This window comes from Argentina anserina, chromosome 6 (genome assembly GCF_933775445.1).
Source record: "Argentina anserina chromosome 6, drPotAnse1.1, whole genome shotgun sequence".
Classification (NCBI taxonomy): Eukaryota; Viridiplantae; Streptophyta; class Magnoliopsida; order Rosales; family Rosaceae; genus Argentina; species Argentina anserina.
In genome coordinates, this window is record NC_065877.1 from 31,316,493 (window position 1) to 31,372,858 (window position 56,366).

General features: G+C 36.3%; 5 protein-coding genes and 1 pseudogene across 5 annotated transcripts; 4 read left to right on the forward strand and 2 right to left on the reverse strand.

The window, feature by feature from the left end:
* Positions 1-1,591: 1,591 nt before the first annotated feature.
* On the reverse strand, positions 1,592-4,059 carry LOC126797289 (triacylglycerol lipase 2-like; annotated as a pseudogene).
* Positions 3,607-8,735, reverse strand: LOC126800154 (probable lipid-A-disaccharide synthase, mitochondrial). The gene is made up of 11 exons (XM_050527437.1): positions 8,719-8,735; positions 7,832-8,082; positions 7,373-7,472; positions 7,153-7,258; positions 6,846-7,069; positions 6,587-6,659; positions 5,881-6,119; positions 5,021-5,247; positions 4,548-4,888; positions 3,931-4,022; positions 3,607-3,746 (listed from the first exon to the last, which is right to left on the reverse strand). The coding sequence occupies exons 2-9, from the start codon at positions 8,062-8,064 to the stop codon at positions 4,699-4,701; spliced, it is 1,392 nt and encodes a 463-aa protein (XP_050383394.1). The 5' UTR covers positions 8,065-8,082; positions 8,719-8,735; the 3' UTR covers positions 3,607-3,746; positions 3,931-4,022; positions 4,548-4,698.
* Positions 8,736-15,218: 6,483 nt separating this feature from the next.
* On the forward strand, positions 15,219-17,200 carry LOC126800158 (GDSL esterase/lipase At2g42990-like). Its single transcript, XM_050527441.1, has 3 exons — positions 15,219-15,587; positions 15,801-16,293; positions 17,007-17,200. The coding sequence occupies exons 1-3, from the start codon at positions 15,219-15,221 to the stop codon at positions 17,198-17,200; spliced, it is 1,056 nt and encodes a 351-aa protein (XP_050383398.1).
* An 8,730-nt stretch (positions 17,201-25,930) lies between these two features.
* On the forward strand, positions 25,931-27,119 carry LOC126797290 (GDSL esterase/lipase At4g26790-like). Its single transcript, XM_050523940.1, has 2 exons — positions 25,931-26,296; positions 26,505-27,119. The coding sequence occupies exons 1-2, from the start codon at positions 25,931-25,933 to the stop codon at positions 27,117-27,119; spliced, it is 981 nt and encodes a 326-aa protein (XP_050379897.1).
* A 2,828-nt stretch (positions 27,120-29,947) lies between these two features.
* LOC126800159 (GDSL esterase/lipase At2g42990-like) lies at positions 29,948-33,490 on the forward strand. Its single transcript, XM_050527442.1, has 3 exons — positions 29,948-30,316; positions 32,091-32,583; positions 33,297-33,490. The coding sequence occupies exons 1-3, from the start codon at positions 29,948-29,950 to the stop codon at positions 33,488-33,490; spliced, it is 1,056 nt and encodes a 351-aa protein (XP_050383399.1).
* An 8,730-nt stretch (positions 33,491-42,220) lies between these two features.
* LOC126800160 (GDSL esterase/lipase At4g26790-like) lies at positions 42,221-46,530 on the forward strand. Its single transcript, XM_050527443.1, has 3 exons — positions 42,221-42,586; positions 42,795-43,287; positions 46,337-46,530. The coding sequence occupies exons 1-3, from the start codon at positions 42,221-42,223 to the stop codon at positions 46,528-46,530; spliced, it is 1,053 nt and encodes a 350-aa protein (XP_050383400.1).
* The last annotated feature ends 9,836 nt before the right edge of the window (positions 46,531-56,366 follow it).

The window sequence follows — 56,366 nt, forward strand, 5'->3', positions numbered from 1 at the left end:
CAGATAGTAAATTAACTCATCATTCTAGCTTGAGGAATAGAATAGTTCATATAATAGAAATATTGGAATTTCAGAATTATATGAAATGAAGTTAATTATGTGCTTTTTCGAACAAATCCTCTTACATAATCATTCACGAGAACTGTTTTACTTCATCATAATTTTTTTGGTTTTTTTACTTCATCATAAGTTATAAATGAAGGACATCTAATTAATCATCATAAACAATAGAGGGTACAATAGTTCATGATAACTAAACCCCGTGGAATAGATGATAATACGGCTAGAATTAAACAGACTATAGATATATGAAACAACTTAATTAAATGGCATGGGATCGGACAAAATATGAAATGTAAGAATGCATCAGCTTAGGTAGCTAGCACCGATTGACTCAGTGTCCCAGTACGACCACATGTGGATCATGCTCATCAACTATTCCTGCCTCAGCCGCGCCTTCTGCTTGCGGATCTTGATTAACTGCATCTCTTTGGGTGTAAGTCACTGAAACCTTGTTTACAACCTTGTATGTATCATCGACATCATGGTCAATTTCATCACTGGGATCTTCCCGGCATTGGTCATTCTTGTCTGCCTCCTTCCCTCCACAGCTTTCGGTGTCGGCCTCAGTGACTTTGAAACAGCACAGGCTGATGAAGAGAGTAACTAGGCAAAACAGAAGCACTCCTCTTGACACAGCCATTCTTAATGTGCAACGACGAGGCTTGTGAAGTTTTTGTCGAGCTGGAGGAGCGTTTGTGTGCGTCTGATATGTGTGTGAATCTTCGTATACGGATGAGTATTTGGTGAGCTTAATTGAGTTGATAGCGTAAAATGGGAGTGATGAAGGAGTTGGGGGTTTTAAAGAGAGTCTAGATTACTATAATAAGCTGTGGTTTGGTGTGAGAGCTTGAGGAGTTTGTTCTAGTTGAGCTAGTCTTGAGGCTTAGCTTGCATTTGAAGGGGAAGACTGCCCTAAATGTCAGCATTGTTAAGTGCATATCATAGATCTACAAAAAGCCGACATGTCGACATGCAACGCGTACGTGCATGACTTGTACGTCTCAGTCTCTCAGATTTGAGACCAATTATATTTATGCAAGAAATAGAATAATATTGCAAAAGATTTCGTTAAGTTACTGAGAATTAATATGATGACAGAAAATGTTCTTATATTTTCATCATGTTGCTCATCAGTATACAAATATATGAATAATATGATATGTTTTGTTTTGTAGTTTTTTCTTTGCCCTACACTTCTACATAGTTAACCTTCTAAGATACACCCAGTAGCATTTGTAGAGCATGCATGTTCAAACCGACCACTAATTTTCTCTACTTTGAATGCTTTCACTTCTTTGTTCTTAACTATGTAGTACGTAGTATATCAATTATATCATGACAAGGACTAATCAGCACTTTATTCCGAAGAAATCAAAGTTAACAAAGAGATTATCAAAAGCTATAGGTATTACGAAAAGATGCATACATAGCTACGAGACTACTACTAAAGCAATTTTTTCTGACTACTTCGAATTCGCTGCTCTACGTGAAATGATCTCTTGTTGCTTCATGTTGGCATTCCTTCATCCAGCTTTTCGTTTGATCAGTTGGGGGACGATGTACAAACGGTTCTTGATCGCAACTCTTCTTTTAAGTTGTGTAAAAAAACTACAAAAAAAGGGAGAAGAACCTCAAGAAATTGATAAATGAAAGACAAAAGAAAGATCTGAACTACAAACTAGGGAGTAAAGACTCTTACCGAAGAAAGTGATTAGAGGATCGTAGACTTTTTCATTGGCATTTCCCAGCCATAATGAAATCCATATGAGCATACTCCTCAATATATTGCTCCACAAGTTTGGCCCTGTCATGATCTTTCAGGTCATTAAGCAAAGCCTTCACATCGTTGACATCCGAAAGTGCATCTCTCTCTCTCTCCATAGCCGAAGAAAAGAGGAACATCTTTCGGAATGCTTGCCATGTTGTACATTGGAGGAGTAAGCTGATTGTAGTGTTGCATGTTAATAGCCGGGAAAACGTAATCAAACATTGTTATTGTTCCTCTCCTGATCACCGTCGATAATCCAAATACAGAGATTACGAATTGAAGATTTGTAGCAATATTGTAGAACAGACCCTAGGACATGAAAGACTTACTTTGAGACAGAAGCACCATATTTTTTGTGGAAGTGGATTGTGGTATATGCTGAAAGATAAGATTTGAACTTATAGGAGTCTGGCAGCAAGTAGGACCTGTAGAATGGAAAAGAAGATTTTTGAAAAATGTAGGTCAATCATCATCAACAAAAGAAGCAGTACTTGCAAGTCAGATTGGCTGTGAGAAAAGCTCAACAATAGGATTACCGGTTACGGTTGGTGCAATCCACCCCCGGTTGTGAGCCAAAAGTCTCCAAATTCTGTCCAGCTTGCCTATTAGAATTTAGAGCAAGGTTGATGACATTCTACAATGTCCAGCTTGCCTTTTTGTTTTACATTCTACAGGTCCTACTTGCTGCCAGACTCCCACTTCCACAAACAATATGGTGCATCTGTCTCAAAGTAAGTCTTTCATGTCCTAGGGTCTGTTCTACAATATTGCTACAAATCTTCAATTCTTCATGTATTTGCATCTGTAAAATATGGTGCATCTCTAGAATGTCATCAACCTTACTCTAATTAACTAATTCTGCTTCTCTAGAATGTCATTTGCATGATGAACTGTACTACATGACCGAACTGGATTACTGTATATATGTAGTACAGTTCATCATGCAAATGACATTCTAGAGAAGCAGAATTAGTTAATTAATTTTTACATATTTCATGAACGCTCACCCTGGAGGAGGATATTCCTGGATACCAGCGGCGCAGAGACCCTGTTGAATGAAACATATAACCAATTCTGGAGAATTCATCATTTGATTCTAAATTTGGTTAATTACAAATTAAGTTAAGTCAAGAGTAGTGTTACTTCAGCAGTATATGATTGAGCAGAAATTCTTCCCAACAGCGTGGTAATCTGACCCGGATAAACAATTGGGCAAAGCAAAGCAGCTGATCTTAGTGTGTTACTGAGCTTTTGTTGTGACAAGGCGGCTAGTACTGACAACGTTCCCTGTAATTCAGATACTTGATGCCTAAGTCATCCTTGTATATCATTTTGTTATTCATTGAAGTAAAAGGAACTTACCAATGAATGGCCAACATAGTGCACTTTCTGTCCTGTTTGATTGTTCACATAATTGAAGTAAGCAGGAAGATCATAAGCTGCCAATTGATCCCATGTCCATTCCCAGTAAGTCTACAGTTTCATTGGAGATCATGTTGACATCAGTAATGATGTGATCAATTACAATGCTTATCACTACCATTTGTTAAACCAAAATATTTACCGGACCACTAGTACTCATCAGTGAATTATGTCCCTGGCTAGACCGTGTTCCCCGAGCATTAGCAAGCCATACATCAAACCCTTTATCCGGCCAAGAAAAACACCAAAACTTGATCTGGATTATGGCGGATTGAGTATAACCCCGCTAATAAATTTTCTCAAGCAGTCAATGTGTGCATTTGTACTTGATATATTGTAATAAAAGGTCTCTCATGACAGTTAATAAGGTACAAACCCCGCTAAGCCCATGTTGTAGTACAACCGGCTGCTTCTGAGTAGTCGAATAATTGGTATTGGACTTTCCAGTTGGAATCCTCTGTAGTCCGAGGATGTAACCATCTTCTGTAGTTACCTGAAATATTCCATCAAAATTTCCACGATAGAGCTAGAAAGGTAAGGAAATGAGCTAACAACGTATATCAAATTAACTCCCTCTCTCATGCATGCAACTTATATGGAGAGATAAAGAGTAGAAAAGGGAAACTGACAAACATAGAGCTAAGCAAAGCATTTCTGACAGTTCATGAATTGCGTACTTGATGGTCTTGGCCAGTATAGCCTTGTGTCTCCACTAGTGATTTGCATATACCATTTTGATCAAGATTGTTGCAGCTGCAAAAGCACAAAGCTACAAAAAACAGAGGGCTTGTTGAATAACTGTCCATTTTAGAGCTAGATTGATTGTGATTCTCTGGTTTACGGAAACGAGTTTCCACAGCTTGTGTTATTTATAGCAAACAAACACCATGCACATAGAGATCGATCAGAACTTTAATTCACAAAAATCGTCACTTAGTTGGTATTGAATTTAAATTTAGATTTGGAATATGCAGGTCAAACTTCGACATATTATGCCAGATCTTCAGTATTGTGTATAATTCTTCCGAATGAAACTACGAATTACTATTACTTATACAATAGTAAGAGACTAAACAGTTTTAATGCATGTAACATCTCATTCATATATAATTATTCTTCAGTACAAAACTATTTGTTTATAAGTAGTGAGAAACTAAAGTGTTTTAATGTCTGTGCCATCTTATTCATAGACATAATATATACTTTCAGTTTTCAGTATACGTTATATATTCTGATTGAATTACTGTAACCTTATGGGATTAAGCAATGTAGAAAAGAGAGATAGAAAACGCACTTAATCATACGTAGGTTTGCCATGATCATTCAAGTGCAGAAGGATTCCAGTTGATATGATCAATTGACTTTCCTTAATATTTCGTGTATCAATTACCAATAGTGCGGTAGTTGCATGGTACAGTTAAAACAAAACAAAAAAAAGGGACTACTCATGATGGCTTCTCATGGTAAAGTATTGTCGATGCTGCTATCATACTCGGTGTGGAATGAGGTAACCTCAATCTTCGATGCGGCTCTTCTAAGTTCTGTATATTTCTAGGCAATGCACACAGAAGTCCGGTAACCTTTTCAGCAGCAACAATCTGTTTTTCTTGGAGGCCATCATCATTTAACATATTCCTGTGGTGAATGTGCATATTATTATGAAATTGAGAACCTTTAAAATTATAGATCCGTAGTATTTCAATACAAAACTGAAACCCTGAAAAGAGGTCATGCATAGGTTCTAAATGAAATGTCAATAAAACTCACAAAATTAATGAGGCTAGCTTTGCTGGAGTGCATGCTTGAAAGAGTGCTTCAGGTATTATATATGAATCCAACAAGATATTTGGGAGGGAGATGTAAGATATCTTAGCTTTATAGCGAATAATCCACTCAGTTAGAAAATGAGCTCGATAAGCAACTACACATGGTAACCGTGCAAGCTGCAACTCCAAAGCAACTGTTCCAGAAGCACATAATGCCACACTGCTTGCCTGCAAAAAGAGAATCTCAAATCAAAGGGTAACAATTAACAAAAGATACTGTAGAATAGATATATTTAAATAGGATGCAGATACCAAACTAAAGGAAAATTGGTTCCGGGCCTTGTTGGATGCTCATGTTATGCATATCACTAGCTACCAAATTGAAATACAAATTTCAATTTCTGCCAATAAACTGGGATAAGTACGTCAAAACATATACAGATAAGATTAACTAAATTCCTGGAGATCAATATATGTGAAATTATGATCCCCTAGACCATAATCACTTTATTGAACACATAAATTGACTGCTATATAATAGTTCTATACTATGATCAATATTCTCAATATTTAATATTATGCCTTGAAGAGGACTCGAACCTCCACGCTTTTTAGCACGAGATTTTGAGTCTCGCGTGTCTATTTATCAGCTGCAGTGAACTTTCCTTGCTACTTAATTACTCATGCACTCCAAGTGTTACGATTTTGCTTTGGCCAAGATTAGACCTGTTAACTACAATTTTGGTTAATAGTAGTTATGGGTAAAAACCCTTCTTTCATTTGCATCCAGAAGCCAATTGGTCAAAGTACTAATGGGGCATATAACAATAAATGAGTACTATACGAATTGTTTTTCCTTACACTGAATGCATTATATTTCTGGTGCAGAGATCCTCCTGGAATCATTATAGCAGACACAGGCCACTTGTTGATAAATTCAGTGATATAGTCCTTCACATGCTGATTTGCAGCGACATGGATCACTGGTACCAAATCAGGAACAGAGTCTTTTAATAGTTCAACCGTACTTGCGAAGAGTGAAAGCATTCTGGTGACCTCCTGTAATCTGCTTCCCGGAAGCAAGGAAATTATTGTGGCCCCTTTGCAAATCAAATTTCACAAATTTTAGGTTTTTAATATCGAAAGAGACTTAAAGAGTTAGAGATATAGAGTCCCCTGACACACTCTGTACCATAGATGGTGTGAATAAATAGAGTTGATGAAGAAAGAATTATCAGATAAAATATGATCTAGATACTATATTTCATAAAAATGACAAGGAACTTCTCATTCAACACTTGAATTCAAGAAAACCTATAAACAGCTGTCAAACTTGAAGGCCGCCGAGTGTATCCTCAGATGATAAAGGAGCAGGAGGTGAAATGATGTTTTTATGTTCGAGTTTGCCGATGATGTAAGATGATAGACGAAGAAGAAAAGAAGGAAAAGCCATTCACAGTGATAATGTGCATTCAAAAAGATTTACAAGGGTGCATCAGCAAATTTGACTACACTCAGGTACTACATACAATAAAACTTTACAATAATGAACTTTATTGAATCTTACCTGTAGGTATTGCATGATCCCTTCTGAAAATTTCAGAGTTTCCTTCTATTATCCATTCATGTGGTGAAGTATCCTTGCAGACACAATAGGACGTATTAGTACTAATATACAAGTGAAACTTGAACAGCATTTTTTAGTACTACATTATGTTTGCCTCTCAATTTTTGGCAATGAAGAAGATCAAAATAGGGATCTGCCGCATCCAGTGTGAAATACTATTCAGTATAGTTATCAACAGGAAGAGAAGACAAAGGAGTACCAAATTCAACTCGCACACATCCTCCAGTATAGGGTGGCCGACAAAGGTTGCAACCAATCCATTTGATCTACAAATTTCTTCTTCATTTGGAAGTATACACAGAACATGATCCACAAATCCAGCTAAGCCACTGAGCCTTGCTTCGCCCCCTTTCCAAGCCCAGAATGATGGGGCTACATAATGAAAGTGTGATGGAATCTTGATCCTTTCTTGACTGTATCTAGCTGCAAAAAAGCATATGCCCACTTTCCAAACACTGCATATCACTAAAAGATCACTAGAACTCCAAGAAGTTGGTTTATATTACCCCGTAACTGCTTTAGAAGACGGAAAGAGAAACCCTTGGAATCTACTGTTACCACAACATGAGGTTGAAACAGAAGAGCAGCTTCTATTGTCTCATGCAACTTCACCTGACACAGATGTTCCAGTATTGTAACCATCCTTGTTAAAAAAAGACTATGAAGTATAGAATATTTAAACACATCAGTCATAACAGAATTGAACAATATGCGTATCACACTCACTCTGAGTTTAATTAGATGAGGCAATAACTCCAACAATCCCATCACAGCAATATCCTCCATAGGAAAAACAGAATCTAATCCTTGACTGGACATCTTGGTCCTGAACATATGGAGTGAGTGAGAAAAAGAGAAATTCTTTAAGACAATCAGAGAAGTTTTTATCTGAAACCATTGAAACAACAAACTATTTAGAAAAACCAGTTTTTTTTTTTTTACAAAGTTGTCATCTCTATGAGTCATCCTTCATTAAGAACAGAAACAGATACAGATAACATAAAGCCAATCTTCAATAATTACATAATTAAGTTGTCCAGTACAAACATATTTTGTTGGATAGATAAAAAAAAGTCAATTACTTGGATGGACATGCAGAAGCTAGTATAATAATCACATGACAAAGGATCTCCATGAGGAACACTATTAATTTTTGACATGACTGCCCGAAAAGTAAAAACTTACCCTCCAACACCAGAAAAGCGGACTGGAATAGGAGAGAGCTTCTTTAGAGATGACATCAGACGAGAGCCAATGGTGTCACCAGAAACCTCTCCAGAAACTACAAAGACCCTCAGCTCCCCATCTTTAGCAGCCATGTCTATTACACTCCTGTTTACCGATGTATATCTTCTCATCAACCTTGAGAACCCGAGAACATTCCCACCTTCCACATTCCATATAGTTCTGAACCACATACCCAATATCTAAGCATTCTGGTTCATGGACACAAGAAAAGAAGTTCATCAACAAAAGTCTTCGAAGCCCACACACGCAAAACCAATTGAATCATAACAGTTCAACCTAAAAAAAAAAGTTTCTTTATCTTCCGATTCTCTTACAACATTCATTTCCTTCATGTAAAGACTCAGAACACATCCTTTAATCATGAACCGAAACTATAACTACTGAGATATGTATCAACCATTAGGCATTAATTTCAATTACAACTGAATCATATCTATCAGGTTAAATGAATCCACTAAAAGCATAATACATTGTCATCACCAATCTTAATCATCTTCTACAGGCATCTTTTCAAGCTAACATCTTTTCAAGCAGAATAAGTAGTCAAATAAGTAGGAAAACAAATGCAGTTGAGCTTGAGGGTCAAACATACAGATTCAGTACAAGCATAAGGGCATTCAAATCCATATAAGAGCTTGGTTAGATGAAAGCAACAATTAGAATCCAGGAAACAGGAAGTGGTTTTCGACAAGAAGTAAGATTCACAATTTAGATTCCCATAAACAAAAGGACCCAGTTTACTGTATCGCCATTTTAAGGGGGACAAACAATGAGATTTGTAAGAGACCGAAGAGGAATTGCAGAGTTAAAGAGGAGACACTTACAGTTGAGCTCCTCCTCGAAGTGGACGAAAGACGACGGAGGCCCTCGGCTGGCTCTGCTTATTCAGTGCAGTTCACAGTCCGTTCAATAGTTTCTTCTGGGTTTGGCCCAAACTAGACTAGCCCAATATTCAACAATTTTCCACCCAAGATGGGTTTGGTGCATATATTTTGGTGTTTCTTTGTTCATCAATCAGTTTTTTTTTATGTTTCTTCAGCATCAAGGTATTGGCCTATCTCATCATCTCATGTTTTAGTATTGATTATATTCGTACATGTAAACCATGTAGGAGCTCAATATGACGAGTTTTGTAGCCAGTGGCACGAAATTGGGTCTCCTTAATTCATGACGTTTATTCCAAAAGAACAACATGTACATGACATAATAGACTTGTAACCGAAATTTCATCAATAGAAGAGTACAGGGGTGGATCTAAGCCTAAGGTCGGTTGGGGTCAAGAATTTTTGGGGAGAAAAAAACCTAGGGATATATATATATATATATATATATATATAAAGAGGTCTTTATCTTATCTTAAGGTACGGATTTTCATTTTTAACTAACATTTCGATCGAGTTTTCACATCTCCACTTGATATCTAGGTAAGAACATATAGATCATCTCCACAAAATTTCAGTCGATTCAATAACCGTTAAGATACTCATAACTTCGATTTTCTACTTAAAATATGAACGGTTCATGTTCGGCAAATTCAATACGTCCATTGGTTTTGATTAGTTCGATACCTTAGCGATCATGAAATCGGCTGAAATTTTGTGGAAATGATCTATACGTTATAACCTAGATATTAGACGGTGGAGATGTGAAAACTCGATCGAAAGGTTAGTCAAAAATGAAAATATGTACCTTAAGCTAAGATAAGAACCTCCTTATGTGAACAACCTTGTATGTATATATATATATATATATATATATATAGTCTCTATCCAGAATGAACATTCACTCTGAAATTACATAGTGAATTTCTAATTTTGGCACATTTTTCAGTCAATTGTTTTCACTATAAGTGATTCAATATTTAGGTATGCTATTCAAGATCACCTCTACAAAATTTCATCCAATTCTGACATTGCTAAGGTATTGAAATAAAATTAAATCAATGAACGAATTAAAGTTGTTCAACGTGAACCGTTCGTGTAAATCTCGATTTTGAAAGCTCAAACCATTATTAAACTGGATGAAATTTTGTAGAGATTTTCTTAAATAACATACCGAAATATTGAATTACTTATAGTGAAAAAATTTGACCGAAAAGTGTGCCAAAATTAGAACTTCACTCTGTAATTTCAGAGTAAAGGTTCACTCTGGATAGTGACTGTATATATATATATATATACACACACACACGATATTAGACATAAACAACTCCTGGTCTATTCCTCTTGACCTCTCAGTCTCTATGTTAACGCGTACTTGCTGAGGAGACTCAATCAAATTCATAGTCTTACAGTCCTACCATAGTTTGTCAGACTAATCCACCAAATTCTACTTATTTGACTCCTCCATTTTGTTTTCTTCAGTGAATTACATATTGTAAGAATAAACTTTAATTATTTTCAATTTGAATAGAACAATTAATTGAGTTTTCTTATTTGATGTGATTCTCTTCTAGTTTGTTTCGAATTTTGTTGGGTTTGTGTCTAGAGTCCCTACACAAATGCATGCATGAAGTGAGAGGAGGAATCAAACAATGACATATTGGCCTTTGGGTTCCTGGCATTCAAATACTAAATTGGTGATCCATGACTGAATAAAATTGAGGGGTCATACTAACTATGTCATCCCCCCGCCCTCACTAGGTGTATCTTTTGTCCCAATTATACGTTTCTCGCACCACCGAGATTTTTCATTGTAATTTTTTTATTTTAATAGAGAACTCAAGCCCACCCGGACTCTAATTCTTGGATCCGCCACTGAAAGAGTATATAAATTTAGGGCGCGGCTATTGTCACCCTACTATCTACTTTGTTCACCATTTCTACTTATTTCATCCCACATTTTAAATTTAACATTAAATTTACTTATTTTACCCACTTCATTTTCTAAAACTGTCCTTAGATGACATATCGAATTGTAAAGATAATTTTTAGAGACAATTTTTTAATTAATTTACACCAATATAAAAGGAATTATATAATTTTTAAATAGAATCATAATCTGATTTATATATTTCTTTCTTATATATATATATATATATATATATTTAAAAAAATTCTAAACTGTTCTGGGAACCTAAACCGTAAACCCTAAACTTTCACCAACACATATGAGTCCTCTGTTGTGCAGCACTTTATCAGCCATAACACGACTATTTTTTCTTACAAAAGACATGTTATTAGTCATAGATAGTATATATACAGACATGTTTGATTGACTAGCTCTGCCGCGGATTCATGCCAAGTCATTACTCCCAAGTTTAGCAGATAGAAGACGATGAGGAGTTGCATAAAATGATCGCAAGCCAAGAAACTGCATAGACTAAGCACGCAACACATTTGAACCACAGAGCTGGAAATGGAATAGCGATGGATATGAAGAATGCAGTAACTCCAAAGAAGATGCCAAAGCGCTCAAGCGCCCGAGAAATCATAGGACAGTTGGAATGGACTGTCCTGCTGGTAAAGAAACAAGAAAACGCAAGCAAAATAGCGAGCTCGAGAAAGTAGAAATCTAGGGGGAGTTGTTGGGACTCAATTTGGACGGAGAGGAGAGCTATCTCAATTGCTGATGCTAAGCTGAACACCACAAGTATCTTTCCCCAGTCCAAGTCTTGGTGTTTTGGTTTCTGATGAGCAGGCAGCACTGTTTCCGGGTCGGAAATAGGAACATCAAATAATGGGATACTGTTCTGGGCTAGCCGGAGAAATTTCTTGATAGCTGAAGTAAGAGTCATCTGGCCTGATGAACTGAATGGATCGGAAGAGGAATCCTAGTCTCTACTTACGTAATTCTAAGGAATTGCCTTCGTTTATAAATAGAGAAGGGAGAAGTACAAGCTAGTATTAATCCCCAAGGTTATGTCGAGTGTCACCACAGGGCCCGTAACCACTTTTCCACACGAGAGAATTATATATCGGTTTTGATAATTGAGTAAGCTTCAGGAAAGTACCTATAGGCTATTGGCCTATTGCTATCGCCGTGTCAATATATGTCGGGGGCGGCAGTGGACAATAGGGGATTGGTGATTTGGTGAGCGACGAAAAAATGTGATGTACTAGCTCTAGCGTTCAGTCAATATCGATAAATCCTCTATTAAACCATGGTATCTAAAGTTTGTTTGTAAAATGAGACAGTATAATACAAGGTGCTGAAGTTTAGACCGAATCATACGTTCAAGGTGCCGACATGTAGATCGAAACGTCATAATCATACGTGTAGATTGCCTAGATTCGGGGGAACCATCCCCAATGTCGCCTCATTTGGATGAAAATTAGTCACAATTACAGTAGTATATTATATATATAACAATACAAATCCTAATCATCTTCGACAATTGTGCTGTAATGCATTTTCATACCAGTTAAGTCACTTAGATGATGTATGGATCGAAGACTCTCCAATTATTACTCTAAGGACTTGTGGTCTTGTGTAATGGTACTCAAAGAGGAAAATATTGATTTTATACCCCTCTGAAGTATAAAATCATTCATTAATAATATTATATTATATTTTAGTACAAAAAAATTCAACTTCTTCAAAGCATAATAGGAAAACAATTACGTACAAAAACAAATGCAGATATCATAAGGTTTACTTAACTATACATGCGTTTCCTAACTCATAAAGGAGAAAAAGACAAGGTGAGGATCATGGGTGGAGCCGTGGAGGTAGGCTGTCTTCTCGCGACCTCATGTTGGTAGCTACCATGAAGGTACACGGTGATATGACTACATCTTCTGTTGTTGGGAACCTAGGAAGAGGTAATTATGCCTTTGGGACTATCGGATCTGGGCTGGGGATGAGGCTTTTGGGCATGGATCATGGGTCAGATCTGATGAGATTAGAGCCGGGTATGGTCCAGGTGAGCTGTTTGGGCTGGGGGATGCGTATGCAAAGACGCATATATCATGCCTTCTTACCAGAATTAGTAGAATATATAACTGAGTTTTATCTCACATTTAGATGGAGTAACTTGGTTATTTTTGTCTTTTGATTTCATTTTAGTTTATCTTCCTAGTTCTAGGATTATTGCACCTAATTATGCGTCTTGTCTCGTTAATGTGGGTTGTTTCGAGTAGGTGGTTTATCAATCATACGTACCACGGCTTGTTCTAAATGAACTTTCTGGACACCTTGTTCTACCATAAAAATGATAGCAGAGTGTGAGTGAAATGGCCCCTTAGGCTTTTATTAATCAACGTTATTAAAATTAAAAGAGGAAAAAAAACAGAAACCAAAATATCAGTTACCTGTACCTGTCCAGTTTTAATCAGCAGCTTCGTTTGGGCGCTTAGCCCACACCCGAGTGGCCCAATATACGATGCAATAGAAGTGTCATTGTTCAGTAATGAACAATGGTTAGGGTTTATCTTACGTGTGGCGCGACTGGTCGGAATGGGAAAGGAAAAAAAAAACAATGATGATTGCTAATCGGCAATACGAGAACTGAAAGAGAGTACGTACTGTAGCTCTCGTCTCGCTCAAATGACGCACTGATTTTGAAGGTCGATGAAGCTTGCATTTCAAGGGAAGTCCTCGAAAACTTGTGACAAATCGATGAAGCTCGTGAACTGTCTTCAGACTCGGAACCACCCGGAATCTGGAGAGGAAAATTGATGAAGAAGGTTCGCGGTCTCAAGAATGATCGAAGAAGAGGAGTATGCAACACAAAAGCGGAGATATGGAGAGGAGCTTTAGCGTTTAGCAACAGAGTTTCCGTCTAACTAGTGACGGTGAAGAAGAGGGAGATCATATAGAGTTGCAGATGGCTTCAATTAATCAAATTATTGGTCTGGTTCCTACATTTCCCATGCCATTATATCGATCAATCAATATCTTAGAAAAGGAGTACCGAGTACGTTCACACAATTTCAGGTCCGATAAAGTTTTTACATGGTACATTTGATTCTCTGTGCTTGTTAATTTTTTGCATAACCATACATAGATAGAGATTCCACATAAATACTTTAAGTTAATTTGCTGAATGATACATCAAAAGTTCTTCTATGCACCTGTTTGAGGAATCCTCTTGCCTACTAGCAATCCTCATAGAAGCTATTTTTATGCACGCGTTCATTTCTCTTATACGAGTTATTACAGTATGCTTCTATGTAAATAAGCACCTTTCTATAAGAAGGGTAGATGGTGAGGAACAAAAAAGAAGTTGGTATTTTGATCATCACTCTTTTTTTTTTTTTGGGGGGGGGGGGGGGGGTAAATGATTACTCTGTTTTATAGAAACTAGAACAAGCTGTCATTCTTTTCTTTTCTAAAAATCTTTAGTTCGCATGGGTAATATCATGGATCATTAAACCAGTGAAGAAGTAATGTCAGAGAGTTTTCCAAGGGAGCAACTGACAGAGTCTCATAACTTCTACGAAAGAAAAATGGTTTAAGACTTCAAGACTCCTGTAATCTTCTAAGCACATTTGCCAATTCACAGCAGAAAAGGTCCTATAAATGAGCATCACATGAAAGCCAACAGATATGTGATGACAACCTTGATCACCCCATTCAATTCTTACAACTACTCTCTGTCGATCATTCATCAAAAAGTAATCTTTCCGGTCTACTCCACCGTGACAATAATGTAAACCCGAATTAGTTGCCATTTATAATTACCTCTTCCTTACCAACATCACTAGGACCATAGCTTTTTAGTCTGGTTAATATGACCACGTTAGTTGATTGAGCTTTTTGATACTTGCTTTTGCTTCTGTGAGCTAGGACGCAGCTGCCTAGTACTCGGACAAAACAGCTGCCGAGTATCATGGCCGGAGCCGGTGATACTCGTCTGGATTTAGCAAAAAAATACTTGATGAAGTGGTAAAGATGTTATTAAACTATAAAGCCATGGCCGAAATGCAATGCAGCAGCGCTGCTCTCTATCAACCTGCAAGTACAGTATATAGTGTTTCTATAGTTGGTATTTGTCTAATTTTCAATCAAACCATGCAACTGTGACATTATTGAATTGACCTGCAGCAAACTTATGTCTATGATGCATTGGTGTAAGAAATTCCACTCATCCTAGCTATCTTTTATTTCCTCAATGATAGTTATATAAGGCACTATTAATTACTTTCTGCCACAGTACTGCAAGGGCCTTGTGAAATTCAAGGTCTGACATGTACTAGTCTCCTCCTCTCCTATAACCATATATTACATTGTTTACACTCATCAACCTATTCAGTCCACTTCACAAATGCCATTGATATATAAATCTCATCCCTCTGTTGTTGTTATATCCTAGTTGCATCTCTCATTATCTTGAACTCTTGAATCTTTGCCACTAGCCCCTGACACAAGAGGAAGGACTAGAATGACATGCATGTACGCTCCATGGCTCTTGTTGACTCAACTAATTCTACTACAAGTAGCAAATCTTGAGGCCAAGGTTCCAGCCATTATTGTGTTTGGAGATTCATCTGTGGATTCAGGAAACAACAACCGGATTTCGACACTCTTGAAGAGCAATTTCAAGCCATATGGGCGTGATTTTGCTGGTGGTCAACCCACAGGAAGGTTCTCTAATGGTCGTATTCCTCCGGATTTCATTTCTAATGCTTTCGGGCTCAAACCATCGGTCCCTGCTTACTTGGATCCCAATTTTGGGATTTCAGATTTTGTCACCGGTGTTTGCTTTGCATCTGCTGGAACTGGCTATGACAATGCTACATCTGATGTATTGGTAATTCTCCTTGTTATACTTGGATGCCTAATATGATAATGTTCTTCTGTGAGATATAAAATGTTGTTTAACCATTGTTGAGTCACTTTAAACAGAACACTACTTTGATCGAAATTGACATGCAGTTTGATATAAAATGTGTCATGCATTAATGTCTGGCCTTGCTTCTAACTCTAGTAAATTCTGCTATATATTACCTCTTCATGCATGCAGAATGTTATACCTTTGTGGAAAGAAGTGGAGTACTACAAGGAGTACCAAAGCAAATTGAGCGACTATGTTGGCCAACACAAGGCAAGAGAAATTTTAACTGAGGCTTTGTACTTGATAAGCTTGGGAACCAATGATTTCCTTGAGAACTACTACACAGTTCCTCGCCGGAGATCCCAATTCACAGTCCAGCAATACCAGGATTTCCTATTGGGACTTGCTGAAAATTTCTTGAGGGAAATTTACAGTCTTGGAGTCAGGAAAATTTCCCTGACCGGGCTACCCCCGATGGGGTGCTTGCCATTGGAGAGGGCAACAAATTTCATGAATCATCATGAGTGTGTGGAGGAATATAACAATGTGGCTGTGGAATTTAATGGGAAGTTGAACAACATGGCAGCAAAGTTGAATCAAGAGCTTCCAGACTATAAAATTCTATTTACTGCAAAAGTGTATGAGTTCTTCTATCAGATCATCAGCAACCCTTCTTCATATGGTAAAGTCATAGTTTCTGTCAATTAGTAATTTCATACTTTGATGTTTATGTGGACCTGAAGTGAATGATGCCATAACAAGATTAGTAGATTTTGACTGAAATTTATGTCCATGAAAGCATCTTCGTTTTAGGTAAAGTCACAATATTTCTGCATTCATTGACATATCAGATATCACCTGCTCTCTCAACAAGATTTTTTTGTCACATTCTGCTCCAACTTTGGTCATCTGAAGTCTGAACCTAAAGTATCTACCGTTATATCGTCATGCATCTGTCATATCTTCTAAATTAAAGATTAATCCTCAATTCTTTTTCTTTCATTTCAATATTAATGATATGTAATGTAGTCTGGAGGGCTTGAGGCCCCCAAGAGTCCAAGACTATTATCTCATTATTAGATCTATAGCAGATACCAGCTGATATATGAAAGCATGCATATTTTAGGCATGAACTGGCAATGTGGATACAAGTAGGTGAGAAATTCAATATGAGCTTGAATAAGCATGCATTATGCAATCAGGCCAAGTAGGGCACATCCTCTGTTGCAGCAAAATCATTGTTTCGTTAAAATGATGGTTGCAAACTTATGCTAATGCTCAGATGGTGATCGATCCTTTATTACCCTTCTTACTACACAAGTTTTATATCAGTTTAATTACTTGTACTGCCTTTCTTGGCCTGACTATTTACAAATTTTTTACTGGTTTTGGCAGGATTTGATGTTGCTGAAGTGGCATGTTGTTCTAGTGGGACATTTGAGATGAGTTACCTCTGCAATGAGCATAATCCATATACTTGCACAGATGCAAGCAAGTATATATTCTGGGATGCCTTTCATCCTACAGACAGAACAAATCAGATAATAGCTGACCATTTGATTCCCGATCTTCTAAACTTATTCAATTGATTTAGTATTCTTATTTGTTTTCACTCTGAAGAAAATGAACTGCTTTCACAAATTGCTGTAGAAATTAAGTAGAAGGTTAGGACTTAGGAGTGATGGCTTCTTTTTGTCCTTTTTGTTCTGTTTTTATTTTTTGTACAAGAAGTGTGTGGTTCTAAGATTTTATCACTTTATGTATATTGGAATGTATATTATTTGTCTTTAAATATATGAAAATATATGAAGTATGAACTGATCTCCGTACATGGATCATCCCTCGGTGTTCTCTGAGCATTTGATATTGCATCTTGTTAAATAAATAAAAAAATCCTACGCCAAGAAATATACATGTAGCAGCAGCACGCTGTCAGTGAGAAGGCATGTGCAAATAAGACTCTTACATGCAAATCATTGTAGTCATAATATCATCCATGTGTTTGTGTTAATAAGATCTTGAGTAGTTCAGCGATATAATGTTTGTGTTTAAAGAATTGACATTCAAATTCTATTATGTCATCAGATTTTTATATATGTATATTCCACGAAATGTTATGTCATAATCAAGGTAAGTTGGACGACTGGCCATTAGCACCAGAGATCAGGACACTACGTATATAAGCTCATATTCACGGGTTTGTCTACTGTACGTTGCTGTACCTCATACAGCAGCTACAGTACATTTTGCTGCATACTGTTTACATGTGTATTTTTACCCTAGTATTGTTTAAGTAAAAAAAATTAACGGAGCATGATGAGTCTTGATTTTTGAATTTTTTTAACATACTACAAATATTTAAATTCATCCTCTACTCGAAGGTAAACATTTATTGTTTCTATCATTATTACAGAATTAATACTCTAGACTTGAACTTTTAGCTTTTGTAAAAATTTCTTTGAAAGAACTCCAAGAGGAAAAAGAAAAATATAAAAAATTAGTGAAATATAGAGATAACCTTCCTAGAAAAACCATAAATTACTAGGATATTATCTATAGAGTCCAACGTAGAATCTTCGAGACTAGAGAAAATATCATAGTCGTCGAGGAAATTTTTGAAGAAGATCAGAGACCCATAAATATTTTGAGCATCGGTTAGATCCGCCTTAACTAGTATCAAACCATGCTTAGCTCAAAAGCAGGTAGATTAAAAGTCTTATGCCACAAAATTGGCTTCTCTCAACTAATAAGAGAGAATCCAAACCAAAAAATTATCAATCATTTTGTATTACAAATATTCTGATAGGTGACAAAAGTGTTTTCATTCAAGACATATCCAAGAGGATCAAAACTCGATAGAATACACTTATAAAGTACTAAATACACTTTACGATAAATTCTCGCATCTTCAACAAGAGATAGGAGTTGAAAAACATGATCCAGCTCGGCCAAGTTTGATAGAATTCCTAAATGATTTATCCAACAACAAGGCTGCATAAAAGCTACTTGTACAACTTGAGAGATTTCATCTCAAGATTAATCAACTTGAAGAAGTAAACACAAGAATCGAAAAGCTTGAAGTAAAGCTTGACTACCTAAAAATAAAGCAATATCTGCTAGACATAAAAAAGAAGTTAGTTCAAACAGAAACCCTTACTAATAACATCCAAGAGCAAGCGTTTGAAATGAGAAAAGCTCAAGAAACTTTGAAAGAGTATTTACAAACCCTTATCGTCCGAATATAATGAACCAAATAGTTAAGGTAAAAGTCAAGGAAAAAGACAAAGCAACAAAAAGTTTATATCTTCCTACTTCAGAAGCCCTTGCTGAAAACCTAAAAGCTATAATTCATCAGCAAAACTATAATATTACTTGTCTTCAAGAGATATGTATGGAGCTAGAGGAGCAATTCATGGAGTTGAACCTAAAACTCTCTCATCTACAAAAAAAAGTGTAGAAAAAATGAAGGCTGAAGCTGGAACAAAGAAAATCAATGAAGAACAATTAGCTCAAAATGTAGCTAGCAAGGTGATCTTACCTTCCTACTCAAGATAAGAAAGTAAGCTTAAGTTTAGTGAATCTAAGCTTCTTACATGCAAATTCTTCATTTCCACTGAAAAAATGAACATGAAGATGTTGAGCAGAGTATTCAGCAAAAGGAGCACAATTCATGTACAACTTATCAATGCTCAAGAATTTGAGTACAATGAGATAAAATCAAGTGTATGGGAGGCCTAAATTCCTAAATTCAGACTCAACGAGATCTATAAGAGAGGTTTTTTCCTTTTAGATTCTCACATGTTCAAGATTCATGAACTAACTGTTCCAGTAAAATGTTAAGAAACATATATCAGGCTAATAACTCATAAGAAAGTAAGTTAAGCAGTTCGAAAGGGCTATTCATACATGCACATTAGAGCAGTAAATGTATGAATGAAACTACTAGCTAGAGATGAGATAGACGGCTCTGTCGTATGCGTCCTGCAAGATGACATGATAACAGATTTCAAAAAAAGTTTGTTAGGAACGGTAGAAGCCTCCGTATGCAATCAGGTCGCATACTTTAATGTTTTTCCAAACTTCACCACTCACCTCATAGATGCAACACATTGTCTTAGATTGAGAATCAAGACATATGAAATTTCTATGAAAAAAGGAATGATTGAGCTTGTCATAGATTACCGAATCTATTATATACTCATGAGCTCGAATGTCGCACCAAATACTAAATTCCTTAATAGTCCAGGAATCACTACATCCATCCTCACCAATCCAAGAAATCATACCGACCATAAACATGTTACAAAATGGAATGAGATGACACTTTCGCGAGAGTAGAATCTGACTCCTCCAATTAAGCAAATTGAGAATACTAAGACATCAATCTATGAAGACATGAGAGGAAAGATAAGCTTACAGTTCCATCGACATTCATTTGCCAGTTATGAAGAAGTAATCACTTCGAGGACTAGACCATCTGTATTTCTTGAAGAATCATTCGAGGGAGAGGATACAAAGAGACCAATAAAGATGCTTGGAGCTGAAAGACTCAAGAGTCTATATGCACAAGCAGAAACTTGTGAGTCGGCAGAGGAATTAAAAAAAATCATACAACAGATCTCGCAAGTAAAAATAAGAAAACATAGGAAAATTCTTCTGTATAAAGAGGCCAAGCCAGAGTCTGGTGAATCCTCTAACATGAATACATAAAATGTGAATACATCAAGTCCTCCTCAAGAAAGTACAGTAGTTCAGAATATCACGAACTACCCTACTAAGATCATCAGGGAAAATAAAATCAAACTTTCCAAAGAATTAGCTCATACAGGAAAACATGGAGAAATGAGTTCTCAAAAGTTTATTCCTACAAAATGGGGACAGTCGGTATCTGAAAGATGAGTATGTCTTGAACTAGACCATGTCGGAGACAAAAGAAAAGTCATAGACAATTGGGTGGCTAGCTTGAGGTTAACCCAACCTCTGGTATTGTCAAAATACGAGTATTCTGAAGTTCATGCATATAATGAGTTAACTTTGACTGGAATAGTCCATAAGTTGTAGCAATCCTTCAAGAGAAGCACCCAGTGGCCTGATTGGGCTACCAAATTGCCTCAAACCAACAATCCCCTAGACTTTTCATGCCCGATATATGCACAATTTTGAGGAAATATAACGGGACATAGCGAGCAATTGAATGAGAGAGCCAAGGCAAATATCCAGAAGCTGAGTAAATGCAATATGAGGTATTTTGAAGAATACACCAATGGATTCTAGAATTACAACTGCACCATTTGAGACATCGATAATGAAGTTATGGTAAGAACCTATTACAAGGAAATCCAAAACTACAAAGAGAGTCAGGGATCTCCTGAGAAAGCAATGCGTAGAGAACAGAAAGTCAAAAACTGCAAAGAAATAATTCAGAGGAGTTGAAAACACGTGTCCCAATATATGAGAGACTCATATGCAGTGGGGATGTCACATGGAAAGAAAATACAAGAAGAAGTTCTCTAGCAACAAAGCAGGAAAAAGAATTTCTCCTATAAAGGAAGTACAATTTCCGGAAAAGCCTTAAAAAGAAGATATGAAGGCGAAAAAAGAACTCTATTCATAGGAAAAGATTTTTCAAGAAAAATAAACCAATTCTGGTTCTACAAGAGAAGTAAAGATGTGCAGATGTTAGTTATGCAAAGCAGAAGAACATTATGCGAATGAGTATCCAAAAAAGGATAAAAGATCATCAAGAGCCTTAATCGAAGAGTATGAAGAAGCAATTGAGTATGCAAACTTGAAAGGGTTTGAAATAACATATTTTGATGAAGAGAATGATTCAGTTTATTCTCTTGAGTACCCATTAAAAGATGATTTCGAGAAAGCCTCTTCAGAAAGTTCAGAAGAAGAAGACAACGCTGAAGGATATCGTCATATCTTTGTGTTGCATTTTCTCAAATGGAAACAAGACACTCCTGATATTATCAGCAGTTTCTACCCTAATCCAAGAAAATTCATCTGTGATTTCTGTAAATGTGTAGAAAATGAGTTAATCCCAATGTACCATGAAAATACAGGCGAAACTTATCATCGAGAGTGCTTCATAGCAGAATTAAGACGTAGAACAGGAAAAATGGATGCCCATAATATACAGAGTTCCATGATTCAATGGAACAAGAAGAGGAGTTGAAAAAGATCAAGATAGAAGAAGACTTCATTAAGTCAGAAAAAAAGATTAATATAGTCTGTTAATACTATCGGAGGTACATTAGATCTCGTCAAGAATCTTATCATTGAAAGAGTTACATTTCATGGAACGGCTAGCTACACAAATCAAAGAATAAGTCAAGCAAGTTCTGACTAGCAGATTCAACAACTATATCACCATAAGACTGAAGTTCTCCAAATACAAGAAATACCACTTGCACGCGTTCGTGGATAGTGGCTCAGGGTACACACTTACAAAAAGATATGCCATCCCAAACGAATATTGGGAAAAATATCCAAGATCAGTCACTGAAGTTGCTATGGGAGAACATGAAATAGTCATGAACACTATGGCTCGCAATGTTAATATTTCTTTAGGCGTAGGATTCTTTATCTACAAGGTCATCTAGCAATGTGAAAACCAAGGAGCTGATGTGTTGATCGAAAATGATTTCATTCTCCAACAAACTGTGATTTAAAATTAAAAAATGATTGGATTTGAGAAGAACCATAAGTTCTTCTGGGAATCTCACCTTACAGAAGCAGTAAGTGTCACCGGAATAGGATTTACCGATCAATATTAGAGATCATCAGCGAAGAGTGGTGATTACAAGCCAATTTTGGAGCCCGTTTTGCGGCTAAAAGACCATTTGAAAGATCATAGTGAGATAGTGTCAAACATGAAATCAGAAAATTCTGAGTCTGGAGAAGAATTCAATTTTCCTGAAAGATGATCTGATTCAGATTCATTAGAAGAAAGCTAGGATGGAGAAGAATAATATATAAGAGAGCATAATATGAAAGTATATGCGAACAAAGTAGAACAAAAAAAGGTGCCAGCCATTGCAGAAATAGAAAGGTTGCTGAAACCCGATATATTGTCAACTCAAAATGCATGATGCCATTGCCATCTGCCATATGAAGGCTATCTTCATTATAGGGAAGAAGACATGAAAGAAATGGAAAGCCAGATTCAAGAGCAACTTGAAAAAGGGTTAATTAGATCTTCAAATAATCTGCATCATGCTCCAGCCTTCCTAATAAGAAATCATGTTGAACAAGTAAGGGGGAAAACGAGGATGGTAATTTACTACAAAGATGTCAACAAGAAAACCGTTAAAGACGGTTATTAGATAGCTCAAGTGAGAGTTCTCATAAACCGACTCAAAGGAGGTAAGATCTTCTCCAAGTTTGACGCTAAATCAGGATTTTGGCAAGTGAAAATGCACCCAGATTATATAGCCTTAACAGCTTTTGGAACACCGCAAGGGCATTACGAATGGATGGTTATGTCATTTGGTCTTAAGCAGGCTCCATCTATTTTCCAAAGAAAAAAGGACAACCTTTTCAACCCCTATTCAGATTTCTGCTTAGTTTATATAGATGACATCTTGGTCTTCTCTAGAACTATGAATGAGCATCTGAAACATCTGGAGCAAGTTTGCAAGCTCACTAACCATAAAAGAATCATTTTGGGACAAAAGAAGATACATTTATGTTAAAGAAAGGAAATTAATTTCTTAGGTATTCATATTAAAGATGGAGAGATTCGTCTCCAAGAACATATTGTCAAGAAAATCAGTCAATTCCCATATCAGATCCCGGATGTAAAATCCTTACAAAGATTTTTAGGAGTTGTCAATTTTACGAGGGACTTTTTCCCTCAAGTAAGTGGTCTTACTGCGTTACTCTCTCCAAAAACCAGTTCCAAGAAGAAATGGTGATTTACGGAAGACGATAGTAATATTTTCAAAAAGATCAAGGAGTTAACCCAAAGTCTACTTCCTTTACAGCTGCCGGAAGAATGAGACTTAATCATCTTGCAGACAGATGCAAATGATTATTACTGGGTAGGAGTACTGGAGTAGTTCTAACCATGACCCCAGATAACCATCATGAAAAGATTTGCAAGTTTCTATCGGAAAGTTTAATGCGACAGAACTAAACTATTCCACTGGGGATAAAGAGGTGTTAGTTCTGATCAAGAGCATCAAATACACTGAAGCATTCCTAGGAAACAAATTTATAGTTAGAACTGACAACAAAAGAGTTAAAAAATTTAAAAAGTTAAAAACTACAAATTAATTGATGCAGCAGATAGAGGGAGAGTACTGAGGTGGCAAATATTTTTATCCTAGTATAAATATGATGTGGAAATGATTGCAAGTAACAAGAACTTCTTGCATGACACTGTTACGAGAGAAATGACAATATTCAGAAGAGAAGAGGGAGATGAAGATGAAAGGCGAAATCCTAGGAGTAGGAGATCAAAATCATAGTCTTTGGAACGAATACAAAAAAGGAGACAAGATTGTTGGACCTCTACATGATGGACCAGGCTAACATTTAATTGTGTCTTATGAAGCAGCTGCATCAACTCCGTCTAAAACTCAAGATAGGATTCAACCAAGGGGTTGAGATCAAAAGTCCGAGAGTGGTACTGAAGAATAAGAGTGTATAGTATACATTGAGTGTGAGTGTGTTTAATACTGTGTGAAGCATCCCTCTGCTGTATAAAACTGGTGTGGAGTGTCTTTTTCTTCAAGTAACTTTGTATTTATATTTATCATGAGTAGCTAAACAACTTTTTATCTGAGAGGAAGATTCTGAGTTTTGTATTTGTATTTATGTTAAATAAATAAATTCTATCTGGTGCCCTAAAATCCGTCGCAAAAATATTTAGTTTTGCTTGAAATTTTCTAGCCTTGTATGTGCACGTTTGGTCAAATTAGTATGTTTCATCTGTGTTTATTTTGCTTTATTGAACTTAGATTTATTGTTTTCTAGGACATCAGTAATTCCCGCAAAAAAATAAAGTAACGTTTAGATAAGGAGGTTGTTTATGTAAAAATTATTGGCATGTTGAAGGCTAGTTCCTCAGAAAATAACAAATAAGTCCATAATAGAGCAATAATATTTTTTTCCTATCTAGATTTTACATTTTTTCACCATTCACAATTAATGTGTATATCTACTGTTCATCACTGTTTATACTGCATGACATACAGCCACGTAGAGCAGGATTTTCTCATATTCACAAGTGTTTTTTTACACTAGTAACGTTACTGAGGCAAACTTTTGGAATGCAAACAAGTATCAACTTAAAGCATATACATCTCATAAAAAATAAAAATAAAAAACTTAAAGCATATATATTATGTATATATAGGATCAGGTCATACCTAATATTACTGCACTATATATAATGCTGGCACTGCTTGTCCTATAGGACCTATACCAACAGCCAAGAACAAAGAAGGCATTCTGTACTGGGTTAGTCTTCAGTAGATGAATTATTAACCAAACTGGGCACGTGACATGATTGAATTGGCCTCCAAGCTCCAGCAAACTCGATCAAATCCTTGTTGGTTTATCAGTTTCCACCCATGTTTGAGTTTTAAGATTATATATATATATATACACATCAAATTCCATTAATTTGATATTCAACCTCTGACATATTGCACGCATATATGTATTAATGTATAGCAACCATTGCTTAGTCGACTACGCTCGATCATGCACCCAGTGGCGAACTCATGATTTTATTTAGGAGGGATCCGAGCTTGACGGTAGTAGATTTGATTGATTTTATTCTGCTTAGCTAGTTAAATGTTTTCATTTTTTTTGTATTTTTTTTCATCAGAAAACTTATTAAAATTTTATTTAAAATCACTGATCACAAGGAAATGAAAATCATTAATTTATAGCAATAGAAGTCTGTCAAATACCCAACATCTATGATAATTTTTCCTTTTTAGAATCCAATCATATAAAATAGTAATCATGTCAATGGTAATCTTTTTGTCTCTTTTTTCTTTCTTACCGGTTGCATGAGGTTCCAATATGAGATTTCCCGGGGTTCATATATAGAATATATCAATCTTATAAATCTTTTTATCACTACATCACTCACTATAGTATTGGGAACTTGTCAGAAGCCAAGGGGTCCGGAACCCGTCGGGCTTGAACACAGTTCCGCCCCTGATGCACCTACCATTGAATACGACCCCATCAACTCCTCTCGATCGAGTTATTATAACATGATTGCCCTTCTCTTATATATCATACATCTTGATGCTTGCCACTAGCTAGCCTCTAAGGCACGACCAAGTTGTACAATGGCATACATATACATCGCATGGCTCTTATTCTCTCAAATCCTCCTACAAGTAGCAAGACATGAGGCTAAGGTTCCGGCCATCATTGTCTTTGGAGACTCCACTGTCGATTCTGGAAACAATAACCAGATTTCAACGCTTTTGAAGAGCAACTTCAAGCCATATGGGCGCGACTTTGCTGGGGGTCAACCCACAGGAAGATTCTCCAATGGTCGTGTTCCTCCGGATTTCATCTCTGAGGCTTTTGGTCTGAAACCACTCGTTCCGGCTTACTTGGATCCCAAGTATGGGATTTCGGATTTTGCTACCGGTGTTTGCTTTGCTTCTGCTGGAACTGGCTATGACAATGCAACTTCTGATGTATTAGTAAGTCTCTTAATCTAAAGTCATTTGAATGCATACCATATATATGCCTCTTAATCAATCTTAGTAGCATGTAAGCTTTCTTTCAGCAAAGTGTTCCTGTCGAAATAGACAATTCTGTATATATAACATGTTGGACTGTCTAGCTAGCAAGAGAAACTCTCCTCACCTACGTACTAGTATGGTAACTTAATTGTCGATCGCCATGCAGAATGTGATACCTCTATGGAAAGAAGTGGAGTACTACAAGGAATACCAGGCCAAATTGAGAGCCCATATCGGGCATCATAAGGCAAGAGAAATTTTGACAGAAGCTTTGTATGTGATAAGCTTGGGAACCAATGATTTCCTCGAGAACTACTACCTGCTACCCAAACGGCAAGTTGAATATACAGTTCAGCAGTACCAGGACTTCCTCATCGGAATAGCCGAAAAATTCATGAGGGAGCTTTATGCTCTTGGAGTCAGGAAGATTTCCCTAACGGGGCTCCCTCCGATGGGGTGCTTGCCCTTAGAGAGAACCATAAATTTATTGGGTCACCATGATTGCACGGAGGAGTACAACAGTGTGGCTGTGGAGTTTAATGTGAAGTTGAAGAACATGGTGGCAAAGGTTAACAGAGAGCTTCCAGGCTATAGGATTCTGCTTACAGAGAAGGTTTATCAGCTCGTCTATCAGATGATCAAAACACCTTCCCAATTCGGTAAGTACATGATTTTCGATCAACCATGTCCTATTTTGATGCTTCCATCGAATTTAATCGTAGTGCCAGAGCAAGATTTTGACTATATTTATATTTATGTCCATATGAAAGCATCGACTTAACGGTGGCATTAAGTTTGCATTCATTGTGCTGAAAGAGTAAGTAACAATCTTCAATCCTTGTGGACCTTATCTTCGATTGGAGAAAGAAGTCATGCATAATGATGCAATTAATAGATCGATCTACATCGGGACCCCTCTGATCAATGCCATTTCTTTTGAATAGCCCAACTGAAATATGTACACAACTACTCTAGAGTAGAACATCTATAGGAGGAAATACAAGAGCGTAGTTATATACGGGCTACCGTGGGTTATAACTCACCTTAAATTACTACAAAAAATTTATCTTTCTAGCTAAATGTAATGTAAAAAATTAAATTTTAAATATTAGCTCACCTCAAATTTCTATATATAGCCCATAAATAATTGTAATTTTTTTAGCCCAACCTATTATGAAATCTTGGCTCCGCTCATGCCGGAGATATATCGTGTGATAACTACTGCATAACTAGATTTTCATATCCAACTTCGATATATAATCTAACCTCGATAAATGAATATTTGATAAATTAATAACTTTACTTAAGTAATAATTTTATCCGGTCCCGACTTAGGACCCAGTGACGAATCATGATGGAGGCTAGAGGGGGATGTGGCCCCGCAGTAAGATCAGAAATTTGTTTTAATTATTATGTAATTTATGTGTGATTATGGTCAAAATGCTATAATATGGTATAATTGTGTATAGTTATGACATAATGGTATATAATTATGCTACAATTGTTTTCTATATATGGTATAATTGTGCATTAACTAACATTTAATTTAAAATTTAATATATATTGGCCCCTCCGGATATTCGATTCAAGATCTGGCACTGTCGGGACCAGTGTATATTACTAGGAACCTCGCTAAATGCAAATAATATTTTTTTAAAAAATATCTTTAGGTCACATCGAATATATAAAGTAATAATTAATTTATTAAATTTTAAAAAATAGTTAAAATAATAATTTATCAAATGTATAAAAAATAGTGAATAAAATTCATAATACAAATTAAAGAAAGTAATTATTTAAACTTATCGTTTTAAAATTACTTTTAGACATAAAATTATACCAAATTTGGAAAGTGAATAAATATATAATTCTAGCTAAAAATAGATATAGTAGTGAGACTAAATACTCTATAAAATAACAACAAAACTCTATGTAAAATAATAATTTATTAATTTATCGATAAATAAATAAATTATTTATTTATTAATAATATAATAATCTCGTTAAAGTAATAATATCTTCTGGTCCGACGTTATTCATTTATAGAAGTTTTATTGTAGTTTAACTTTCGATGAACTAAACCCAGAACCCTAAAATTCAATTACCTTGATTGAGTAATACTACTACCTCAGCTATATCTATATATCCACAGCGATGTGATTACCACAGGGCCGGTATACATACTGGGTTACGTTACTTGCGTGATCAAACATGTAACAAGATATTTACCTGATGCCTGATCTATATATTAACGGGCAAAGACTCCAAAGAGTACTACACCAATTAAAACGAGGAAAGGCATACATTGAATTATTTATTTATGCATGAACTGACTACTGGATACGAGTTGGTGAAAAATTCAATGTCAGATTAATTAGGCATGCAATTATCAATCTAGGTTGGCCACATGGTGCTATTGCAGCAGATCCGATCGATGTTTCATATATGAACTGTGATAATTTTATGATTTTATCTCAGTTTAATTCTAAGTGTGCATTAAAATGATGAAAACATAACTTGTTAGAATGGCTAAGGATTTGATAAGTATCTTGGATAACCAGGTTTGAATCCCACCACAAACATTCTTATTTTTATCACAAGTTTCTCTATTTATATATATATATATATATAGTCCCTATCCAGAGTGAAGCTTCACTCTGAAATTACAGAGTGAAGTTCCAATTTTGGCACACTTTTCGGTCAATTTTTTTAACCATAAGTGATTCAATATTTAGGTATATTATTCAAGATCATCTCTATAAAATTTCATCTAATTCGGACATCGTTAAGGTATTGAAATTAGATTAAATCAATGAATGAATTAAAACTATTCAATATGAACCGTTTGTGTAAATCTCAATTTTGAAAGCTCAAACCATTGTCAAATTTGATGAAACTTTGTAGAGATGATCTTGAATAACATACCTAAATATTGAATCGCTTATGGTGAAAAAAATTGACCGAAAAGTGTGCCAAAATTGGAACTTCACTATGTAATTTCAGAGTGAAGCTTCACTCTGGATAATGACTGTATATATATATATATATATATATATATATATATTAAAATGTGCATAAATATTACAAAAATTGAATATGTTGGAATGGTTGAAGAGTTGTTGAGTGCCTTGGATGACCAAGGTTTGATTCTCACCATAAACACTTTCATTTTTATTATGAGTGGGTGCGTGTCCGCGTGTTCGATTTGGATACTCGCGTGTCTGGGCCGTGTCCAAAGTCAGTTCGCGTGTCCGACATTCCAACAGCTTTTTTATTTTACAGATTTTTACATTTATTACTTCAACTAAATATTATATTTTTTTATTTATCATAACCATAATATATTTCATAATTTCATATTATTGACTTGAAATATTTATTGCAGATTTTTTATTGGTTGTAATCTAAATCTGACATGTACTAGTCTCCTCCTCTCCTATAACCATATATTACATTGTTTACACTCATCAACCTATTCAGTCCACTTCACAAATGCCATTGATATATAAATCTCATCCCTCTGTTGTTGTTATATCCTAGTTGCATCTCTCATTATCTTGAACTCTTGAATCTTTGCCACTAGCCCCTGACACAAGAGGAAGGACTAGAATGACATGCATGTACGCTCCATGGCTCTTGTTGACTCAACTAATTCTACTACAAGTAGCAAATCTTGAGGCCAAGGTTCCAGCCATTATTGTGTTTGGAGATTCATCTGTGGATTCAGGAAACAACAACCGGATTTCGACACTCTTGAAGAGCAATTTCAAGCCATATGGGCGTGATTTTGCTGGTGGTCAACCCACAGGAAGGTTCTCTAATGGTCGTATTCCTCCGGATTTCATTTCTAATGCTTTCGGGCTCAAACCATCGGTCCCTGCTTACTTGGATCCCAATTTTGGGATTTCAGATTTTGTCACCGGTGTTTGCTTTGCATCTGCTGGAACTGGCTATGACAATGCTACATCTGATGTATTGGTAATTCTCCTTGTTATACTTGGATGCCTAATATGATAATGTTCTTCTGTGAGATATAAAATGTTGTTTAACCATTGTTGAGTCACTTTAAACCAATGTTTTAAAACGCGAAGGCGTACCTCAAGGCGTTTTTACGAGAGCCTTGAGCTTTAACGCTTAAGGCGTAAAAGGCGTAAGCCTTACGACATAAATATAATAAAGAGACCAAATACAAAGCTAATAAGGACACAATTATATATATTCAAAAGCCTAACTCTGATACAATTATATATACAAGTTCATCCCATCAGTTGTCTTTAATTTTCAATAATCTTAACTTTCAATATATAAATAAAAGAGTCCCTTAGCTCTTTCCTCAAATTGAACAGCTCAGAACTCATAACTTTGGAAGATAAGTACATGTGTGTGTGTCAAAACATGCAGAGAACATACAATTCAATCAGTAGGGCTGTTTTGAAACTAACTTTTACAGTGTATATAGTATTGTTGCTTCAAAATGATTTACACAGTGACTTAAATCCCAGAGGTCCCCCATCAATTCATTCATATATTACATAGTATATGAACAGAAGTGAGTGACTGACATGTTTTCTTTCTTTTTTGTTTTCATGGTCTTACATTTGTTCACCTTATAAGCTTGTATATATTAGAAGCATGATGCTTGTACACCAGACTATGCTCAAAAAATTTTGCAAACTAGCAAAGGACAGTAGAACTTCAATGCAAATTAAACAGACAAGGTCCATTAAACACTAAGAAATCAATTACATGTGAGTGGGTTTATTGACTTTACTCCCAAAATAGTTTTCCTCATTAAACCTCCGTCAATTTATGCATCTATAATATCCAGGCACACTATCTAATAGGAAATAAGCCAATACATCATCAATTATACAACTCTGTCCACAATCATGAATCACCTTGACTTTACTCGCTATTTACAAGACATGAGGATATACACCATCACCAGTACTGATGCACACCACATATAAATGATTGCTGGTATGAACTCATAACGGTTTTTCAAGAACACAGTGGGATTTAAAGTATCGAATTCAACATCAGTCTTACCATAAACCAAATTGACGCCAAAAAAATCACAATGCTTCTCATACAATTCAACAACTTGACAAAACCCAATAACTTGAATCACAGACAATTATCACGGCAGTAATGAATACCCAAATGCATATAAGATAAATTAGACTACAACATAGTACTTGGAGGGACTTTGGATCCAAGAGGCTCAAGTTAAAGCAATCGGTAATTCGGTATCATACCTTCTCAAAGCCCGATCAAGTAGAACTCTTGAAGAAGAAGAGTAGATCGATCTGTGGTTGCGTCTCTGCGAGGCTGGGATGTGGCTCTTCTCGACTTCAATAGATCGATGATGTATTATGCGATGCGGTTCCGAGAGTCTCTTCTCTTTTGTTCCCTTCATTTTCGTTAATCATCCAAAACGGTGTCGTTTTGGGTCTTTAAGTTAAAAAAAAAACTTAGAAGCGCGCCTTTTAAGCGCGTTTTTTGCGCCTTAATGTGCGTTTTTTACGCCTCTACGCCTTTTTCAGAAAAACGACTCATTTTCGACTAAGTCTTGAGCTTTTTAAGCCTCATGCGAGCCTTGAGGCGAGTTTTTTAAAACCTTGCTTTAAACAGAACACTACTTTGATCGAAATTGACATGCAGTTTGATATAAAATGTGTCATGCATTAATGTCTGGCCTTGCTTCTAACTCTAGTAAATTCTGCTATATATCACCTCTTCATGCATGCAGAATGTTATACCTTTGTGGAAAGAAGTGGAGTACTACAAGGAGTACCAAAGCAAATTGAGCGACTATGTTGGCCAACACAAGGCAAGAGAAATTTTAACTGAGGCTTTGTACTTGATAAGCTTGGGAACCAATGATTTCCTTGAGAACTACTACACAGTTCCTCGCCGGAGATCCCAATTCACAGTCCAGCAATACCAGGATTTCCTATTGGGACTTGCTGAAAATTTCTTGAGGGAAATTTACAGTCTTGGAGTCAGGAAAATTTCCCTGACCGGGCTACCCCCGATGGGGTGCTTGCCATTGGAGAGGGCAACAAATTTCATGAATCATCATGAGTGTGTGGAGGAATATAACAATGTGGCTGTGGAATTTAATGGGAAGTTGAACAACATGGCAGCAAAGTTGAATCAAGAGCTTCCAGACTATAAAATTCTATTTACTGCAAAAGTGTATGAGTTCTTCTATCAGATCATCAGCAACCCTTCTTCATATGGTAAAGTCATAGTTTCTGTCAATTAGTAATTTCATACTTTGATGTTTATGTGGACCTGAAGTGAATGATGCCATAACAAGATTAGTAGATTTTGACTGAAATTTATGTCCATGAAAGCATCTTCGTTTTAGGTAAAGTCACAATATTTCTGCATTCATTGACATATCAGATATCACCTGCTCTCTCAACAAGATTTTTTTGTCACATTCTGCTCCAACTTTGGTCATCTGAAGTCTGAACCTAAAGTATCTACCGTTATATCGTCATGCATCTGTCATATCTTCTAAATTAAAGATTAATCCTCAATTCTTTTTCTTTCATTTCAATATTAATGATATGTAATGTAGTCTGGAGGGCTTGAGGCCCCCAAGAGTCCAAGACTATTATCTCATTATTAGATCTATAGCAGATACCAGCTGATATATGAAAGCATGCATATTTTAGGCATGAACTGGCAATGTGGATACAAGTAGGTGAGAAATTCAATATGAGCTTGAATAAGCATGCATTATGCAATCAGGCCAAGTAGGGCACATCCTCTGTTGCAGCAAAATCATTGTTTCGTTAAAATGATGGTTGCAAACTTATGCTAATGCTCAGATGGTGATCGATCCTTTATTACCCTTCTTACTACACAAGTTTTATATCAGTTTAATTACTTGTACTGCCTTTCTTGGCCTGACTATTTACAAATTTTTTACTGGTTTTGGCAGGATTTGATGTTGCTGAAGTGGCATGTTGTTCTAGTGGGACATTTGAGATGAGTTACCTCTGCAATGAGCATAATCCATATACTTGCACAGATGCAAGCAAGTATATATTCTGGGATGCCTTTCATCCTACAGACAGAACAAATCAGATAATAGCTGACCATTTGATTCCCGATCTTCTAAACTTATTCAATTGATTTAGTATTCTTATTTGTTTTCACTCTGAAGAAAATGAACTGCTTTCACAAATTGCTGTAGAAATTAAGTAGAAGGTTAGGACTTAGGAGTGATGGCTTCTTTTTGTCCTTTTTGTTCTGTTTTTATTTTTTGTACAAGAAGTGTGTGGTTCTAAGATTTTATCACTTTATGTATATTGGAATGTATATTATTTGTCTTTAAATATATGAAAATATATGAAGTATGAACTGATCTCCGTACATGGATCATCCCTCGGTGTTCTCTGAGCATTTGATATTGCATCTTGTTAAATAAATAAAAAAATCCTACGCCAAGAAATATACATGTAGCAGCAGCACGCTGTCAGTGAGAAGGCATGTGCAAATAAGACTCTTACATGCAAATCATTGTAGTCATAATATCATCCATGTGTTTGTGTTAATAAGATCTTGAGTAGTTCAGCGATATAATGTTTGTGTTTAAAGAATTGACATTCAAATTCTATTATGTCATCAGATTTTTATATATGTATATTCCACGAAATGTTATGTCATAATCAAGGTAAGTTGGACGACTGGCCATTAGCACCAGAGATCAGGACACTACGTATATAAGCTCATATTCACGGGTTTGTCTACTGTACGTTGCTGTACCTCATACAGCAGCTACAGTACATTTTGCTGCATACTGTTTACATGTGTATTTTTACCCTAGTATTGTTTAAGTAAAAAAAATTAACGGAGCATGATGAGTCTTGATTTTTGAATTTTTTTAACATACTACAAATATTTAAATTCATCCTCTACTCGAAGGTAAACATTTATTGTTTCTATCATTATTACAGAATTAATACTCTAGACTTGAACTTTTAGCTTTTGTAAAAATTTCTTTGAAAGAACTCCAAGAGGAAAAAGAAAAATATAAAAAATTAGTGAAATATAGAGATAACCTTCCTAGAAAAACCATAAATTACTAGGATATTATCTATAGAGTCCAACGTAGAATCTTCGAGACTAGAGAAAATATCATAGTCGTCGAGGAAATTTTTGAAGAAGATCAGAGACCCATAAATATTTTGAGCATCGGTTAGATCCGCCTTAACTAGTATCAAACCATGCTTAGCTCAAAAGCAGGTAGATTAAAAGTCTTATGCCACAAAATTGGCTTCTCTCAACTAATAAGAGAGAATCCAAACCAAAAAATTATCAATCATTTTGTATTACAAATATTCTGATAGGTGACAAAAGTGTTTTCATTCAAGACATATCCAAGAGGATCAAAACTCGATAGAATACACTTGTAAAGTACTAAATACACTTTACGATAAATTCTCGCATCTTCAACAAGAGATAGGAGTTGAAAAACATGATCCAGCTCGGCCAAGTTTGATAGAATTCCTAAATGATTTATCCAACAACAAGGCTGCATAAAAGCTACTTGTACAACTTGAGAGATTTCATCTCAAGATTAATCAACTTGAAGAAGTAAACACAAGAATCGAAAAGCTTGAAGTAAAGCTTGACTACCTAAAAATAAAGCAATATCTGCTAGACATAAAAAAGAAGTTAGTTCAAACAGAAACCCTTACTAATAACATCCAAGAGCAAGCGTTTGAAATGAGAAAAGCTCAAGAAACTTTGAAAGAGTATTTACAAACCCTTATCGTCCGAATATAATGAACCAAATAGTTAAGGTAAAAGTCAAGGAAAAAGACAAAGCAACAAAAAGTTTATATCTTCCTACTTCAGAAGCCCTTGCTGAAAACCTAAAAGCTATAATTCATCAGCAAAACTATAATATTACTTGTCTTCAAGAGATATGTATGGAGCTAGAGGAGCAATTCATGGAGTTGAACCTAAAACTCTCTCATCTACAAAAAAAAGTGTAGAAAAAATGAAGGCTGAAGCTGGAACAAAGAAAATCAATGAAGAACAATTAGCTCAAAATGTAGCTAGCAAGGTGATCTTACCTTCCTACTCAAGATAAGAAAGTAAGCTTAAGTTTAGTGAATCTAAGCTTCTTACATGCAAATTCTTCATTTCCACTGAAAAAATGAACATGAAGATGTTGAGCAGAGTATTCAGCAAAAGGAGCACAATTCATGTACAACTTATCAATGCTCAAGAATTTGAGTACAATGAGATAAAATCAAGTGTATGGGAGGCCTAAATTCCTAAATTCAGACTCAACGAGATCTATAAGAGAGGTTTTTTCCTTTTAGATTCTCACATGTTCAAGATTCATGAACTAACTGTTCCAGTAAAATGTTAAGAAACATATATCAGGCTAATAACTCATAAGAAAGTAAGTTAAGCAGTTCGAAAGGGCTATTCATACATGCACATTAGAGCAGTAAATGTATGAATGAAACTACTAGCTAGAGATGAGATAGACGGCTCTGTCGTATGCGTCCTGCAAGATGACATGATAACAGATTTCAAAAAAAGTTTGTTAGGAACGGTAGAAGCCTCCGTATGCAATCAGGTCGCATACTTTAATGTTTTTCCAAACTTCACCACTCACCTCATAGATGCAACACATTGTCTTAGATTGAGAATCAAGACATATGAAATTTCTATGAAAAAAGGAATGATTGAGCTTGTCATAGATTACCGAATCTATTATATACTCATGAGCTCGAATGTCGCACCAAATACTAAATTCCTTAATAGTCCAGGAATCACTACATCCATCCTCACCAATCCAAGAAATCATACCGACCATAAACATGTTACAAAATGGAATGAGATGACACTTTCGCGAGAGTAGAATCTGACTCCTCCAATTAAGCAAATTGAGAATACTAAGACATCAATCTATGAAGACATGAGAGGAAAGATAAGCTTACAGTTCCATCGACATTCATTTGCCAGTTATGAAGAAGTAATCACTTCGAGGACTAGACCATCTGTATTTCTTGAAGAATCATTCGAGGGAGAGGATACAAAGAGACCAATAAAGATGCTTGGAGCTGAAAGACTCAAGAGTCTATATGCACAAGCAGAAACTTGTGAGTCGGCAGAGGAATTAAAAAAAATCATACAACAGATCTCGCAAGTAAAAATAAGAAAACATAGGAAAATTCTTCTGTATAAAGAGGCCAAGCCAGAGTCTGGTGAATCCTCTAACATGAATACATAAAATGTGAATACATCAAGTCCTCCTCAAGAAAGTACAGTAGTTCAGAATATCACGAACTACCCTACTAAGATCATCAGGGAAAATAAAATCAAACTTTCCAAAGAATTAGCTCATACAGGAAAACATGGAGAAATGAGTTCTCAAAAGTTTATTCCTACAAAATGGGGACAGTCGGTATCTGAAAGATGAGTATGTCTTGAACTAGACCATGTCGGAGACAAAAGAAAAGTCATAGACAATTGGGTGGCTAGCTTGAGGTTAACCCAACCTCTGGTATTGTCAAAATACGAGTATTCTGAAGTTCATGCATATAATGAGTTAACTTTGACTGGAATAGTCCATAAGTTGTAGCAATCCTTCAAGAGAAGCACCCAGTGGCCTGATTGGGCTACCAAATTGCCTCAAACCAACAATCCCCTAGACTTTTCATGCCCGATATATGCACAATTTTGAGGAAATATAACGGGACATAGCGAGCAATTGAATGAGAGAGCCAAGGCAAATATCCAGAAGCTGAGTAAATGCAATATGAGGTATTTTGAAGAATACACCAATGGATTCTAGAATTACAACTGCACCATTTGAGACATCGATAATGAAGTTATGGTAAGAACCTATTACAAGGAAATCCAAAACTACAAAGAGAGTCAGGGATCTCCTGAGAAAGCAATGCGTAGAGAACAGAAAGTCAAAAACTGCAAAGAAATAATTCAGAGGAGTTGAAAACACGTGTCCCAATATATGAGAGACTCATATGCAGTGGGGATGTCACATGGAAAGAAAATACAAGAAGAAGTTCTCTAGCAACAAAGCAGGAAAAAGAATTTCTCCTCTAAAGGAAGTACAATTTCCGGAAAAGCCTTAAAAAGAAGATATGAAGGCGAAAAAAGAACTCTATTCATAGGAAAAGATTTTTCAAGAAAAATAAACCAATTCTGGTTCTACAAGAGAAGTAAAGATGTGCAGATGTTAGTTATGCAAAGCAGAAGAACATTATGCGAATGAGTATCCAAAAAAGGATAAAAGATCATCAAGAGCCTTAATCGAAGAGTATGAAGAAGCAATTGAGTATGCAAACTTGAAAGGGTTTGAAATAACATATTTTGATGAAGAGAATGATTCAGTTTATTCTCTTGAGTACCCATTAAAAGATGATTTCGAGAAAGCCTCTTCAGAAAGTTCAGAAGAAGAAGACAACGCTGAAGGATATCGTCATATCTTTGTGTTGCATTTTCTCAAATGGAAACAAGACACTCCTGATATTATCAGCAGTTTCTACCCTAATCCAAGAAAATTCATCTGTGATTTCTGTAAATGTGTAGAAAATGAGTTAATCCCAATGTACCATGAAAATACAGGCGAAACTTATCATCGAGAGTGCTTCATAGCAGAATTAAGACGTAGAACAGGAAAAATGGATGCCCATAATATACAGAGTTCCATGATTCAATGGAACAAGAAGAGGAGTTGAAAAAGATCAAGATAGAAGAAGACTTCATTAAGTCAGAAAAAAAGATTAATATAGTCTGTTAATACTATCGGAGGTACATTAGATCTCGTCAAGAATCTTATCATTGAAAGAGTTACATTTCATGGAACGGCTAGCTACACAAATCAAAGAATAAGTCAAGCAAGTTCTGACTAGCAGATTCAACAACTATATCACCATAAGACTGAAGTTCTCCAAATACAAGAAATACCACTTGCACGCGTTCGTGGATAGTGGCTCAGGGTACACACTTACAAAAAGATATGCCATCCCAAACGAATATTGGGAAAAATATCCAAGATCAGTCACTGAAGTTGCTATGGGAGAACATGAAATAGTCATGAACACTATGGCTCGCAATGTTAATATTTCTTTAGGCGTAGGATTCTTTATCTACAAGGTCATCTAGCAATGTGAAAACCAAGGAGCTGATGTGTTGATCGAAAATGATTTCATTCTCCAACAAACTGTGATTTAAAATTAAAAAATGATTGGATTTGAGAAGAACCATAAGTTCTTCTGGGAATCTCACCTTACAGAAGCAGTAAGTGTCACCGGAATAGGATTTACCGATCAATATTAGAGATCATCAGCGAAGAGTGGTGATTACAAGCCAATTTTGGAGCCCGTTTTGCGGCTAAAAGACCATTTGAAAGATCATAGTGAGATAGTGTCAAACATGAAATCAGAAAATTCTGAGTCTGGAGAAGAATTCAATTTTCCTGAAAGATGATCTGATTCAGATTCATTAGAAGAAAGCTAGGATGGAGAAGAATAATATATAAGAGAGCATAATATGAAAGTATATGCGAACAAAGTAGAACAAAAAAAGGTGCCAGCCATTGCAGAAATAGAAAGGTTGCTGAAACCCGATATATTGTCAACTCAAAATGCATGATGCCATTGCCATCTGCCATATGAAGGCTATCTTCATTATAGGGAAGAAGACATGAAAGAAATGGAAAGCCAGATTCAAGAGCAACTTGAAAAAGGGTTAATTAGATCTTCAAATAATCTGCATCATGCTCCAGCCTTCCTAATAAGAAATCATGTTGAACAAGTAAGGGGGAAAACGAGGATGGTAATTTACTACAAAGATGTCAACAAGAAAACCGTTAAAGACGGTTATTAGATAGCTCAAGTGAGAGTTCTCATAAACCGACTCAAAGGAGGTAAGATCTTCTCCAAGTTTGACGCTAAATCAGGATTTTGGCAAGTGAAAATGCACCCAGATTATATAGCCTTAACAGCTTTTGGAACACCGCAAGGGCATTACGAATGGATGGTTATGTCATTTGGTCTTAAGCAGGCTCCATCTATTTTCCAAAGAAAAAAGGACAACCTTTTCAACCCCTATTCAGATTTCTGCTTAGTTTATATAGATGACATCTTGGTCTTCTCTAGAACTATGAATGAGCATCTGAAACATCTGGAGCAAGTTTGCAAGCTCACTAACCATAAAAGAATCATTTTGGGACAAAAGAAGATACATTTATGTTAAAGAAAGGAAATTAATTTCTTAGGTATTCATATTAAAGATGGAGAGATTCGTCTCCAAGAACATATTGTCAAGAAAATCAGTCAATTCCCATATCAGATCCCGGATGTAAAATCCTTACAAAGATTTTTAGGAGTTGTCAATTTTACGAGGGACTTTTTCCCTCAAGTAAGTGGTCTTACTGCGTTACTCTCTCCAAAAACCAGTTCCAAGAAGAAATGGTGATTTACGGAAGACGATAGTAATATTTTCAAAAAGATCAAGGAGTTAACCCAAAGTCTACTTCCTTTACAGCTGCCGGAAGAATGAGACTTAATCATCTTGCAGACAGATGCAAATGATTATTACTGGGTAGGAGTACTGGAGTAGTTCTAACCATGACCCCAGATAACCATCATGAAAAGATTTGCAAGTTTCTATCGGAAAGTTTAATGCGACAGAACTAAACTATTCCACTGGGGATAAAGAGGTGTTAGTTCTGATCAAGAGCATCAAATACACTGAAGCATTCCTAGGAAACAAATTTATAGTTAGAACTGACAACAAAAGAGTTAAAAAATTTAAAAAGTTAAAAACTACAAATTAATTGATGCAGCAGATAGAGGGAGAGTACTGAGGTGGCAAATATTTTTATCCTAGTATAAATATGATGTGGAAATGATTGCAAGTAACAAGAACTTCTTGCATGACACTGTTACGAGAGAAATGACAATATTCAGAAGAGAAGAGGGAGATGAAGATGAAAGGCGAAATCCTAGGAGTAGGAGATCAAAATCATAGTCTTTGGAACGAATACAAAAAAGGAGACAAGATTGTTGGACCTCTACATGATGGACCAGGCTAACATTTAATTGTGTCTTATGAAGCAGCTGCATCAACTCCGTCTAAAACTCAAGATAGGATTCAACCAAGGGGTTGAGATCAAAAGTCCGAGAGTGGTACTGAAGAATAAGAGTGTATAGTATACATTGAGTGTGAGTGTGTTTAATACTGTGTGAAGCATCCCTCTGCTGTATAAAACTGGTGTGGAGTGTCTTTTTCTTCAAGTAACTTTGTATTTATATTTATCATGAGTAGCTAAACAACTTTTTATCTGAGAGGAAGATTCTGAGTTTTGTATTTGTATTTATGTTAAATAAATAAATTCTATCTGGTGCCCTAAAATCCGTCGCAAAAATATTTAGTTTTGCTTGAAATTTTCTAGCCTTGTATGTGCACGTTTGGTCAAATTAGTATGTTTCATCTGTGTTTATTTTGCTTTATTGAACTTAGATTTATTGTTTTCTAGGACATCAGTAATTCCCGCAAAAAAATAAAGTAACGTTTAGATAAGGAGGTTGTTTATGTAAAAATTATTGGCATGTTGAAGGCTAGTTCCTCAGAAAATAACAAATAAGTCCATAATAGAGCAATAATATTTTTTTCCTATCTAGATTTTACATTTTTTCACCATTCACAATTAATGTGTATATCTACTGTTCATCACTGTTTATACTGCATGACATACAGCCACGTAGAGCAGGATTTTCTCATATTCACAAGTGTTTTTTTACACTAGTAACGTTACTGAGGCAAACTTTTGGAATGCAAACAAGTATCAACTTAAAGCATATACATCTCATAAAAAATAAAAATAAAAAACTTAAAGCATATATATTATGTATATATAGGATCAGGTCATACCTAATATTACTGCACTATATATAATGCTGGCACTGCTTGTCCTATAGGACCTATACCAACAGCCAAGAACAAAGAAGGCATTCTGTACTGGGTTAGTCTTCAGTAGATGAATTATTAACCAAACTGGGCACGTGACATGATTGAATTGGCCTCCAAGCTCCAGCAAACTCGATCAAATCCTTGTTGGTTTATCAGTTTCCACCCATGTTTGAGTTTTAAGATTATATATATATATATACACATCAAATTCCATTAATTTGATATTCAACCTCTGACATATTGCACGCATATATGTATTAATGTATAGCAACCATTGCTTAGTCGACTACGCTCGATCATGCACCCAGTGGCGAACTCATGATTTTATTTAGGAGGGATCCGAGCTTGACGGTAGTAGATTTGATTGATTTTATTCTGCTTAGCTAGTTAAATGTTTTCATTTTTTTTGTATTTTTTTTCATCAGAAAACTTATTAAAATTTTATTTAAAATCACTGATCACAAGGAAATGAAAATCATTAATTTATAGCAATAGAAGTCTGTCAAATACCCAACATCTATGATAATTTTTCCTTTTTAGAATCCAATCATATAAAATAGTAATCATGTCAATGGTAATCTTTTTGTCTCTTTTTTCTTTCTTACCGGTTGCATGAGGTTCCAATATGAGATTTCCCGGGGTTCATATATAGAATATATCAATCTTATAAATCTTTTTATCACTACATCACTCACTATAGTATTGGGAACTTGTCAGAAGCCAAGGGGTCCGGAACCCGTCGGGCTTGAACACAGTTCCGCCCCTGATGCACCTACCATTGAATACGACCCCATCAACTCCTCTCGATCGAGTTATTATAACATGATTGCCCTTCTCTTATATATCATACATCTTGATGCTTGCCACTAGCTAGCCTCTAAGGCACGACCAAGTTGTACAATGGCATACATATACATCGCATGGCTCTTATTCTCTCAAATCCTCCTACAAGTAGCAAGACATGAGGCTAAGGTTCCGGCCATCATTGTCTTTGGAGACTCCACTGTCGATTCTGGAAACAATAACCAGATTTCAACGCTTTTGAAGAGCAACTTCAAGCCATATGGGCGCGACTTTGCTGGGGGTCAACCCACAGGAAGATTCTCCAATAGTCGTGTTCCTCCGGATTTCATCTCTGAGGCTTTTGGTCTGAAACCACTCGTTCCGGCTTACTTGGATCCCAAGTATGGGATTTCGGATTTTGCTACCGGTGTTTGCTTTGCTTCTGCTGGAACTGGCTATGACAATGCAACTTCTGATGTATTAGTAAGTCTCTTAATCTAAAGTCATTTGAATGCATACCATATATATGCCTCTTAATCAATCTTAGTAGCATGTAAGCTTTCTTTCAGCAAAGTGTTCCTGTCGAAATAGACAATTCTGTATATATAACATGTTGGACTGTCTAGCTAGCAAGAGAAACTCTCCTCACCTACGTACTAGTATGGTAACTTAATTGTCGATCGCCATGCAGAATGTGATACCTCTATGGAAAGAAGTGGAGTACTACAAGGAATACCAGGCCAAATTGAGAGCCCATATCGGGCATCATAAGGCAAGAGAAATTTTGACAGAAGCTTTGTATGTGATAAGCTTGGGAACCAATGATTTCCTCGAGAACTACTACCTGCTACCCAAACGGCAAGTTGAATATACAGTTCAGCAGTACCAGGACTTCCTCATCGGAATAGCCGAAAAATTCATGAGGGAGCTTTATGCTCTTGGAGTCAGGAAGATTTCCCTAACGGGGCTCCCTCCGATGGGGTGCTTGCCCTTAGAGAGAACCATAAATTTATTGGGTCACCATGATTGCACGGAGGAGTACAACAGTGTGGCTGTGGAGTTTAATGTGAAGTTGAAGAACATGGTGGCAAAGGTTAACAGAGAGCTTCCAGGCTATAGGATTCTGCTTACAGAGAAGGTTTATCAGCTCGTCTATCAGATGATCAAAACACCTTCCCAATTCGGTAAGTACATGATTTTCGATCAACCATGTCCTATTTTGATGCTTCCATCGAATTTAATCGTAGTGCCAGAGCAAGATTTTGACTATATTTATATTTATGTCCATATGAAAGCATCGACTTAACGGTGGCATTAAGTTTGCATTCATTGTGCTGAAAGAGTAAGTAACAATCTTCAATCCTTGTGGACCTTATCTTCGATTGGAGAAAGAAGTCATGCATAATGATGCAATTAATAGATCGATCTACATCGGGACCCCTCTGATCAATGCCATTTCTTTTGAATAGCCCAACTGAAATATGTACACAACTACTCTAGAGTAGAACATCTATAGGAGGAAATACAAGAGCGTAGTTATATACGGGCTACCGTGGGTTATAACTCACCTTAAATTACTACAAAAAATTTATCTTTCTAGCTAAATGTAATGTAAAAAATTAAATTTTAAATATTAGCTCACCTCAAATTTCTATATATAGCCCATAAATAATTGTAATTTTTTTAGCCCAACCTATTATGAAATCTTGGCTCCGCTCATGCCGGAGATATATCGTGTGATAACTACTGCATAACTAGATTTTCATATCCAACTTCGATATATAATCTAACCTCGATAAATGAATATTTGATAAATTAATAACTTTACTTAAGTAATAATTTTATCCGGTCCCGACTTAGGACCCAGTGACGAATCATGATGGAGGCTAGAGGGGGATGCGGCCCCGCAGTAAGATCAGAAATTTGTTTTAATTATTATGTAATTTATGTGTGATTATGGTCAAAATGCTATAATATGGTATAATTGTGTATAGTTATGACATAATGGTATATAATTATGCTACAATTGTTTTCTATATATGGTATAATTGTGCATTAACTAACATTTAATTTAAAATTTAATATATATTGGCCCCTCCGGATACTCGATTCAAGATCTGGCACTGTCGGGACCAGTGTATATTACTAGGAACCTCGCTAAATGCAAATAATATTTTTTTTAAAAATATCTTTAGGTCACATCGAATATATAAAGTAATAATTAATTTATTAAATTTTAAAAAATAGTTAAAATAATAATTTATCAAATGTATAAAAAATAGTGAATAAAATTCATAATACAAATTAAAGAAAGTAATTATTTAAACTTATCGTTTTAAAATTACTTTTAGACATAAAATTATACCAAATTTGGAAAGTGAATAAATATATAATTCTAGCTAAAAATAGATATAGTAGTGAGACTAAATACTCTATAAAATAACAACAAAACTCTATGTAAAATAATAATTTATTAATTTATCGATAAATAAATAAATTATTTATTTATTAATAATATAATAATCTCGTTAAAGTAATAATATCTTCTGGTCCGACGTTATTCATTTATAGAAGTTTTATTGTAGTTTAACTTTCGATGAACTAAACCCAGAACCCTAAAATTCAATTACCTTGATTGAGTAATACTACTACCTCAGCTATATCTATATATCCACAGCGATGTGATTACCACAGGGCCGGTATACATACTGGGTTACGTTACTTGCGTGATCAAACATGTAACAAGATATTTACCTGATGCCTGATCTATATATTAACGGGCAAAGACTCCAAAGAGTACTACACCAATTAAAACGAGGAAAGGCATACATTGAATTATTTATTTATGCATGAACTGACTACTGGATACGAGTTGGTGAAAAATTCAATGTCAGATTAATTAGGCATGCAATTATCAATCTAGGTTGGCCACATGGTGCTATTGCAGCAGATCCGATCGATGTTTCATATATGAACTGTGATAATTTTATGATTTTATCTCAGTTTAATTCTAAGTGTGCATTAAAATGATGAAAACATAACTTGTTAGAATGGCTAAGGATTTGATAAGTATCTTGGATAACCAGGTTTGAATCCCACCACAAACATTCTTATTTTTATCACAAGTTTCTCTATTTATATATATATATATATATATATATATATATAGTCCCTATCCAGAGTGAAGCTTCACTCTGAAATTACAGAGTGAAGCTTCACTCTGAAATTACAGAGTGAAGTTCCAATTTTGGCACACTTTTCGGTCAATTTTTTTAACCATAAGTGATTCAATATTTAGGTATATTATTCAAGATCATCTCTATAAAATTTCATCTAATTCGGACATCGTTAAGGTATTGAAATTAGATTAAATCAATGAATGAATTAAAACTATTCAATATGAACCGTTTGTGTAAATCTCAATTTTGAAAGCTCAAACCATTGTCAAATTTGATGAAACTTTGTAGAGATGATCTTGAATAACATACCTAAATATTGAATCGCTTATGGTGAAAAAAATTGACCGAAAAGTGTGCCAAAATTGGAACTTCACTATGTAATTTCAGAGTGAAGCTTCACTCTGGATAATGACTGTATATATATATATATATATATATTAAAATGTGCATAAATATTACAAAAATTGAATCTGTTGGAATGGTTGAAGAGTTGTTGAGTGCCTTGGATGACCAAGGTTTGATTCTCACCATAAACACTTTCACTTTTATTATGAGTGGGTGCGTGTCCGCGTGTTCGATTTGGATACTCGCGTGTCTGGGCCGTGTCCAAAGTCAGTTCGCGTGTCCGACATTCCAACAGCTTTTTTATTTTACAGATTTTTACATTTATTACTTCAACTAAATATTATATTTTTTTTATTTATCATAACCATAATATATTTCATAATTTCATATTATTGACTTGAAATATTTATTGCAGATTTTTTATTGGTTGTAATCTAAATTTGAGTTGTTAAAGAAATTGCAAGCATTTAATATTTGGCTATGCAATTTTTTGGTAAATACTGTAAATTTAGAGAATCAACTCTTCTCTTTCATTCATTTCTCTATTTTAGAGAATGGGATGGAGAAACTATTGAAATTGAAAATTTGTATTTTTTCTCCAAATTTTCATTTTTCTCCAAAATGCATAATCTATTAGAGATACTCTTAATCGACTGTTTTTAACCGTTTATAATTTCGATGTTGGAATAATTGTTTTTGATTTTGGCAGGGTTTGATGTTACTGAGAAGGCATGCTGTTCTACTGGGACATTCGAGATGAGTTACCTCTGCAGTGAAAAAAGTCCATTTACATGCAGAGATGCAAATAAGTATGTATTCTGGGATGCCTTCCACCCTACGGAGAAAACAAATAAGATACTCTCTGACTATTTAATTCCAGATCTTCTTAAACTCTTCAATTGATTTATTGTTCAAGAAAACAAATTAAAAGAATATCAATTACATTTTAATGATTATTAATAACAGGTTGACTATGTATATATATATATATATATATATATTACTTGATAAATGTCGGGTAGTTTACTGCAAAGAAAAGCTATATGAATAGCCGGTTTACTTGTTCTATGAATCTGTATAGACTAGTGTAGAGGCCAGGCTATGGGATGGCCTATTGTGATTGAGTCAGGAATCACCAATTATAAGATGGTACATTAATAATGAAATACTGATATGTTTATTAACAAACATATTTATATCACACAAATTTATACATAGACATGATAACCATGCTAGGCAAATGCTAACTACCACACATAGAAGCTTAGACTCTAATTCACAGCGGGAACTGGAACACAGCGTCTAACTACGGAAAATTGTATGATGATTGCCAATTCAAAGAAAAAAAAAAGAGTTGGTGAGCACTAATGTTGAAGATAATTTCCCAATTCCGCACTCGTATCTTTTACTTGTTGTGTCGATCACCTAGAATGGATAAAAAATGATTTAGAAACATTTCGTAAAACCTCAAATGCCGAATCAGTACTAAAGTTTTACTGTTAAGAAATTTCCGGTTTATACGAAACTATTGTTCACGTAATCACTATTCACGCATTACTGTTCATATACATACTGTTTACGTATTACTTTTCATATACATACTGTTTACGTATTACATTTCATATATGTACTGTTTACGTATTACATTTCATATATGTACTGTTTACATATTACTTTTCATGCATGTACTGTTTACGTATTTCTTTTCATATACGTATTGTTTACGTATTCATTTACACCAATGTACTATTCATATTAAATATTGTCAGTAAATAATAATCACCGATTTACCTTTAAAAATTTACTTTTACAATTACTGTACGCAAATCACTTTTACATTTACTGTACGTAAATTACTTTTTACATTCACCGTACAGAAACAACTTTTAAAAAAATTACTGTTCACGCGCCGCCGCACGTGGCGGCGCGTGGGGTTCACGCGCCACCTCCGGCGACAGCGAGTGGCGCTCACGCGCCTCTCCACAGTGGCAGCACGTGGAGCTCACATGCCGCTTAAACCGCTGCGCGTGGCTTGCTCAACGCTGCCCAAAACCTCTCTTTTCTTCCTCTCCTCCCCTTCCACGGCCCAAGGCCGCCTCTAGCCCATCTCACCTCCCCTCATGCGCCGCCTAAGGCAGCGGTACTCCCTCCACCACCTCCTCCTTCGATTCTCCTCAAATCAACCCCGAATTTCATCTACAATCCATCTCAACTATCAATTACAACAAATCTTACCTAGATTGCACGTTGGAACCACCGGAATTTTGTCAGAGAGGTTTGGATCGCCGACTGTGCTCGATTTCTTGGAGGATGAGGAGCGGCGCGATTCCGAGATCCAATCTCCTAGCAGGTGGCTTCGGCGACGAGGATCGGTGATGGTGAGCTGGTCTCCGTGCTCTGGTCTCGCCGCTAGGACGGCGGAGGAAGTTGTAGGGCCTCGGGTTGTCGCGCGAGTGTCACGGCGGCGAGGGAGGTCGCGGCTTGCTCGGGATTTGATGTCGTCGGGCTTGTGGAGCTTTTGCGACTGGCGGTGAGGGTCACGGACGTCCGAAATTTTCAAGTATGAAACTTGAAGATCGAAGCCATGAAAACTCAAAAACAATCTCAATAAATCGAAATCATCTTATCATCACAGCGTATCATTACTGAGTTCATAGTACAACTTAGTCGAATGGATTATTACAAAACAAATTTAAAATTCAAGCTTTATTTCAAATGAAAATGTAAAATCCTCACAATCCTCACCAAAAAATAAATAAAGAAACTTCGAAGTCTTCAGAGTGGTCCGTCAATTCTGCTAATCCACACCTGCAAAACTATCCCCTCCACCATCGAATAGGTGCACCGGGATTGTAAACACAAACCCGGTAAGCTTTGCAGCTCGTATGAGTAAATCAACAATATAGCTCGTGTATAAATACAAAAGAAAAATCATGAAAACATTTAATTATAAATGTACTCATGAGTCATTGGACGGCACATCTGGTTGTCCAATAATATCTGAAAATATAAGTGCTCATGAGAAATCGGGCAACCCATATGTTTACCCAAATACATTTATAATACGGGTTCTCATGAGCGCCAGATACTCATCTATTACCCTTCATGCAGTACGCCGCCAGACATTGGGCAACCATCTGTTACCCAATATCCAAAAATATGGGTACTCATAAGCCGGTAACGCATCTGTTACCTCTCATGCCAGTACCCCGGCAGACAGACTAGAGCTCTAACTGTATCGTAAACTGTCACCCGGCCAAGGCTAGGTTCTGACATGCCAACACGTCCGAAGACAACAAAAACGTTTTAACATAACTCAAGTTAAAACCACGTACAATACATTCCTCACATGTTATCGTACAAAAACCAAAACCACTCATGCTCAAATAAAATATATATCATTGCTATCAACAGCTCATTTGGAAATAGAAGTATGACAGTGCATAATATAGCAACTCATATATATGTATCGATTTTACCATTTATACACATACACAGCCCACTATATCATATACATATCATAATTCGATCTTTTAAAATAAGTTTAACTCCGAATCACCACTAAGGGTAGACTCGTCATAGTGAGATTTATCACCTTATATTCCTGAGCGTAATTTCTACAATTCCGCAAGCGTATCCTTAACTTGTTGTGTCGATCACCTAGAATGGATAAGAAGTGGTTTAGAAACGTTACGTAAAACCTCAAATGCCAAATCAGAACTAAAGTTTTACTGTTCAGCAATTTCCGGTTTTTACGAAATTACTGTTCACGTAATTACTATTCACGTATTATTGTTCATATATGTACTGTCTATGTATTTTCATATACCTATTGTTTACGTATTACTTTTCATATACGTATTGTTTATGTATTCATGTACACCAATGTACTATTCATAGTAAATACTGTTAGTATATACTAATCACCGATTTAATTTTCAAAATTTACTTTTATAATTACTGGACGTAAATCATTTTTATATTTACTGTACGTAAATTACTTTTTACATTCAACGTACAAAAATCACTTTTTACAAAAATTACTGTTTGAAAAATCACTGTTCACGCGCCACCGCCACAGTGGCAGCGTGTGGAGCTCACGTGCCGCTCAAACCGGCGCGCGTGGCTTGCCCACCGCCACCCAAAACCTCTCCTCCCCTTCCACGGCCCAAGGCCGCCTTTATCCCATCTCACCTCCCCTCACGCACCGCCTAAGGCGGCGGTACTCCCTCCATCTCCTCCTCCTCCTCCTCTGATTCTCCTCAAATCAACCCCAAATTTCATCTACAATCCATCTGAACCATCAATTACAACAAATCTTACCTAGATTGCACGTTGGAACCACCAGAATGTTGTCGGAGAGGTTTGGATCGCCGATTGTGCTCAATTTCTTGGAGGATGAGGAGCGACGCGATTCCGAGTTCCAATCTCCTAGCAGGTGGGTTCGGCGATGAGGATCGGTGATGGTGAGCCGGTCTCCGTGCTCTGGTCTCGCCGGCAACGAAGCTAGGACGGCGGAGGAAGTCGCAGGGCCTCGGGTTGTCGCGCGAGCATCACGGCGGCGAGGGAGGTCGGGGCTTGCTCGGGGTTTGCTGCGGTCGGGCTTGCGGAGCTTTTGCGACCGGCGGTGAGGACCACAGACGTCCGGTTGGCGAGATCACCGGCGACGATTTCTGAGAGAGAGAGAGAGAGAGAGGTCGGGGAGAGAGAGAGAAGAGAGAGAGAAAAAAAGGTTGCGGGTGAGGGTTTCCGAAAATGGAAACCCTAGTTCCTAAAATTTCCTTTTTATATCATTTTCTAAAATCGAAAATTAACTTCCGTCGTTAATAATTTTCACGTACGATGTCCGATTAGAACGCATGACGTGTCCACGAACACGTATCGACGAGCTCTACAATTTTCGTGAAAGAAGTTTTCGGAAACGAGCGACGGAGTAAAAGTCGACTCCTGCATCGCGGAAACGTAACGTTTTTCAAATTTTGATTTCCAACAACGGTTCCATTTTGGAATCGACAACGTAGTGATGTGAAAAATGTGATTTATCAAAATTACCAAGTTCATAAAATTCAACGAATTCATATAAATTGAACCCGAAAAATCGGGTTATTACAATTGCACAAACAGACTTAGAGATTTCTGGATGATGAAGGTAACTGATAGAAAGACCAAACGAACTGATATGTTGTTAGGTAATAGAGTTTCTAAACTCATAAAAACCAATCACAGAAGAAGAAGAAGAAGAAGAAGAAGAAGAAGAAGAAGAAGAAGAAAGCTTATGCATCTTTAGATCTAAGCTCCCAACAAATAACAATCTGCCTGTCCCTCCATTTCTGTTTCTTTGTTTCTCAGTCCCTGTTTTGAGAGAATTGAATTGACAAAGAGAAAACAAACGACAGCTCCCGCTTCTCTCTTCAGAAAACTAACAGATGTCAACAAACAACCCAGACAAACATGCAATCACATAAGCAACCCAAAAAGCCCAACGAACAACCAACCCAATGGCGTTCAACGAACAACCCGACCCAATGGCGTTTTTATAAATAAAATGAACAGTGTTCGAAAGTAAACAATGCCAGACTTCAGTGGAAATTTGTATACTATGTAAACCGTATGTACCATTATTAATTTGTTTTAGCTCGTTCAAACTGTTTGTTAATAACAAATATTACGTACCTGATTGAATAGTGTACAATGCATTCTGCATTGAGGATTTTGATTTTTTTTAGGATGGAAATAATTCATTCAACAATAGCTAAGGATGCCAAATACTCTACATATCCAACCGCTACCACATCCCGGTAGACAAGTATTTATGGCTCGAGCCACAATTACATCACGGAAGACATATAAGAAACCCGAAAAAAAACCAAGGGAACACATAGTAAGCACCTTATTCTAGCAATGAAGCACTACGTCTTCCGCATCCATGTTCAAACATGGGAAGCCAAAAGACCCAATACAAGTCAAAAGAAAAAAACAAAATCCATGACACTAATGCTCCACAAAGATCGTTGCACCGCTTCCATCTCCCGACTTCAACGTTGTTGAATCATCCTCGCCGGCAGCACACTAGAATGCACCATCACTAGGACACTCGTCCCTGCAGTCAAAACTTGAAGCTCATGCACCAAAGGACTTGCAACGAGATCCAACAGGAACCGACATGTAATAACCCGACTTTTCGGGACAAATTAATGGATTGATTCTAAGTTTATAAAGTTTGTGAAATTCATTTAAACGTGTTTATTTCACCTTGCAAAGTTGGAAATCGAAAACGGAAACGTTATCGGAACGTTTATTTAGGAAAACGTAACGTTTCCGCGACTTGAGAATCGACTTTTGCTCCGTCGCTCATTTGCGAAAACATCTTTCACGAAAGTTGTAGGGCTCGTCGATACGAGTTCGTAGAAACTTCACGCGTCCTAATCGAACGGCATACGTAAAAGTTATTAACGACGGAAGTTAGTTTCCGATTTTGGAGGTGGGTATAAAAGGAAAGTTTTTAAGAGTAGGGTTTCAATTTTCGGAAACCCTCTCTCTCTCATCTCACCCGCCTCCCTCTCTCTCTTTCTCTCCCTCTCACCCCGAGCTCTCCTCTCTCTCTCTTGGCTCTCACCTCCGATCTCCCTCCTCCGGGCGACGTGGCCCTCACCGCCGGCTCCAAGGTCCTCAGCAGCTCGACGCGACTCCCCTCCAAGCAAGGCACGAGCTCCTGCACCGCCGTGAAGCCACAACGCAACTCGCAAGAACTGAGCACAGTTGGTCCGATCTCTTCAACGAGCTCCGGCGATTCCAAATCGTGAATTAGGTAAGGGTTTGGTTATATCGATTGTTGGATTGCTTGTTGGTGAAATTGTGGTTGTTTTGGAGAGGTTTTGAGGTAGATCGGAGGAGATACCGCCGCCCTTAGGCGTCGCGTGAAGGGTAGTGAAGGAGGCTATGGGTGGCGTGAGGCCGTGGGAAGGTAGAGGAGAAGGAGAGGAGGAAAAAAGGGGCGGCGGTGGCGTGCTACGCGCCGGCCTTAGGCTCGGCGCGTGAGCCCCACGCGCTGCCACAGTGAGTGGCGCATGTACCCCACGTGTCGCCACGTGCGGCGGCGCATGAATAGTGTTTTTGAAACAGTCAATTTGTAAAAATTTATTTTTATGTCGGTGAATGTAAAAAGTGATTTACGTCCTGTAAATGTAAATTTATTTTACGTACGGTAAATGTAAATTACTTTCAGTAAATATAAAAGTAATTTCAGAAGGGTAAATCGGTAATTATTATTTACTGAGACAATATTTACATTTGAATAGTATGCATACGTACATAAATACGTAAATAGTATGTACACGTACATGAATACATAATTGATGTGTGTTTGTACAGGAATACGTGAATAGTAACTCTGTGAACAGTAATTTCGTAAAACTAGAAATTGCTGAACAGTAATATATTATTACTGTTTCAGCATTTACGGTTTACGTAACGATTTTAAATTCTTTTTTTATCTTTTCAAGGTGATCGATAATTCAAAAAAAAGAATTACTTTCGGAATTGCGGAATTACGCTCGAGATTATAAGGTGAGTAAAATCTCACATTACGATCTACCCTTGCGGTAATTCGGGATTTATGTAGAATTTTAAGGAATGAAATATGACATGTATATGATATAGTGGAATATATATTTGTATTAATGGTAAATATGTACATATATATAGTTTGCTATATTATATACTGACATGATTTCGTGGCGATTATGTTCATTTGGTGATAAGATTTATATATCGAGCATGTGATTTGATTTGTACAATATGACATGATGATTATTGTACGTGGTTTTAACATTGTTTTTTGTTTAAACGTGTTTGTCTTCGGACGTGTTTTTGTCTTCGGACCAGTCTTCGGACGTGTTTGGCATGTCGGAACCTAGCATTTGACCGGGCGAAAGTTACAATTCAGTTAGAGCTCTAGTCTGTCTGCCGGGGTACTGCATATGAGGTAACAGATGAGTTATCGGCTTATGAGTACCCATATATTTTTTATATTGGATGACAGATGGTTGTCCAATGTCGGCGGCGTACTACATGAAGGGTAACAGAGGGGTACCAGCGCTCATGAGTACCCGTATTATAAATGCATTTGGGTAAACAGAGGGGTTGCCCAATTCTCATGAGTACATATATTTTCACATTATTAGACAACTAGATAGGCCGTCTAATGAGTCATGAGTGCATTTATATTTGTTGATTTGTGGATTTTCGTATATATTGATATGCGAGTTATATTGTTGTTTTACTCATACGAGCTACAAAGCTTACCGGGTTTGTGTTTACAATCCCGGTGCACCTATTCGATGGTGTAGGGGATAACTCCGCATGTGTGGATTAGCAGAATTTGACGGACCGCTCAGAGGACTTGGAGTTATTTATTTCCATCTTGTGGTGAGGACTTGTGTGGATTTCTTTGTGAAGATTTTGTGAGGATTATTCATTTCCATTTGTTATAATGTTGAATTATAAATTTTGGTTTGTAATAATCGGTTTGACTGAGTTGTATTTGAACTCAGAGATGATCCGCTGTGACATTTAAATGATTTCGATTCATTGAGATTGTTTTAGTGTTTTTCATAACTTTGAAATTTGAGTTTCATACTCGAAATTTTGGGGTTGTGACACAACACAACCCCACGATCCAAATCTAGTGTAAAACCCAACTACACCATCGATCTCCACCATCTCCACAAAACTACCACATGTGCATGCGCCACCATCGACTGGAAACAAGATAAGAGGACCTCCTGGCACAACCTCTGAACAACTACATAACCATCCCGTCTGACCATGCACGACAGTGAGGCCAAAGACCCACGCCGACGCCATGGCGCAACTGGACGAGCAAAAGTGCTCGATCAAGCGGCGACAAAGTTTTTGTAAGAGAGAACCCTAGCGGCTCTTACTATACAAGTCGAATCTTCTCACGATTTTTTTTTTTTTTTGCATTGAGGATTTTGATGAACACTTTTAATTACGATTAACTATATATACATTAAATGGTCATACATATAACTAGGCCCGACTAAAACTTGAGGCTTTGGAGACATTTGGTTAGGAAGACATTATGAGCTATATATATGCTAATCACAAACTATAGCGCCTACAATTCTGTTATAAGAGCTATTAATAGCATGTTTACTTCTCCATCACTTTCATTTTTTGATGAATAATCTGAAATTGCATGCATGCTAATATCAGTAATATGTTCTTAGAGATAATTAACAAAAAATTATCTCGTGTTTGTGCATGGATAAAAGCTTGCAGATTATAATGTGTAGAAGCCAAACACTGTACAAAAGGAGGCAACAATATTAGGTACTAATATAATGGACATAAAGCAAATTTGAGATGAATTAGTACTTCTATATGAAGAGCTTGATGAGTAAGTAACATGTTTGTGTTCATGTCAAAGCCAGATATCAGTAAACTGGACGTTCTTATTGATAATGTCACTAATTCCTAAGGGTGCATGCCATATGGTGGTTATATATGTCTTTCAACTTTGACTGATATTAGCTTAGCTCTTCTACGTACATACCATGTAACCGCGAGACGGCAAGAGATATATCAATGTTGATATGTTCTTATTATGCCAACAACAAGGGAACCAGTACTAATGTATTATAATTTAGCTAGCTCGATCACTATGAGTCTATTCTATTACTTTGTAAAGTGTCTCACTAGCTATGTGATTTTCCCCAACACTAGCTCTCATGCGTTAGAAATCATCGTGTTAGATAAGTAGCATACATTCATACACGTTAAATAATTGCCTGGCCAAAACTAGGCAAAATTAAAGGTCTACCTGAAATTTGAGGCTTTGGGGTCATTGATCCAGCTAGATTTCTCTAGCCTGTACTTTATATATATTAATCACAAAACTTAGCGCCTCCAATTCTGTTGGAAGAGCTTCGAAAAATATGTCCCATTTAAGTAAGGACATCATCACTTCCATGGATATAGTTACAACCACATGCTGCTTACATGCATTAACTATCTATCTCTCATTTCTCAACTTATTATTAGCTGCATTTTTGGGTGGTGGTAGTTGTGACTTGTGAGAGCTAGTGTATGGTCTCATATTTGGTCTCAATCTTAAACTCAAAGTTGAGAGCCATATACTTAATCTATTGAGTCGATTATTATTATGATCTGAACGCACCATCCAATTTATGCAAATATTCAATCATGCATGCCTACATATTTTTAGTAGAGAAACAATGTGTGTGCGTGTTTTTATATCTAGTTTCTCCGATCTATAAATTATTCAATCGTGAACGGATATAAAGTTATATAACGCTCATTATATATGATATGATCATAATTTATTTAGTAAAAATGCACCGTTATGATTTAATCTTGCATCTTTTTTTCTTATAAACACTAATCAAACCATGAATATTTGCTGGAACGACGTTTTGATCACGACAATTATATTAGTATAAAAGTTAGAATGCGGAACATCTTACACCTCATATTTGTTAATTGTTCAAATTACCTAATAGTTATATACACAGTACTAGTAATGCAGCCAGTGGCACTTGTGCGTGTTTGAATTTATTTCAGGTTGACATTTTTCATCTTCCCCCTGCAAAAATATCAATTTCGATCTACAATCAATTTGACGATGAGTCATATACCATCCCCTATGCGCACAATAAATCAATCAAGAACAAGTGCAAATCTTTTACTTTTCAAAG

Bases quoted from the DNA above. Each gene is read 5' to 3' on its own strand.
- LOC126800154 (XM_050527437.1), bottom strand. From the start codon at position 8,064: ATGTGGTTCAGAACTATATGGAATGTGGAAGGTGGGAATGTTCTCGGG. The intron at 7,070-7,152 runs GTAATATAAACC...GCTTTTTTGCAG, and splicing joins TCTTCTAAAGCAGTTACGGG to CTAGATACAGTCAAGAAAGG. The intron at 4,889-5,020 runs GTGAGTTTTATT...CATTCACCACAG, and splicing joins AAGCTAGCCTCATTAATTTT to GAATATGTTAAATGATGATG.
- LOC126797290 (XM_050523940.1), top strand. From the start codon at position 25,931: ATGGCATACATATACATCGCATGGCTCTTATTCTCTCAAATCCTCCTA. The intron at 26,297-26,504 runs GTAAGTCTCTTA...ATCGCCATGCAG, and splicing joins ATGCAACTTCTGATGTATTA to AATGTGATACCTCTATGGAA.
- LOC126800158 (XM_050527441.1), top strand. From the start codon at position 15,219: ATGACATGCATGTACGCTCCATGGCTCTTGTTGACTCAACTAATTCTA. The intron at 15,588-15,800 runs GTAATTCTCCTT...TCATGCATGCAG, and splicing joins ATGCTACATCTGATGTATTG to AATGTTATACCTTTGTGGAA. The intron at 16,294-17,006 runs GTAAAGTCATAG...TGGTTTTGGCAG, and splicing joins CAGCAACCCTTCTTCATATG to GATTTGATGTTGCTGAAGTG.
- LOC126800160 (XM_050527443.1), top strand. From the start codon at position 42,221: ATGGCATACATATACATCGCATGGCTCTTATTCTCTCAAATCCTCCTA. The intron at 42,587-42,794 runs GTAAGTCTCTTA...ATCGCCATGCAG, and splicing joins ATGCAACTTCTGATGTATTA to AATGTGATACCTCTATGGAA. The intron at 43,288-46,336 runs GTAAGTACATGA...TGATTTTGGCAG, and splicing joins CAAAACACCTTCCCAATTCG to GGTTTGATGTTACTGAGAAG.
- LOC126800159 (XM_050527442.1), top strand. From the start codon at position 29,948: ATGACATGCATGTACGCTCCATGGCTCTTGTTGACTCAACTAATTCTA. The intron at 30,317-32,090 runs GTAATTCTCCTT...TCATGCATGCAG, and splicing joins ATGCTACATCTGATGTATTG to AATGTTATACCTTTGTGGAA. The intron at 32,584-33,296 runs GTAAAGTCATAG...TGGTTTTGGCAG, and splicing joins CAGCAACCCTTCTTCATATG to GATTTGATGTTGCTGAAGTG.